The following is a 72,089-nucleotide window of genomic DNA, read 5'->3' as shown; positions in this document are numbered from 1 at the left end:
AATTTCAATTATTAACAAACAAAATAAAAATAATAATAATAATAATCCATAACTACTTTAAATATAATTGATTGATGTATTAAGTAAACGTATGTTTTACAAAATATCATCTAGGTATTTAGTTACAAATGTATACTAAATTATATAGATAATATTTTTACGGATTTAAAACCTTTAAATACATCAATTATACATAATTTAGAATCTGACCATTGTGGTCAATTAGCAGTTTTCCCTAGGAAAGTTAAGAAAGTCCAAAAAAAGGAAATTAAGTTTGTTCCTATAAATAATAACCGCCTTGAACTATTTAAAAGCAATTTGGCTCAAAAAATTCCTTTTTTGCCTGTACACGGTGACCCTGATATATTATATAATTCTATGTTTAATCTGATCAGTGGTGAATTTGGCAAAGTTTTTAAACCGATAACTATAAGTGACACTGCCAAATTTAGTGAATGGGCAACTTAAGGTATTTTCAAAAGTAGACAAAAATTATATGAATTATACTATGAGAGATCTTATAATCATAATGTTAAATTTAAGGAATATGTAAAAAAATATTCTAAAATATTTAAGATGGCCTGTTCCTGTGCTAAGTCTCTATATTTACGAAATAAGATTAAAAAATCATCAAATAAAATTAAAACAACGTGAAATATTATTAATAATGAAACTAATAAGAATTTGACGTATCAGCAAGACTATACTTTAAAAATAAATAATACTGATGTAAAAGGGGATCTAGAGGTGGCATCAGAGTTTGAGAATTTCTTTACTAACATGCCTATTTTAACAACTAAAACTCTGAAATCATCTCCTATTTCCGCTGAAAACATGCTTAAACAAAGTGTAAAAGAATGTAACACAGGATTTGAATTTTCAGTTGTTAATGCGAATGATATCATTAATGCCTTCAATAGTCTTGATTCTAAGAAAACTGCAGATCTATGGGGGCTCTCCGTTAAAGCCGTTTCTTCCATTATCGGCCTTATTGCACCGCACTTGGCTTCTGTGTTCAATGCTTGTGTTACTTGTGGTGTTTTTCTTGACCTTATGAAACAAAGTAGAGTGATTCCCTTATTTAAATCGGGATGTAATACTGATCCAACCAATTTTCGGCCAATTTCTATTTTACCAACATTAAGTAAAAATTTTGAAAAAATTGTTTTAAATGAACTGCTGAAGTATTTTAATAAAAACAAAATACTTCATGACAACCAATTTGGTTTTAGAAGGAATCGCTCTACTGTAGATGCAGGGATTGAATTGTTAAAACATATTTATGAGGCCTGGGATGATTCGCGTGATGCCCTTGGTGTGTTTTGTGATTTATCTAAGGCCTTTGATTGTGTCCACCATGAGACACTGGTCAGGAAATTACACCACTACGGAATCAGGAACAAGGCTCTCAACCTTTTGACTTCTTACTTAAATAATAGAATTCAGAAGGTTGATGTAAATGGTACAAAATCGCCCGGTGCTTCTGTTACAATGGGCGTGCCGCAGGGTTCAATACTCGGTCCATTTCTGTTTTTAATTTATATTAATGACTTGCCCTACTATGTAGGGAATAATCACGAGATTGTATTGTTTGCTGATGACACTTCACTTTTATTTAAGATTAAAAGACAATTAAATAATTATGACGAAGTAAATAATGCTCTCTCGAAAGTTATCCATTGGTTCAACATAAATAATCTTCTTCTTAATGAGAAGAAAACTAAATATATCATGTTCTCGTTACCCAACGTGAAGCATGTTGAAACCAATGTGTTATTAAATGGAACGGTTTTGGATCCCGTGGAGTCAACTGTTTTCCTAGGTGTAACTATTGACGCCAAATTGCAATGGGGCTGCCACATAGATAAATTGTCGGGTAGACTCAGTTCGGCGGCATATGCTGTTAAAAAAATTAGACTTCTAACAGATGTAGAAACAGCTAGAATAGTTTATTTTAGTTACTTTCATAGCATTATGACTTATGGTATATTGCTATGGGGGTGCTCGTCACACCTAAATGATATATTTATATTGCAAAAGAGAGCTATACGAGCTATCTACAGCCTGCCTCCAAGAGCTTCACTAAAAGAACTATTTAAAGAAATAAATATTCTAACTGTTATATCACAATACATATATGAAAACCTAATTTATGTAAGGAAAAATATTGATAAATTTGTAAAACGGTGTGACACGCATAATGTAAATACAAGGAACAAACTTAACCTTTCTACACATGTTACTCGTCTCCACAAAATAAGTAATTCTTTTGTGGGTCAATGTATACGTTTTTATAATAAACTGCCTATTAAAATCAGAAATTTGTCAATTAATAAATTTAAAGTTATTATCAAAAGCAAACTTAGTCGTAAAGCTTATTATAAAATTTCTGATTATATTAATGATAAAACAGCTTGGGACTGATCAATAACATAATTATTAGTTAATTAAGAAAATGTCAAAGTGTAGCGTATCTTGCTGAACAAACTTCTTTTTTTTAGATAAATGTAAAGCAAGATACTGGAGCTAATGCTTTATAAATTATATGTAAAAATAATGGCATTTAAAAAAAATTAAAAAGAGAATAATTATTTTTAAAATTAAAAAAGACAAACCCACTGAGTTTCTTACCGGATCTTCTCAGTAGAGGTCGCGTTCCGATCCGGTAGTAGTTTAAGAAAATATTGTAACTGACAATTTGTAAGTGCCGCCGTTGGCCTATACAAAATAAATATATTTCAGTTCATTTCATTTCATATATTTTAATATGATTAACATGTTATGTCATTTATTCTAAATTATTTACATCATCAATAATATAAATTATATCATTTATTACGTGCAAAAACAGTATTCGTAATACTATTTGTAGTATATGTACTGCTATTCTCGTGATGCACTGGCTCGACCACTCACTGTGCGCAGGCGGCCGTCCGCTCTCGCCCTTGGCTCTCGCGATACTGACGCGGCGCGCCCCGCCACACCGTATGCACGAGACAGTGTTTACAGCTGTGCTGTACTTTAGTTAATAGTCATGATACAATCACTACATCCCTTCCTTATCAAAATCTTTATGATTTATTTTATATCACGGCGTGCGTAAATGGACGTTTTACGCACGCTTCGCGTGCGCAAAACCCCCATTTCCGACCCCGTAATATAAAATTTTATACAACACGCGGACGAAAAATGTTTTTCTGACTCGTGTGATTGCAGTCCTCGCCTGCGGCTCGGCCTGCAAACTCACACTTGTCAGAAAAAAAATTTTCGTCCTCGTATCGTAATGTACTATTTGCTAACATACTTCTAAATCTCAATCTCTCAGAACGAGAAGGATCAGGCCACAGCCCACCGCGCCGGCCCAACGCCCACTGGCACCTCGCACTTTTTGAGAGATTCACATAACCTCGAAAACCAGAGGCGCGCGCCCGGGACCGGAACCCCAGACCGCCCGATCAAGAGGCCGTGCCTCTCAGCCTCTAGGTCATCAGCTATACTGAATAATATACTCTTTTCTCCTAAATTATAATTTAACAAATAGTAATAATTCAAAATCGAAGTAAGTTATTTGCTCCCATTATTTTCAAGATTTCCAGTCTCATCTTTTCTCATATCATTTAATTCGAATAACCTGTTACAACTTATAATTTATATAACCCTTTAGTTACCCATTTACTGACGTTGCATGTATTTTGTATGGTAACCTTTTTAGCTTTAAATATGTTTATGAAGTCACTGTTAATAGCATAAAACAATTTATTATATATTAAATTTACATTGTTGGTATCATTATATTCAAAAGTATTTAGCTTTGCACATAACCCCTCTTTAAACACATTTAGACTCCTGTGTCTTATACAACGTTTCAAGATTAGTGTTTTCTCAATTTCTTCAAGGGAAATCTAGCAAGCAGACCACTGTGACCGGAACTTAAGTTATTTAAAGCAATTTCAAGATCACCTGTCACTATTAAGTATTCTTTTACTTTGGGTTAACTGTGTAACCATTACTGTGTAACTAGACATACTTCATTACTAATTCAAAGGACGAGAAATCAGCTAATGGTAGAAGATAGGTACATAACTTGATAATTCAATGCAAGAAAATTCAATTAAACGTTCAATCAATATCATTGCGTTCCTTGGCTTCTACGCTACTTTTTAACAGTTTTATTTGATTTGATTTGATTTGAATGAACATCCACACTACATTCTTCCAAAATTAATTCTACTTCTAGTGTTTTGCCAAGAAAACCTTGAATATTTTGATGCAACATTTAGCACAAGAGTAGGTTTTCTTGTTGTCCTGGAAGATAGTTTATTTGCCAATAAGGATTTATTTATATAATTAATTACAATAAACCCAGTATGTATTGTCTTACAAAGCATCGATTAATCTTTTGTCTTTAAATGAAACAAACAAAGCATGATCCGTCTTAACAAACTTTTTACAAAATTATTTGTCTAATATAGACATATTATTACAGTGACAGCGGTCATAATGCATTATTAAATTTAATTTATAATTGTGACTATTATATTGCATTAATAAACTTGTAGAATATGGAAATGCACATATAATTAATTTTCTCACATTCAATGTTTAAAATCTATACAGATAATCTCTCAATGCCGTTTGCATACATACAGTCTCCAACAAATAATATGAAAAGTAGTGTCCCAGCCAGTTGGACAAATGTTACACCGGGAATACACTATTTTAAGAACAGTGTCATCTAAATACCTGTGTAACAAGAAACTCGTGCATTTTCCAACACCATCAGAAAACATCATAATTCTATGCGGTGTGTAGGTTTTAACCTGTGATTAAGTAAGTAAAGAACTATTACAATTTAACTGACTCACTATATTTGTAGGTAGCAATTTTTCTCCTGGAGACTTAACTTTTCTTACATTTAGATGGTTACATAAGGACATGACTGATGACTTAGAATGGGCCTCAGTATGTTTACACAATCCGGCACTTATTTGTTGATTGTATCTGATCTGAAATTTCTTTTTGCAACAACTCATATTTAAGTTTAAAATGTGATACTAATTCTTCTATGTATGTTATTTCATGGCTCTGGGCTATTTTGTAGTTATTAACATTATTAATTAAATTTCCTTTTTCGTTTCATTAAGGATTTTATAGACTTGTTAACATTGGTGTACTTATTTAAAAATGTCTGCTTCTGTTTTTCTATCAAATGTTGTAAACATTCTCACACAAAAGTCGTAATTTCATTTTGAGCATGTTTTGCATTGTTTGTTTAACTTATCCAGTTCATGTTGTAATTCTAATACAAGTCAATTGTGGGAGTTTTGGGCAAACTGAACAACTTATTTAAGTTGATTGTAATAGCGTTGAGTTGAGTGATGTGTCACTATTAACACAAAGCATTACAAAGGTTTGATTCCGATTTGATCAGGTTATTTCCTCCTAAAGGTTATATTTTCCATATTTATTTCTGTTTTACACAGATGATGCGAAGGTTAGCGTAGCTCATAAATAAGCTGAATACTGTTATATACATAACAAAATTCAGTTTCAATTCACTTTCATATTATGTATTTTTTTATTTAGTCCATTTTGTGATAATTCACACTTTAGGAACGTAGTTTTAATGGTTTAGAGCACCTTTTTTCCACAACTACATACGGATTGCAATATTGATATGTTTTTTTGTGCAAAATGTTAATTCGTATTGATTGTAGTCCATATTCCACACACTCAATATTGCTATTACCGAGATATAAGGTAATGTGAACATTGTCACTTGCTTTAATATTCAGTAGGTACACATTTTAGTACTTCTAAACACATATTAAACATTGTGAACATTTTTAAATCTATAATTTTTACAGAGCAGATGTTAACTAGGCAATTGACAGCTGTCCTCACTTAATTACTTTCTAATATCATTTTAACAATGGTAAGATTAGAAAATATACTTATATAAACTATTTCCAATTGAATGGAGTACGTTTGTATCAAAGTTTTCTAATTTAATACAGGTACATTTGTACCAAATAATTCCAATTTAATAGAGGTTTATTTGTATCAAATATTTCCAATTTAATGGAGGTACATGTGTACCAAAATTTTCCAATTTAATGGAGGTACATTTGTACCACAGTTTTCCAATTTAATGGAGGAACGTTTGTACCACAGTTTTCCAATTTAATGGACGTACATTTGTACCACAGTTTTCCAATTTAATGGAGGTACATTTGTACCACAGTTTTCCAATTTAATGGACGGTCATTTGTACCACAGTTTTCCAATTTAATGGAGGTGTTTTACAGTTATCACCATGGGGATAGGTATGTAACTTAAAATTTGTTGTTACTCAGATATTTGTCTCGAATACCTACCTACATCACACAAAGGCAGGTCAGAGGCAACACAATATTCACCATGTTACTACGATTCTTTCCCTTTTTTTAATTAACACTAAGGCAGACGGACCCCCCGGTGGAAAACAGTCACTGTAGCCCATGCTCCGCCGGCCCTGAAGGAGAGCTACTTTCGCACCCCTCTTGAAGAGCTCTATGTCACAACGCTCAAGAAATACCTCAGGAGGTAGTTCATCCCACACTTCGCACGCACGCGGCAAAAATGACAGTGCACCTGAACTGTGGAGGACCGCCACGGGTCCAATCGATATAGACGGAACCTCATCCTTCGGCGAGTGGTGCGATGCTACGTGTAACCGCATTATATTATTGGCATTTCCATAATTTCTTATTTTGTAGGATCCAACACAATTACCATACCACACATTTAGATAGGTATCTTAGATAAGTAAAATATATAGATTGATCATCCCCAACAAGAAAGTGCAACCAGCCTTGAGAACCCAAGTTGTTACCCAAACAAAATACTGCCACGTCTCCGTTCCAAAATATCCCCATAATACCTGAACTCATTTGTTTGTTACGCTAACCAAGCAGTATTAATTATTACTGTAAGATTACATTTACTATTATACCTTACTAGCAGAACCCGCGGCTTCGCCCGCGTAAAAAAATATGATATGACATACAAATAACTGTAATCGTAAATTCGTACCTTTAACAATTTTAACGATAAAGTAGCATTAATATTTAATTAATAAAAGCTTTTTTTTTCGTCACTGTGTACCTTGAGGTGTGGTATGTAACGTATGTAGCATTGTGTGCATATTAAAATGTATTGTGGAACCGAACAGTGACAATAAAGACATCGTCATGGCTACACGCTTTTATTGCAAGAGCTCCCTTAACACATAGACAACGAACACTACATGGCGACCCTGCCACTGCGACTGCCACGCGGTGCGCGACATTGTGAAAAACTTTGTGTGAACTTTGTGTGAAAAACTTTGTGTGAACTTTGTGTGAACTTTAATATCGGCAGTTCCGGTTGTTACGAGTATCCAGATGTGCATCGGAGTAATAATTATTAAAATTTACGTCGTTTGGGAGAAAACTTAAGATGGGCACTACATATACCAAACAGGAAGAAAAAGAAGTAGTAATATCTCAGAATGCTGCAGGAAACAATGATGCGAAAATTTCAGAGCATACCTACGTGAATAACATATTAATGAGTACATTTCTGGCGGTCATCGCACTTGTTGTCATCGGGGTGCTGTATAAATTCATCAAAAAGAATCATGAGAAGTGGATCCGGAAGGAGATAAGAAAGGAAGTATGGAGTCGTCTGCAAGCGAGGATGTCGTTTCGTAAGGCAGCAGCAGCGAAGGAAGGCGAAGAAGAGGTTTAGTGTGGTCATCGAAGAGTGGTAATAGTGAACTATGAAGTGAAAGGGTATGGAAATAGAGTTAAGAAATATATATGATAAGTTGAATATACTACGAATAGATTTAAGGAAACTAGGTCCTGAGAGAAGACAACAGAGCATAGGAAAATCTAAAATAAATAAAGCAAATGAATTATATACAAATTATAAAGAAATAATATGCTCAGTTGATTTCTCACAATTTGTAGGAGAATATTCTCATTATGTAAACGAGTTGTTATGTGATAAGATAGAAGAGGTATATAGTAAGATATTAGAATATAGTAAACAGGTAAAACGAAAACTAGTTCAAATGGCGGAGAAATTTGATTTGAGAGAAGCGGGAAGCTTAATTCCTGTAATGGATGATAGGGAGGAAACTATTCAAAGAATTATAGCAGGTATAGAAATGATGGATAATATTTTAAAAGAACCAGAAAATAAAAAATTGTTGATTACTTTCGTATTAAAGACACGTCTTAATAACACCGCAAAACTGAAACTTAATTCTAAATATGAAACAGTGAAACAGTTGGTTACCGATATCAATAAATATTTGTTACCTAAGAAGTCCGCAAATTCCTTATTAATACAATTAAATAATCTTACCCAAAAAGATATGTCAATAGATAAGTACGGGGAAAAACTTGAGGAACTATTTATTGGTCTCACGATAGCGCAAGCTGACGGTAAGCCGGAAGCATGCGAAGTCCTGCGACCAATAAACGAGTCATTGGCAATAAAGAAATTCGCGGATGGCTTAAGGAACCGCAGATTAAGTACGATTTTAGCCGCAAGGCAATATACAGATTTAAAGGAAGCCATTAGAGCAGCCCAGGACGAGGAGCTGGCGCAGCCACAGCGTGATTCAACAGTCATGAGTATGAGGAGCGAGGTGTACCGACGAGGCTACCACAGGTCACCACGTTGGAATTGGCGCGCTTCAAACAGGCGTTACGCAACCCGACCCCCTACTACGAGTTTCGGTAGGTACCCAATACCAAACTATAACTACAACAATATACGAGGTAATGTATCAAATCATAATTTTTATAGAGCACGTGGACAAAGATCAAATTTTAGGGGACATCGAGGTGCACAAAACAGCCGTGGGCGTCGTGGGAATGTGTTTACATCCGCTCACGACCAGATACAGGAAGAGAACAAAGAGGTACAATTTTTTCGTCCATAAAGTATTAACTTGTGATGGGTTAGATTACGTTATTTTTACAGTAGGAAATCAACAACTAACTTTCTTATTAGATACAGGAGCGACATTATCTATTTTGCATTTAAGTAAAGTTCCTATAGAAACAGAGTTATACGAAAGCGAAACAGTAATTCGAGGCGTAGGCGGCGAGATACGTAGTAACAACATTGCACGTGTATCATTAACGATAAACGGTAACACGATATCTTTTAAACATAAATTTCATATACTGCATGACATGCCATGCCATGCGGATGGCATCATCGGGCTCGATTTCTTGAGAACTCATAATGCAATTATAAACCTACAGTCGAATCAGCTAATATTGCATCACGAGAACGAAACGTGTATGGTGCAAGTTCATAGGAGGAGCGATTGTGAAACTCATTTATCGCTACCAGCGAGAAGTGAATCATTACATTTAATTAAATTAAAATCATCGTATAGTTTTGAAAGGGACTATGTTTTAGATTCGGGTAAATTATCTGAACATGTATTTTTAGCGGGGGTATAGTTAAAGTCAAACAAGGTAGAATACCGATACGGATATTAAATACAAGCGATCAGGATATTAAATTGCCTTTATTTGAACCGAAGTTGGAAGATCTAAATAACTATAGAATTTGTAGTTTTGAAAAATCGGAAAATAGTGTAAATAGAGTTAAAAAATTATTATCATCATTAAAACTAAATCACTTAAATAACATTGATCGTAAACTTATAGAATCTATTTGCGCGAAATACGCGGATGTTTTTTACTTGGACGGTGATAGGTTAGGCACCACAGACACCATGAAACAATGCATCAGCGTTAAACCGAATACGAAACCTGTATATGCGAAACCGTATAGGCTACCTGAAACTATGAAAGCAGAAGTTAATAAACAAGTTGAAAAAATGTTAAAGGAAAAAATTATAGAAAAAACTAATAGTGACTGGAATAGTCCAGTGCTGTTAGTTCCGAAAAAAACAGATTGTAGAACAAAAAAATGGAGGTTAGTTATAGATTATAGGAAAGTCAATAATATAATTCAAGATGATAAATTTCCATTGCCGAATATCGTGGAGATATTAGATTCGTTGTCTGGAGCAATATATTTCAGTCATTTAGATTTACAGCAATCTTATTATCAAGTAAATTTAGAGGAAGAAAGTAGGAAAATTACTGCATTTACAACAGCCACAGGACAGTATCAGATGACTAGGTTACCCATGGGCTTAAAAATTAGTCCGGGAGCTTTTTCTCGCGTTATGTCAATTGCCATGTCAGGTTTAACATTTGAAAAATGTTTTGTTTACATGGATGATTTAGTGGTATTCGGGCGAAGCATAGATAACCATAATAAAAATTTAATTGACGTATTGGAAAGGTTAAGAAAGGTAAATTTAAAAGTAAACCCTCAAAAATGTGATTTCTTAAAGAAACAGTTGTTATATCTTGGACACGTAGTTTCAGCAGAAGGTGTATTACCTGACCCTGAAAAAATAATAGTGTTACAGAACTATCCAGAACCTACAAATGCTGACGAAACACGTCGTTTTGTTGCATTTTGTAATTATTATAGAAAGTTCATTCCATCATTTGCTCAAATTACTTTACCTTTAAATAAACTTTGTAGGAAAAACGTAACTTTTAAATGGACAGAAGAATGTAGACAAGCATTTAATACTCTTAAAGAAAAACTCATTTCCCCACCAATTTTACAGTACAGATTTTTCATCTGATAACGAATTTATTTTACAGACGGATGCTTCATCCACATCAATTGGTTCCGTATTATGTAACAAAGATAAAAGACCCATAGCGTATACAAGTCGACCACTAAACAAAGCGGAATTAAACTATCCAACTATTCAAAAAGAACTTTTAGCTGTCGTATGGAGTGTAAAATATTTCAGACCTTATTTATTTGGCAAACGCTTTACAATAATGACAGACCACAAACCACTTTTATATTTATTCAGTATGAAAGACCCGTCAAGTAGATTAATAAAATTTAGATTACAGTTAGAGGAGTATGATTATAAAATTATATACATAAAAGGAAAGACAAATGTTGTAGCGGACGCATTAAGTAGAATAACGATAACATCGAATGAGTTGAAAAAAATGAGTGAACAAGTTTTAGTAATGACAAGAGCACAGAGTAGGAAAGCGCAGGAAATTGATAGTTCGAATTTAAAAGATTTGGGAAGTACTAAGGACCCCAATATATCTAAGAACTGCAGGTCTGATCAACCTAAAGTTGCGGAGATATTGCGGAAACCTAGTAATTCCATAGAGATGATGTTTATCGATGAAATAAAATTAAAAAGTTTAAGAAAAAATAAGTTAATAACAAAGGAAAAAGAATGTTTTGCTTATGTAGAAAGTAAATTAATACTTTACATTAACCTTAAGTATATGTCGCACTTCACGCGAGCCGTATTTGCGAGTATGTTAAGTAATTTTTGTAAAGATATAGATATAGAAGAAATATGCATTGTGAAAACAGAAAAAAACGCGTTATTTATAAAGTCACTAATAGAAGAAATAAAATTAAATAAAATGTGGACCGGTCCGCGTATACATATTCTAGGGAAAATAAGGAGAGTGACTGATCGAGACGAAAAACTTATAATAATTAACGATTTTCATTTACTACCATCTAGCGGACACGCGGGTGTACGAAGAATGATAAATAACATTAAATCTAAATACTACTGGCCAGGTTTAGAAAATGATGTTAGAAACTTCGTAAAAAAATGTAGTAAGTGTCAATTAACGAAATACTCTAAAAATATTAAACAACCTATGGAAATTACAACCACAGCGTCATCAGCCTTCGAGAAATTATATCTCGATATAGTCGGACCGTTAGACACCGACGTAGAAGGTAATAAGTATATTCTCACATTACAGTGTGAACTCACTAAATATATTGAAGCTTATCCACTGCAACGCAAGGATGCAGTTAGCGTAGCACGAGCATTCGTAAGTAATTTCATTCTGAGGTATGGGACACCGGGAATGATAACAACGGATCGCGGCACAGAGTTCATGTCAGCAACTATGGATGAGGTATGTAAGTTACTAAGAACAGATAAGTCACACTCAACCGCATACCATCACGAATCAATTGGTTCACTAGAAAATATGCATAAACATCTTGCATCTTTTATTAGAATTCAGTGTGATGGTCACTCAGATACATGGAGTCACTGGTTACCATTCTGGTGTTTTTCGTATAATACTACGGTAAATACGTCAACAAAATATTCACCTTTTGAACTTGTTTTCGGAAAGAAATGTGAAATTCCTAGTAACTTACGGACTACGGTCGATCCACTGTATAGTGAAGACAACTATGCTTTAGAATTAAAATATAGGTTACAAGTAGCACATAAGGACGCTAGGAATAGGTTATTAAAAACTAAACAGGACAGAAAAATATGTTACGATAAATCAGTAAATTCCGTTATGTATAAGAAAGACGATTTAATTTTAGTGAAAAATGAATCAAGAAAAAAATTTGATAACATTTATAATGGACCTTTCAAAGTAATTAAAGACGATGGAGTTAATGTTGAGATACAAATAGAAGGAGGAACTGATGTAATTCATAAAAATCGTACAAAACCATATATAGCGTAATTACTGTATTACTTATTGTGTAAGTTTTAGTCTATACTTAAACTATACTTATATTATATACCTAAGCTTGTGTTTAACTTTAATGACATTATCGATCATGATCGGTACCGAAATTCTTATATGCTATAATGTTTCATGTATACGAATAAAACTTCTTTTTTTTTTAATATAGTTTATTGTCTTCAATATTGACATGTTATATAACAAATCGTTTATTTGTAACTTAATATAAGTTATAATAACTTAATATAACTTAATATAAGTTTCATACTGTACAACAACAACTGTATAACAACTCATATGTTTGAATGTAAAAAAAAAAAATCTTAACTATTTTTTTTTTGAAAAATACCCCCTAGGTGAGGTGTGGTATGTAACGTATGTAGCATTGTGTGCATATTAAAATGTATTGTGGAACCGAACAGTGACAATAAAGACATCGTCATGGCTACACGCTTTTATTGCAAGAGCTCCCTTAACCCATAGACAACGAACACTACAACCTAAATTGGTCAAGCTTTCTTCAGAAACATACACTAAAACTCTAATTAGTGGACTATAATGAAACTTTCTTTAAAATATGAGTTTCTTGTAGGATACAATAATTATTATTTACACTATTCCATAGGAACCGTCCATGTTATATGGGGCCTTACATACAGTGGTTCTTTCCAGGGTCGCTGGCTGGGCGGTTAGAGCTCCCATTCTTGCCGCCCGCAACTCCAGAGTCTCGTACGACAGGCAGGGGATACAGTAGCCCAGTTCTAGACCAAAATTTTAATCCAAGGTCTATGCGTCTACCACATCACCATCACCATACCCCACGGCAGGACAAAATGTTGGCACGCAGTGTGTCCAAAGTAGTTGCGATGTACCTAATCAGTATACCAAAATTAAGGCCAATTTGAATAAAATTACGCATTATAATATATGAAATTGCACCCGTCCACGTTGTCGTGTATTTGTCTGAATAGACGTTATCTGAAATTTCGAACCTAAAAGATTCCCGTATACATACATATGACACTTCTTTTACCTCCTTAGTAGAATTTCAAAAACATTCCTATTGCATCAATAAATATTTTATCAGCAAATTTCTGAAAGCTAATATTCAACACCAGCGGTCGGCAACCCGACACCCACGGGTGGTGTGTGGCCCGCGACTTTCCCTTGTGGCCCGCGGGTCTGCGCGTTACTAATAATTGGCCAAGTGCAAGTCAAACCCGCACCTGCAGGGTTCCGTACAACCAAAATTGTCTTTTTTTTAATTTCTAGTATTTAATATTGCAGCAGCCATTAAAGTAATTGTGAAAATCCGCTGTTCTGCACTTCAGCACGCGCAATACATTCCCATGTTAAAAATATATGTTACGACGGCCCGTGGAATTTCGGCCTACACTAAACTTCTCTGCACTCTGTTATTTTTCGAGACACGCCAAAGGAAGTAACTTCAATAACGGTTTTTAAAAAAACTTTCTTTACTTATAGTACTCTAATGCTGGAACAGATGTGTAAACAGAAAGGCATAATGCATACACCCTTTTATAGCCGTCTTAAGAGTTGATCTAAAAAAAACAGTGACTCAGATGCTTCATTGAGTCTAATGATGATTTTTCATAGTGGTTGCTTCCAAATTAACGGATTATAAAATAAAGTTCCAACCCCTATTTAACGACTTTAAAGGTTGATTTTCCAAAAACGGTAAAATAAGTGTTCCATTATTTTCAATTAGAAAGCTGAATACCAATTTTCATAGACTTTGTTTCAAAATCTGCGGACTTCCCAACAAATTTTCAACCCCTATTTTACCCTCTTAAGGGTAGATTTTCCATAAATAGTGTTAAAAAAGTTATATTATTTCCAACAGGAAAGACAAATGCAAGTTTTTATAGTACTTGCTTCCGAATTAACGGAGTTTGATTTAAAATTCCAACCCCCATTTAACGACCTTAAGGGACGATTTTCTAAAAACAATGAAATAGGTGTTTAATTATTTTCTATCAAAAACCCAAATACCGATTTTCGTACAGTTTACATTAAAACTGGGGGACTTTCATACAAACTTACAACCCTTATTTTACCCAAATAAGGGTTGATTTTCCAAAAACGGTACAAATAAAGTTCCACTATATCTAAGCAGTAAAGCATTGACTAACTTTCGTAGTGCTGGCTTTCAAATTGTCAAATTTTAAAATAAGCTGTCAACCCCTATGTTACCAACTTTCGGGTTGATTTTGGAAAAACCCTTAGATTAGATTTTTATTACTTTAAATCAGAAAGCTAAATACCAATTTTCATCCAGTTTGCTTTAAAACTGACGGACTTTCATACTAACTTTCAACCCCCATTTAACCCCCTTAACGGTGGAATATCAAAAAATCCGTTCTTAGTGCGCATCTACATTATAAAATGAAGCTATATTTAAAATTTCATGATTCTAGCTTCAGTAGTTAAGTCGAAACCTTGATTAATACGTTTTGAACGTGAGTATCTTTTCGCTTTTATATATATAGATAGATAGATTGCGCCAGTCCAACATTACAAAAAATAAACAGAAAATAGTTAACATATTTAATTGGCTTTTCGTATATTATTGGCTGCAACGCCGCATTCGTGATTTAAAAAAAACAAAAAGGAATTATGGCGCGAAACGACAGGCGTCAAGGATGTCTTGGGATTAATTAAAAACAACTAGCGGGACTCAAATCCCTCATTGGAGATACTTTCAAAATTAGTTTTTTGTAAATTTCCTCCAAAAATGCTCATTTGTCAAGAATTCAAAAGTAAATGACAAAATCACCCCTTTGCGGCCTCATTCAATTTCGATGCGGCGAGACATCTTTCCATTATGATTACCAAAACCGACACCTATAATATTATTTATTTAAGCTATTAGGCCATAATGGTTAATTAATAATTTTGCATTAATTTCAAATAACAAAGCGGAATAAAATACGTTAATATAAGTTCCAAAATTGATTATTAGTAACTGAATCCTTTTAGTGAAACAAAATACACTCACTGTACGACCGTACACCAAAATTACACTCGAAAGAAAAACGGTTTGATAATTAACTTTACGTTGTCGTGTGCGAGTAGGTGCCAACTAATCCCCCCAACGGGTTGCCACCTTGTCGTGGTGGGGGGGCTTGTGTGTTCTAAAGATCCCCGAGGCTATACGGCAGAGTTACTCATACCGGAAGGCGAAGGGTGAAGGACCAGACTAAGAGCGACCCAGGGGAGCTCACCCCTTCAAAGACGCAAATATGGATAAGGCCAATTGTGAATGTAGTCCCCAGGTGGGTACCCGCAAGGGAGAATCCCACCCCTCTGCTACGGCGGAGGGCAGCCCCTTGTACTCTGGGGGGGGCAGCAATTGCCTCGTAGGTCGGCAATCCGTCGACCTTCGTGAACACGACCACAGCAAACGTTTAACGGACACCGAGACCCTTAGTGAGATGGATAAAATGGCCGCTGTACAAACGGTGGCGAGGAAGGCTCGGCCGGTTAGGAGGAAGGCAGTAGCCCCTCCTAAATCAGCTATATCGTCCGACGCTGATGAGCTATCAGACTGCTCTATAATGTCGATTGTGTCGGGACAGTCAGCAGCCACGTCGGTCAGCACCGCACGAAAGAGGGCGCTGCCAACATGCACTAGCGAAGGCGACCGGCCCAAGAAGAAGCCTGTAAAGCCCCGTTCAGGCAAAGATGACAACTTCTTGGATCCTCTAGTTCCAGTTGCGAAAACTAGGTCGAAGGCCTCCCTCCCTAGTACTGAAGAACTGAGCCGGGAAATGGTTGAACAGCACACGGACGACCTAGGTTCTCGAATAATAGAGAACCTAGAGATCATAGAAAAGGTCGCGGACAAGTCCCGCAACCTAAAAGGCGACATGGTGCGCGCCATCCGTGTCGCTGTGCGCAACATTCAGGCAGCGTCAACCGAGGTTGTGCAGCGGGCTGCCACTGCACACCTTGAAAAAGAGAATGCAACGCTGCGCTCCCAGCTAGCTAGCCTGAATGGGAGGGTGGAGACCCTAACGGCAGAGCTGAACCGGCTACGCAAAAACCAGGAGCCGCCCCGAGTTGATGCGAGGAGGGCCGGGATCGGAGAGGATGCTCTCATGGACAAGATTGGGTCCATGATTGACCAAAAACTAGCGTCCTTTAGGGATGAACTGTTCCCAGGCAGAGCTATCAGGCCTCCCCTAGGACAGAAAACCATGCCCGTTGCAGGGCACGTAGAGTCGGCCACAATTTTGATGCCGCCACCGGCCGCGTCGACCTTGACTGAACCTACCTGGTCCAAAGTTGTGGGGCGGAAGGCTAGAGCCAAGGCACGCGTCCCTCCGCAGGTGGAGACCGTTCGGAGGCAATCGCCAAGCCGTGAGTGCTTGAAAAGGGCCACTCACCGGCAACCTCCAGCGTTGGCCGTTAAGGCGCAGGAACCAGCTCGGACAGGGACTAAAAGGAAGGCGGCCAAAAAGCAGAGGATCCCGAGACTGCCAAAATCAGCGGCAGTCACAGTAACAGTTCCTGAGGGCTCAGACATCACCTACGCAGAGGTGATGTCGACGGCGAAGAGTCGGATTCAGCTGCCTGATTTGGGAATTGCTGAAATCAGACAGAAGAGAGCCTTAAACGGTGGGTTGCTCCTGGAAGTGGCTGGAGAGAGATGCTCTGAAAAAGCCGATGCCCTTGCGAGCAGGCTGCAGGAGGCCGTTTCGGATATGGGCGCCAAAGTCGCGAGACCCAGCAAGCAAGGGGAGGCCAGGGTGATGGATCTAGACGATTCCGTCACCCAACAAGATGTCGCAAACGCCATCGCGGCATTGTGCGGTTGCCTCGCTGGCGACATCAAAGTCGGCGAAATCCGTAGGAGGCGTTCGGCATTGGGGACGGCATGGGTGCGTTGTCCTCTTACGGCCGTCCGCAAGCTGGCCACCGCGAAACGGGTTCTTGTGGGCTGGGTCTCGGCCAGGGTGGAAGTGCTACCTGCTAGACAGCTGCAGTGTTTCCGATGCTTAGAGACGGGACACGCCAGGCATCAGTGCACGAGTGCCACGGACAGGAGCGCTCTGTGCTACGCATGTGGTGAGCCTAATCACAAGGCGAGCCAATGCGGGGCTCGGGCGCCAAAGTGCGCCTTGTGTGCTGACCTGGGTCGTCGTTCGGACCATCGTCTCGGCAGCAGGAACTGCAAGCCTCCGAAAAGGAGAACACGGGGCAGCGGCGGAAACCAGAAAGTGGCTTCGGTTGCCACTTCGACACGGGCAGATGGGCCTGCGCATGCCAGCGCTTCGTCCCATTGCCCACCAGAGGAAGTGATGGACACATAATGTATAGGTCTCCGTCACTTAAAATACTGCAGGGGAACCTGAACCACTGCCGCAGGGCGCAGGACTTGTTTCAGCAATGCCTTGCGGAGTGTTCAATTTCTTTGGCAGTGGTGGCGGAGCCCTATACCGTTCCTGATCATCCTAGGTGGTTCGGAGATGACTCGCACTCTGTTGCGATATACTGGGCAGGCGGCGAAGGAGACCCTCCATGCTCCATATTCCACGCAGAGCGGGGCTTGGTAGCAGTGGAGTGGGGTCCCCTGTCCGTGTTGGGATGTTACATCTCTCCCAACTGTAGCTTGACAGAGTACGAGTCATACCTGGATCGAGTGGAGAGCTGTGTTCGTGGTTGCTTGCCGCGACCCGTGTTTATCCTGGGAGATTTTAACGCCCACTCCAGGGCTTGGGGTAACGGCAGAGATAACGCTAGAGGTGAGGCTGTACTCAATTGGGCGGCGGGACTGGACCTGCGCCTATTGAACCGGGGCTCGGTCAGCACGTGCGTGCGTTGGCAGGGGGAGTCGATCGTGGACCTTTCGTGGGCGACTGCCTCTGCCGAGCGCTTGGCAGCGGGCTGGAGAGTGGCGGAGGAAATAGTAACACTGTCAGACCACCGCCACATCCTGTTCGACGTGACTGTAAGGCTCCCGGTTCACACTGGCCGTCAGGGCGAAGAATTCCCACGACGATGGGCTTTGAAGCGGCTGGACCGAGACATGCTCGTCGCCGCTGCCCACGTCGTGGACTGGTCCGGAACTGCAGTCGAAGATGCAGACCTCGAGCAACAAGCTGCCCGACTCCAGGCGGACATGGCCTCGATTTGCGACGCTGCCATGCCGCGGATTCGATCCGGCAAAAGGGCGCCGGTATACTGGTGGTCCGAACAAATTGCGCAGCTGCGCACGGCTTGCCTGCGAGCCAGACGCAGGTTTACCCGCGCCCGCAGGCGTCGGACCGCTGGTGCCGAAGAGAAGGTGCAAAGGTACAGGGAGTACCGTGACTTGACTGTGGCACTTCAGACTGCTATCTCGGACAGCAAGTCTCGAAGTTGGTCGGGACTCTTGGATGGTCTGGACAGGGACCCGTGGGGCCGCCCGTATAGAATGGTGTTAGGCAAGCTGCGCCCACGGGTTCCCCCGTTGACGGAGACCCTCGATCCCGGCTTTGTCGCAGAAGTCATGGAAAACTTGTTTCCTTTCCCTTCGGATGGCCCTGATGCCGTGAACGGGGTATTGATCCCGTCTGTGTGGTCAGAAACGCACAGTGTTACCGAGGCTGAGGTGGAGTGGGCGGTACAACGGTTGGCCGCTAAAAACACTGCTCCAGGCCCTGACGGAATCCCTGGTCGGGCTTGGGTAGTTGCGTTGCCCGTGTTGGGAGAAAGATTGCGGCGCCTCTTTACCAACTGCCTCCGTTTTGGGAAGTTCCCTGCGCAATGGAGGGTAGCGAAGGTGGTGCTCCTGCACAAGGCGGGTCGCCCCATGGACTTACCAGCATCCTACAGGCCGATATGTCTGCTGAATGAGGCAGGAAAGATCTTCGAGCGGATAATTGCCGCTCGCGTCAGCAGACATCTATCGTGCATTGGCCCGGACCTGTCCGACAATCAGTTCGGTTTCCGCGTTGGGCGTTCGACAGTGGACGCCGTTCTTCGCGTCCGAGCGCTCACGGAGAGGGCTTTTTCCAGAGGCAGAGTAGTCTTGGCAATAAGTCTCGACATAGTTAATGCCTTTAACGCTCTGCCCTGGAAAGCGATAAGGGAGGCCCTCGTACATCATCAGGTGCCTCCCTATCTGCGGAACGTTTTGGCGGCCTATCTGTCGGACAGGAACGTCATCTACCCGGGCCGATACGGAAGAGTCCATGAGAGGGGCGTCGTGTGCGGGGTTCCGCAGGGGTCAGTACTAGGGCCGCTGCTTTGGAACCTCGCATACGATATAGTGCTGCGGACAGCGCTTCCTGCAGGAGTCACCATCGTTTGCTACGCAGACGACACCTTGGTCCTGGCGGAGGGAGAGTCCTATGAAAGGACGGCGAGGTTAGCCGAACTAGGGGTGGCACGCGTTGTCGACAAAATAAACGCCACTTGGGTCTTCGCATAGCATCGAGCAAGACCGAGGCGTTATGGTTCCACGGCCTAAGGCCGAACGTGGGACCACCCTGCATGTCAGTGCGGGTGGGTGACGCAGTCATCGAAGTGGGCAGATACTTAAAGTATCTTGGACTAGTGTTGGACAGCCGCTGGAATTTCGACGAGCATTTTAGCCGTCTTGTCCCCCGGATTCATAAGGTAGCGGGTGCGTTGCATAGACTGCTGCCAAATCTCGGGGGACCGAAGGAGGAAGTCCGTCGCCTCTACGCAGGTGTCGTGCACTCTGTCGCGCTCTACGGTGCGCCCGTATGGTCGCAAAGACTGTCGGGCTGCCGGCGCCGCGCGGCCAAATTGAATGCCGCGCAGCGTTTGATCGCGATCAGAGTCGCGCGAGGGTACCGTACAATATCGTACGAGGCGGCTACACTCCTGGGGCGGTTCCCGCCCCTGGACATTCTGGCGGATATGACGGCAGAGATCTTCTTTAAGATCCGCGGTCTCCGCCAGAGGGCTGATCCAGAGACGGTTAGAATGCTTCGGACGAGAGCCAGCTGGCGCGCTCTAAGACGCTGGCGTGAGCGGCTGCAGGAGCCACGGGGCGCACGCCAACGCATAGTCCGTGCAGTACTGCCCAACTTCCGAGCATGGCTCAAAAGGAGGAAATGCGTCACCTACCGGCTGACACAGATGCTCACCGGACATGGCTGCTTCGGTGAGTATCTGCATAGAATAGGCAGGGAAGCGACAGCGCAGTGCCATCACTGCGGGCATGCCCAGGATTCCGCGCAGCACACGCTCGAGCACTGTCCAGCGTGGCAGTCCGAGCGGCGGATCCTGGTGCAACATGTAGGACCAGACCTCTCTCCGGAGGCTGTCGTCGCGGCAATGGTCCGTTCCGGCGAGGCATGGGATAGCTTGGTCGCCTTCTGCGACCGTGTTATGGTCGCTAAGGAGGACGCCGAACGGGCCAGGGAACGAGCAGATCCCGCGCGAAGGAGGAGGCGCCGCGGGCGTAGGTGACGCCCCACGGCGCGGTGTCCCTGTAGTACCGGGATCAGAATAGGGCTACGGTATCCCCTGCCTGTCGTAAGAGGCGACTAAAAGGGGGCTTCCGGGGTTGCGGGCGGCAAGAGTGGGAGCTCGAACCGTCCAGCAAGCAACCCCGGGAAGGACGACGATATGTGTGGTCGCATACCGACGTAAACACCAGACGGTTTGGGAGGAGCCAAAAGTGATCCCCCAGGGCAGAGCCCGATCGGGCATCGCGCTCGGAGGACTCCGGTTGTGTTCCCTCGGAGATCCCGGAGTTCTCCAAAAAGCGTTGAGGGCGGCCACCGGGGGGGTTTTAGTGCGGTAAAAATCCCACATAACCCGGCGTCGCTCCCACGTCGTCGGGTACCTTTTGAAGGTTTCCCCCTCGTAAACAAAAAAAAAAAAAAAAGGTGCCAACTAATACCTTACACTTTACTAATAACTTTACACTTCGTTAACAGTGTAAACACTAAACTGGTGTGTATTTCACTGAATTTGATAGTTTTTTTTTTATAATATAAGAGTAGCAGACGAGCATGCAGTCCACCTGATGGTAAGTGGCTACTGCCGCCCATGGACATCTGTAATCAAACCCAGATAGGATTAGATATTCCTACCTGAGGTCGGCCACAGATGCGCCGCTACCCCTGAGGACTAAGCTGGAACGCCTCGGAAAAGTCTGTCTCCCTTACCACACCCTTCAAACCGGAACACAGCAGCGTTTAACACTGCTGTTATTAGGTAGAAATAGGTGTGGCGGTGGTGCCGCCGGAGTCGAACCACAAAGGGTTCTACCACCTTCAAAATTTGATAGTGTTGTTTTTGGACATCTTTGCCCCCTATTATGTTTTTGACGTGACAACGTCTTATAATTCGATGCAGCCGGCTGCACGCACCAAAAAACATGACTCATGCGGCGTTACCTCGCTCTGAGGCGTTCCATTTAAGCACACTATCTATACTAATCTATACAGTATTGAAACTCGGCCCTGTCCTTGAATTATATACCTACAGGTGCGCTGGGCGAGAGTTTGCGTTAGGGCTACGCGCCTACTGTATTTTAATTACGTCTAACTTTCTTATAGTTTTATTTTATTTTATTAAATATTATATTTTAGCGTTTAATAATAGGCACTCCTTAGTAGGCGAAAGGTTAACTGACATTTTGTTTTAGTGGAAAACAATAAGTAAATTAATAAGTTATAATAAATAAGGTGCAAATTAGTAGGTATGAAAAATATAGTTATGTTCAACGAGAATACTTTTTGCTAAATTATCTTCATATGTAATTTTCCTTTGTCCTATCCATTTTTTTTTATTTATGGATCTACTAGTGACGCTATATAATTGTTTAAATAAAAAAAAACTGCCTAATAACCGTCACACTGACCGCTCATGCACAGTACAGATATGGAAATAGCGTTAGTTAATCCCAGCAAACTACGATAATTATTATAGTTTATGGTTTAAGACACTTTATTCTTATTAAGAATTCATAAATTCACTTACATGAGAATTTAAAATCTACTTAATTTAATTATAATATAATGTACAGGTAAGCATACAATTATAAACAAATGATGTCCTATTAAAAACATTAATGCAATAATAACGATTTATTATTATTATGCCGATGTTATAAGAGGGTAGAAGTAAAACAGTACTGCGTAGCAACCGAGGCGACAGAATAACTATCATGAATCTCTAAAGACTAGAAGCGACAAGGCAATATGGATTATAATATTATTATGATTTTGCTAATAGTGGTTTAGAGTTTTTGTTATAAATACATATATTAAAATACGAATACGTAAAAATATTGTGTTTAGTGTTATATTTTTGTTTTTTTTATTATTATTATTATTTTATTATTTTTATTATTGTTGTTACATTTTCTTAATGTTTTAATAAGAGGTTATTATTATGATACTTTCATTTATATACAGGGTGAATTTTTCAAATAGGCCTTCAAGGCCAAATCCGAAACTATAAGGATTAGCGAAAAATACTGAAAGGAGTTACGAGGCCGATTTTGATAAAAACTAAAACCACATCATTAGTTTTTTAAAATATATTTTTCCTTAACCGGGAATGCAGTTTTAGTTTTTATCACACTCACTTCCTTTCAGAATTTGTCGCTAATCCTTATAGTTTCGGATTTGGCCCTGAAGGCCCGTTTGAAAAATTCACCCTGTATATATAAAATATGCATATAGGTAAAGGAATGTATAAATATCTATAATATACATTTGATTTATGTTATGTTTTATGTTTCATTTCCTCTTAAGTTATTTTTACGAAATTTTAATATTATAATTATTTTATTTTGTAATTAGAGTGAAGTAATTTTTTGTAGATCTTTAATTTGTTATTAATTACGGCGTAACCTTTTACGAATTTTGGCAGAAGTATAGAAATTAATAAAAATGAAAGCAATAAATGAAATGAATACGCATTAAAATGAATTTAAAAAAAGATAACTCCATTCTGATGAAGCAGAATTCAAACAACCGTATTCCACGTAATACGCTCGTGGCATTTTTAAAAAGATCGCGGAAATAAATAGCGACGTGACCATTCGTTTTGACGCGACACTCGCTACTGCAGCAGAGTGCAGCACTGCGAGAACCGCTTTGGGGCCTCGTCGATGCGCATGTTTATGTGAGTGTGCCGTGAGCGATGCGTCTGCGTCGACAGCTGCTATACAATAAAACATTTACATATTTTCGTCAAGTATGAAGTGCAGTGAAAAGTGAATGTGGTGTCAATTGTTTATAGCAACGATAATTGCGGCGATAAAGGTAATTATTCTTTCGATATTTAATATATGTCCAGTGATATATTGTTGAATATTCGTGCTTTCATTAAAATAAATAGCATCGCTCCGCTAGTGCAGCATTTGTAGGCTATGCTATAATTGACAAAACTATAACAATAAGTTAAATAACAGAACTATTTCACAATGAGTTAAAAATCAATGGCTTTACTATTCGATCGAAATGATTATCGTAGCTATGATTTCAAAAATTAAAACATAAATGTTATATCTTCCACATATCATAACAACGTTTCTGAAATGACAGGTTGGACCAGCCAGCCGTCAAAGGGAACAATTTTCCCCTATATCAAACACATTGAGGCGGGCTTTTTAAAAGCTAGATTTACAAAAATTTTAATGATGTTTCCAAATTTTAAATTTTAAATTTATGTTTTATGAACAATAATTTAATCACAGTTTATTCTTATAATAAACTAGTGGTGCCCGCGGCTTCGACCGCATTTCAAAGATATAATCTATACTAATATTATAAAGCTGAAGAGTTTGTTTGTTTGAACGCGCTAATCTCAGGAACTACTGGTTCGAATTGAAAAATTCTTTTTGTGTTGAATAGACCCTTTATCGAGGAAGGCTTTAGGCTATATAACATCACGCTACGACTATTAGAAGCGAAGAAATAATGGAAAATATGAAAAAAGCGGGGAAAATTATTCATCCTTGAGAGCTTCCGTTGCGTGCGCTGCGAAAACGGTTTAAGATACCAAAGATATATATATGAAAGAATTATTTCGCTTGAAATGATCTAAAAAAATGTCCGCGACAGTATATGTCTATCTTTTAAGATTAACTCACTAGAACTGTTTTATGGTAATCCAATTTGGTCGAAATTAATGCATAATTTGTTAAGAGTTGTATCAACGTAATAATATTAATCTTATCCAAATAAATGTGTTGTTGATTAAGAGTATTTAATTGTTCTATACTATATACTATAATAATAATAATAATACTTATACTTAATACTTAATAATAATAATATTATAAAGCTGAAGAGTTTGTTTGTTTGAACGCGCTAATCTCAGGAACTACTGGTTCGAATTGAAAAATTCTTTTTGTGTTGAATAGACCATTTATCGAGGAAGACTTTAGGCTATATAACATCACGCTACGACTATTAGGAGCGAAGAAATAATGGAAAATATGAAAAAAGCGGGGAAAATTATTCATCCTTGAGAGCTTTCGTTGCGTGCGCTGCGAAAACGGTTTAAGATACCAAAAATATACTTATATATGAAAGAATTATTCCTCTTGAAATGATCTAAAAAAATGTCCGCGACAGTATATGTCTATCTTTTAAGATTAACTCACTAGAACTGTTTTATGGTAATCCAATTTGGTCGAAATTAATGCATAATTTGTTAAGAGTTGTATCAACGTAATAATATTAATCTTATCCAAATAGATGTGTTGTTGATTAAGAGTATTTAATTGTTCTATACTATATACTATAATAATAATAATAAAGCCCGTACCTCATTCAAATAAAACCGACCTCAGGTCGAGAACACAAAATCTTTGAGATAAAAATAATAATAATATTATTTGTTTGAACGCGCTAATCTCAGGAACTACTGGTTCGAATTGAAAAATTCTTTTTGTGTTGAATAGACCATTTATCGAGGAAGACTTTAGGCTATATAACATCACGCTACGACTATTAGGAGCGAAGAAATAATGGAAAATATGAAAAAAGCGGGGAAAATTATTCATCCTTGAGAGCTTCCATTGCGTGCGCTGCGAAAACGGTTAAAGATACCAAAAATGTATATATGAAAGAATTATTCCTCTTGAAATGATCTAAAAAAATGTCCGCGACAGTATATGTCTATCTTTTAAGATTAACTCACTAGAACTGTTTTATGGTAATCCAATTTGGTCGAAATTAATGCATAATTTGTTAAGAGTTGTATCAACGTAATAATATTAATCTTATCCAAATAAATGTGTTGTTGATTAAGAGTATTTAATTGTTCTATACTATATACTATAATAATAATAATAATAATAGGCCCGTGAATGTCAATACTCCGGATGTATAATGCCGAGCTTAACATAAGAAGGAACATAATAATAATAATACTAATATTATAAAGCTGAAGAGTTTGTTTGTTTGAACGCGCTAATCTCAGGACCTACTGGTTCGAATTGAAAAATTCTTTTTGTGTTGAATAGACCATTTATCGAGGAAGACTTTAGGCTATATAACATCACGATACGATTATTAGGAGCGAAGAAATAATGGAAAATATGAAAAAAGCGGGGAAAATTATTCATCCTTGAGAGCTTCCGTTGCGTGCGCTGCAAAAACGGTTTAAGATACCAAAAATATACTTATATATGAAAGAATTATTCCTCTTGAAATGATCTATAAAAATGTCCGCGACAGTATATGTCTATCTTTTAAGATTAACTCACTAGAACTGTTTTATGGTAATCTAATTTGGTCGAAATTAATGCATTATTTGTTAAGAGTTGTATCAACGTAATAATATTAATCTTTATCCAAATAAATGTGTTGTTAATTAAGAGTATTTAATTGTGAACAAATTGTTTGACATCACTTAATTTCAATGAACATCTTAGAAGATATTACAATTTTAAAATAACACCGCGCCGCATGATGTGCGAAAACTGCAAAACATGACGCTGCAAGGAGGAGAGGCGTTGCTTGCGAGCGACGGGGAGGGGGGGTGTAGCTGTACGAGGTACCATGCCGCACGGCTCACACGCGCAGTCGGCTCTCTTCTGAACGGTTGTATGCAGCGTTATTTGTTTTTGCGATATAATACTAATTTCGTCGTGTAATAATACTTTTTGAATACCATTTAATTTTGTTTTAAGGATAATATTTTGGTTCTAATAATTTAGCAATAATTATTACTTTTTTTTGTTTTGTTGTATATAATACCTGTAAATATGTGTTATCTACATAAATATTCTTATTAGGTTAGGTTTTAGTTTAAGCATACAGTTATTGTTTTACGGTTATTCTTTTGACATATATTTTATCCGATTTACGTAAGTACCAAATACAGGTAAAAATAATTAGATTAATAATAATTTACCTTACCGTTGTTTTTTTTCTTGATTACGAGTTACGGTTTGGTTTAGTTTTCATTGCCTAGAAAAAGATCTCAGCTTTCTCGGCAGACTGCTACTGCAAAGCGGCTGCGAATTTTGCGCAGCAACGAAACAGAGGATGAAAATATGCATAGGTTGGCTACTCAACGAACAATCAGTGAACAAAACCGTGCTAATGAATCGGTCATTGAACGTTCGCAGCGTCTAGCCTCACAAAATTCCCGAACTTCGGCAAACCGACAACGGGAATCAAGCATTGAACGATCCCAGCGATTAGAACAGCAAAATACACGATCAGCAAGAAATAGAACTCGCAGGCAACATAATTTATTAAATGCTGCGTTTGCTTATGATTGTACTCTTGACTATACTAAGCTAAATGATATTGATATTGGCAGAATGGATAAAATATGCAATTTATGCCAAGCAAAAAAATGGGCGACTGAAACTCCTGGACTGTGTTGTAGTGGTGGCAAAGTAAATATACCTATAATTCCGGAACCGACTACAGTTTTAAAAGAATTGATATCAGGCTCACATCCATCATCAAAGCATTTCTTAAATCACTCAAGACAATATAATACACTATTTCAGATGACGTCATTTGGTGCCAAAGAGATTCGTGAGGGAAACTTTATGCCCACTTTTAAAGTCCAAGGGCAAGTTTATCACTTGATCGGTAACTTACTTCCAGCTGAAGGGACACAACCCGAGTTTTTATAAATATATTTTGTTTCCCATGCAGATCAGGTATCCTTGCGCTCAAATTTAAATCCAAGCTTGCAAATCGATCTTATCGACGTTCTCCAAACATATCTTCACGATCATAATACGTATATTCAAAGTTTTAAATACAATCTGGAAAATAGACCACCGAATGACTTCAAACTTATTATTCATGCTGATGTGAAACCTCCTAACGAGCATCGAGGTCGGTATAATGCGCCAATAGTAGATGAAGTAGCTGTTCTTTTGATAGATGAAGACAAAGGTCCCCGAGATATTGTGTTGACTGCGAGAGATGGTGGACTTCAACGAGTTTCTGAAATTCATAGATCTTATGACCCACTTCAGTATCCTTTACTGTTTCCCTTTGGTAATGACGGATACTGTATAAATATTCCACAGCAGAATACTGCTGCTAGATCTAAAACTGTATCATGTATGCAATTCTATGCATTTAGACTCATGGTGAGAATAAATGACTTTAACAGCATACATTATTTCAAAGGATTATTCAACCAATATTGTGTTGATATGGCGGCTAAAATGATTTCTGAGAGGCTAGACTTCATCAAAAGAAATAAAAAAAAATTGAGAGCAGAAGAGTACATTCATTTAAGAGATGCCGTGGTTAATGATACGAATATAAATGCTTCTAATGTTGGCCAGCCTGTTATATTGCCGTCGTCATTTACAGGATCCCCTAGATACATGAACGAAAAAAGTCAAGATGCCATGACATATGTCAGGAAATTTGGAAGACCAGATCTCTTCATAACATTCACATGTAACTCCGAATGGCCGGAAATAAAAATTGAGTTATTACCCGATCAACATTCTTACGACAGACATGATTTGGTTTCTAGAGTATTTCATTTAAAACTCAAAAAAATGATAGTCCTACTAACGAAAAACAATATTTTTGGACCATCGAAAGCCTTTATTTACAGCGTAGAATGGCAAAAACGAGGCTTACCACACGCCCACATTTTATTATGGCTGGCTAACAAAGTACAACCAGATTCTATAGATGCAATAATATCGGCTGAAATACCTGACAAACAACAAGATCCAATTCTTCATAATATTGTCATAAAAAATATGATACATGGTCCTTGCGGATTTCATAACCCTGCGTCACCATGTATGAAAGAAAACATTTGTACTAAAAAGTACCCTAGGAATTTTATTTCTGAAACACAAACCGGGGATGACGGTTACCCAACCTATAGGCGCAGGTCTCCAGATAACGGTGGAAACACAGCAATAATTCGTGTCAATGGTACAGAAATGAGCGTGGATAATAGGTGGGTTGTTCCCTATAATCCAGTGCTATCACGAATTTTCAATGCACACATTAACGTAGAGTTTTGTCAATCGGTCAAAGCTATTAAGTACATCTGTAAAGTATATTCATAAAGGTTCTGATCAAGCCACATTTTCGTTACAAAGTAATAACGATGAAGTAGAAAAATATCTAAATGGTCGCTATATAAGTTCCTCGGAAGCGCTCTGGAGAATTTTCCAATTTCCTATTCATGAACGTTTTCCGGCAGTAGTTCATTTAGCAGTTCATTTGGAAAATGGACAAAGAATTTATTTTTATAATAATGCAAACCTTCAAGATCGCGTTAATAATCCTTCATCAACGACACTTACAGCGTTCTTTGATCTTTGCAAAACCGATGATTTTGCAAAAACCCTTTTATATCATGAAGTACCCCAGTATTACGTATGGGAAAGAAATTCATTTTCTAGAAGAAAACGTGGGCAAGATGTTGAAGGATATCCCGGTGTAAAAAAAGACACAACTTTAGGCCGTGTCTACAACATTCATCCAACTCAAACTAAATGTTTTTATTTAAGAATGTTACTGCAACATGTTCGCGGTCCAATGTCATTTGAACATCTAAGGACCGTGAATGGTGTTATTTGCCAAACTTATCAAGGCGCTTGCAAGGAATTAGGTTTACTGGAGGGAGATGAACATTGGCAAAATACAATGTCAGATGCTGTCATGTCCGAGCCAGCCACAAAATTAAGAGAATTATTTACCATCATCCTTATATTTTGCCAACCATCTGACCCCTTAGAGTTATGGAATACATTTCGTAATGCTTTATGTGAAGATATATTAAACAGAATGCGTAATGAGAATCAGGATATGACATTAGCATATAATGATGATATATACAATGATGGACTAATCATAATTGAAGATAAAATTCATGAGATTTGTGATAAATCACTAACCGATTTTGGGCTTCCTGTATCAAAAAGGATTAATTCACTTAATCATCTGGATCCGTTAGAAGGAGCATTGCGAAAACCGTATGATCTAAATGAATTAAATGATTATATTACTCAAAATGAACCAAAATTAGTTAATGACCAGGTGACCGCGTATAATTGTGTTATGCGAAGTGTTCGTTTTAGAGAAGGAAAAGTATTTTTTTTAGATGCTCCCGGTGGAACCGGCAAGACCTTTATTACTAATCTTATATTAGCAAAAGTAAGGTCTCAGGGAAAGCTAGCTTTGGCAGTAGCGTCGTCAGGTATCGCTGCAACTTTATTAGCAGGTGGACGCACAGCTCATTCCACTTTTAAGCTGCCCCTAACTGCTTCTTTACAGAAAGATAGCGTGTGCTCTATACGTAAAAATGGCCCTTTGGGAAAAGTTTTACAAGATGTCAGTTTAATAATCTGGGACGAATGTACCATGATCCATAGAGCTCATGTAGAGGCACTAGATAGGACTCTTAGAGATATTAGAAGCTGTGATAAAACCATGGGTGGGATTACTGTTATGTTTGCTGGTGACTTTCGACAAACTTTACCAGTAATAGTAAGGGGAACTAGAGCAGACGTTGTGAAGTCTTGCCTTAAAAGTTCCCCATTATGGAAGTTTATGAACATCTTAAAATTAACTACAAATATGAGAGCACATTTGGGGGGAGGTAGTATAACTTTTCCTTCAAAGTTACTTTTAGTAGGAGACGGGAAAGTACCTCATTTTGAAAATAAAATTGAAATCGATCGTGATTTAGGAGAAAGAGTGAGTAACATTGAGGACTTAATATCGAAAGTTTACCCTGAAATCAGCGAAATAGAAAATAAAGATCATCAATGGATGTGTCAAAGGGCAATATTGGCAGCGAGAAACAGTAGCGTGGACGAAATTAATGACCTAATTTTAAGTAAACTTCCAGGAGACATAGCTACCTACACATCTATTGATAATGTAATGGATCAGGAAGATGCGGTCCATTACCCACAGCAGTTTCTTAATTCTTTGAACCCAAGTGGCCTTCCCCCATATTCCCTCAAGTTAAAAATAGGTGCCCCAATAATTTTACTTAGAAATCTTAAACCACCAAATTTATGTAACGGGACCCGACTTCAAATCAAATTTCTTCGCAATAACGTGATCGTTTCAATAGTTTTGACTGGTCCAGCAGTTGGTCAAACAGTGCTTATACCTCTCATCCCAATGATGCCAAATGATTTACCTTTTAATTTTAAAAGAATTCAATTTCCCGTTAAGCTATCTTTCGCCGTCACAATTAATAAATTACAGGGGCAAACATTTAAACACGTAGGAATTGATTTACGTCAAGAATGCTTTTCACACGGCCAACTATATGTCGCGTTGTCAAGATCAGGTTGCGGAGAAAACCAATATGTTCTTCTGCCACAAGACAATAAAACTAAAAATATAATTTACGCAGAAGTACTTTAAAATAATGATGTTCTTTTAAAAAACTTAAAACCTAAATTGTATAAAATAATAACAGAAAATGACGCGGGCAAAGTCGTGGGTAACAGCTATAATTTATAAAGCTGAGGAGGTTGTTTGCAAAAATAAATGATGCCCAAAATAATTATTCCACGCGGACGAAGTCGCGGGTACAGCTAGTATGCTATAAGATATGATATGATAAGAGATATGATATAAGATCAAATGCATAGTTTCCGATTTTATAAAATGTATATAGATATTCATTTTTATATAAATAGATAGATGATCGACTAACATGGATAAGTAAAGTAACTGTAGGTAAATTATGAAAAAATCGAATTTCGATCTTCTGGGTTGAAAGATCGATTCACTGAATCAATCCATTACTGGAGATCGATTAAAATAATCGACTTTTTGGTCCAAAAGATCGATTCTCCGATTAATCGATCTTAGATCGCCATCCCTAGTTCCCGTGGGATTTCCGGTATAAAAACTATCCTATGTCCGTTCTCGGGTCTCAGACTATCTTTGTACAAAATTTCATTAAAATCGGTTCAGTGGTTTAGGCGTGAAGAAAAGACAACCAGACAGACAGACAGAGTTACTTTCGGATTTATAATATTAGTAAGGATTATTCAAAATTATTACTTTTTTACAACAAAATAAAATGAAATTTGCAAAAATAATTAAGTAACTATTAGTAGTAAGAGTAGAAATTTAAACAATAAATTTTATTCAAGTATTCTGTAAATTTAAAATGAGTTTCAGAACGGAGATTTTTTTTCTAAATTGTTTCGAACGCAGATTAATTTTGCAGAACCGCTTACAATAGCACCATGAAACAACAACCTGACGAACCAGAGGATGTCACGAATGAGCCACTACCTTCGATGAGTGAACCCATGGAGGTTCAAGATGCTGTAGCTTCTACTTTAGCAACGCCATTCGCGCAGCCAATAATCGCTGCTTCAAAATCGAAAGCACAAAAACAACGTGAGTACAGACAGCGTATCGCAGCATCTAGAACTCCTGCTCAGGCGGCTGCTGCGAGAAAATCAAAAAATGAAAGACAACGCAACAACAGATTACGCCAAGCTGCTAACTTGGCTATTGCTAGTGGTTCTCTTGCAGCGACAACTACGTCTTCATCTCGTTCAGGGGAAGAGTCGAACAATGTCCAAACTAGAAGTCAACGACAACACGCGCAACAAAAATCTACCACCACTGCAGATCAACCTGATGAGCGTGTCAATCTCACAAATGTGCCACTCTTTCCGGCAGTTCCAGTTCCCATGGAGGTTCAAGAAGCTGTTGCATCTACCTCTGCGACGCCATTTGCAGAATCAATAACTGCTGCTCCAAAAACAAGGGCACAAATACAACGTGAGTACAGACAGCGGATTGCTGCATCCAAAACTCCTGCACAGGCAGCAGCTGCAAGAGAAGCACGTAATGTAAGAGATCTAAACAACAGATTACGCCAAGCTGCTAACTTGGTTATTGCCAGTGGTTCTCTAGAAGCGACAACTACATCCTCATCTCGCTCAAGGCAAAAGATAAACACCGTCCATATGAATACTCAACGACAATTTACCGACCAACAACGTCAAACTTTAGCAACAGAACCAGCAGAAACTACTGTACCATGTACTGTACCAAGTATTTCTTCAGATCAAATTGAAGTTCAAGCACAATCTACTTGGAACACTAAATGGGCATCATCAATCATGAGATTCAAATCTACTTTTTTGGACAACGATTTTGGCTACGCTTGCTCGGTCTGCGACAGACTTTGGTTTAGAAACGACCTTGAACCCATCACTGCAGTACAGCTGAAGGTAATTTCGGATTGGTTTATCAAAGAAAATCGACAACTGAGCAGAGAAGAATATAAATTGGTTTGCAACACTTGCAAAAAGTCACTGAACAAACAATCGATGCCACCGCTAGCAAAAGTTAATGGATTCTCCTATCCTGACCCACCACCAGGCCTACCACCGTTAGATCCCATCAGTGAACGATTGATTTCGCCTCGTCTACCATTTATGCAAGTGCGTCGTCTGCGCCATGATTTCTCTTATGGAATCGTAGGACAAGTGATAAATGTACCAGTCGACGTACAAGAAATGGTAAAATGTTTGCCGCGACAATTGGATGAGGACGACGTTATTAATGTAAACATTAAAAGAAACCTTGCCCACAAATCTGTTTACATTAGCGGATACATGTCCAAAAGTACAGTTAGTTCGTGGTTAACTGTTCTGCAGAACTCTCCATTATATCGTTTGTACGAAATCAAAGTGGACTTGTCCAGACTGAATCTTGCTTTGCCAGACCTCGATCACGTAGAGGATGACCCGTTAAACCGTATAGAAAATATTTCCGCAGAACAGAACCCTGAATCTGAGATTCTCGCTTCAAGACAACATACCGTGATGTGGAACCAAGAAGATTGTCTCAATATCGCACCAGGACACCGGGCAACTCCCCTTAACATCATTTACGACCGTCATGCAGAAGAGTTGTCATTCCCATCGATATACTATGGAAATCCACGTCGATTCCACATGGGAGTTTCAGTGACACCTTACATGATGGCAACCAGTGAAATACGACGAAGCGATAGACGCGGAGCCACGCCTCAAAAAATATTGTACGTAGCAATGAAAATTTTGCGGCTACGTATGGTGGATGGAATTTACAGCACGTTTCGCAACGTTTCAGTCACAGAAAATGTTACACGACGTATGTTAGAAGACCCAGATTTTCTGAAAGAATATGTCTTACAAAACCTCGCATTTATGAAGACAGTGCCTAACTCCGTCCAATACTGGGCTTCTCGCAAACGAGATCTCTTTGCCATGATTCGTCAACTTGGTAAACCAACTATTTTTCTCACTATAAGTGCAAACGAAATACGATGGATGAAATTGCTTACTATACTTCTTAGACTGAGCAATAAATATCCTGGAAAATCAGCAGGAGAACTCAACACTTCTGAGCGCTGTACTTTAGTTAGCGACGATCCTGTGACGTGCTGCATTTACTTCTACAAGCTCGTCGGTTCCTTGATGAAAATGCTGGAGTCCAAACAGTCCTATAATCCATTCGGAGAGTATTTTGTTAGAGATTACTTCATTTGTATTGAGTTCCAGCATCGAGGAAGCCCCCACGCACACATTTTATTGTGGTTAAACAACGACCCACATGAAACACCGTCGGAAAATATGCCAAAAACTATTGAGCTCGTAGATAAATTGAGTACGGTAGCCCGGAATGATGTACCTAACAATTCCGTCTACGCCAACCAGATACACAAACATACTTTCACATGCACGAAGCGAGGTGAGACAATTTGTAGATTCGGAATTCCATACTGGCCAATGTCTACGACTCGTGTATTGGTTCCAATGTCTCAATCTGATAAACGCCGTCGAACACTACAACAGAAGGCGAAGGAGCTGCGTACTTCACTCGATGAACGTCGGTACGCAGGCATGGATGACTTTCTTGAAGCTAATGGTTTGACACACGATTCATACCTCGACATTCTGCGCTCAACGTTACGCAGACCAACTCTTCTTGTCATAAGTTCGTCAAAGTTTCGTCTGAATAGACGAAACTTTGACGAACTTATGACAAACACGTTCAATCCGTACATTGCTGGCGAAGTCAACTCAAACATCGACATTCAATTTATCTTGGATGAATACAGCTGCGCAGAGTATGTTGTGGAGTATGTAAATAAATCAGCTCGTGGAATGGGCAATCTACGTCGTGAGCTTACTACATTGATGCAAGAGCATCCCGAACAGGACTACACAGACCAGTTGAAAGCTTTAAGCATCAAGCTGCTTAACGCTGTTGAGATGTCAGCGCAAGAAGCAGCATGGTATCTCCTACGCCAACCAATGAGCGAGACAAGTCGTCAAGTTGCGTACATTCCAACAGTATGGCCGACGGAAAGACAAAGTTGCCGCAAACGTCGTCAACAAATGGACCGCGAAGGGCTTGACGAAAACAGTACTAATGTCTGGACCAAAAACATAATCCAGCGCTATGAAGAGCGTCCTGCATCTTTAGAACAAGTGTATTTAGCTGAGTTTGCATCGTGGTATGCTAAAGCTAATGATTTCGTTGACGAGGAGGACGACGTGCACGTGGATGGCGAAGAAAATCTAGAAAGTGAACCTGCAGGAAGAACGTCACGAGCCCAAAATCAATACCGCAGACGACTAATCGGACGTGTGATACGATACAGACATTATGACATGGACGAAACTGTCAATTATAAACGAGAAATGGTTCTACTATACGTACAATTCCGCAACGAAATGTTAGAAATTGTTGATCAAAATAAATTTCTCCAATTATTTGACTACAACAAAGACGCGATCATGGAACGCCGTAGTCAATTTGAGTCTAATTTGAACATTGAAAACGTCATGAGAGAACTTGAAGCGATGATGATTTTGCAAAACGAAGAGAATAGTAATTTGCGGGAAGAAGAATCGAGAACAGCCTTTGTTCAAGAGTTGTTAGGAGAGGATGGTGCCGAAAACGTCGATGATGTTCACCAAATCGTCCCACGACAAGAGTTCTCGATTGTAAAGAAACGCAGCAATGTAATGTCAATGCAGCAGTATTGTGAACTTGTACGAACAACTAATCCGGAACAACGGCAGATCATACTTGAGGTAATACATCGAATGCATGGTTGTGGAGATTACATTTCTGAAGCAGTTCAAATTTTCTTCACGGGTCCTGCGGGCTGTGGAAAAACTTACACGTTAAAGTGCCTCATGGAGACATACAACCGCTACACTCAGGAGCACAACTCAATGAACAACGCCTACATTGCCTGTGCAAGCACAGGTAAAGCCGCTGTACCTCTTGGTGGCACTACAGTTCATTCAGCTTTTCGTCTCACAACTTCTCGCGTGTCGAAACTCTTATCCACAGAAAATTTGCAAGCTTACAGAAACATGTTCGTAGGCATCAAAGTTGTTTTCATCGACGAGATCAGCATGTTAAGTTCAGCTATTCTTCAACAAGTTAACTACCGATTGCAGCAGATTACTGGCATATACGACAAACCTTTCGGAGACATTCACGTCATATTATGTGGAGATTTCAGACAGCTTCCACCTGTACGAGCAGCTCCATGTTATACTATGCCAACCAACCAATTAGGAGGTCCGATTCTTTGGCACAGCATTGATTACTTCCCACTGGTTCGTGTTGTGCGACAAACCGATGAGCGGTTTTCATCGATTCTAACAAAAATCGGTGACGGACTTATACTAAGTAACGATAATATCTCCCTTATTGAGTCCAGACATAAAACTCAGGCTTGGTGCAAGGAAAACGTGCCTGATGCTGTCAAGCTGTATTATAGTAACAATAATAATAATAATATAATAATAATAATACTTTATTTGACCAAAAATGTTACAAAGTTAATATGATACATACTTACTAAATTAGCTTAGTGTTTAACAAAATATTTCAGAAGGCATTGTCTGCCGTGCTAGGTGTTACCCTGTATTACAGCATACATCGCCCACCCCCAAGTTATTTTAACTATAAAAACAAACTAGCTAATTAAAATTAATAGTAACACATTGTGCTTATATTTCTAGTTAGTTGTGTAGTGTAAACCTCTCTGTGTGTTATATGAGATGATGTGTGAGTGTGTGTGAGAGGGTGTGTAAGTGTATGTATGTCCATAAATATTATATATGTAATATTATATATAAATATTTATATATAATATTTTTATATGTTATATATTTTATTTTACAGTTTATTATTATTTAAATGTTAGGTATTAAACTATTACATTTATTAAATTTTCTGTTTCTTCATAAGATAAGTTTTGCAGATATTCAATTACTTTCTGTTTACATAAATGGGTAGAGAGGGTATAAATGTCCTTATGTCTGTTTATTTTATTATAAATATATGGACCTAGGAAGCAATAATATCCCCGAAAGAATGATGTATTATAGTGAGGTAGTTCACATACTTTGTAATGTCTACGCTTACTTGTTAATGATTCATTAAAGGTTAATGTTTTATGTTTTTTCAGAATGATGAAAAGTAGAAACAATTGTCGTACTGTTAAGACTTCGCAAGATTTGTATAATAATTCAGTAGGGTATCGAAACGGTAGAAAATTGCAAATTTTAAGTATCGCTCTTTGCGCAACTTCTAGTTGTTTAAACGTACTCTTTGGGGCACCCCCCCAGGACGAAATACAATAAGTAATAAGTGACTGGCAAAGCGCATAATATATTTGTTTTAGTCGATAAGGCTCGAGTATGTGTCTAATGTTTTTAAATATAAATATTAATTTACGTATTTTAGTGCTGATTTCATCTATATGTTGTTTAAAATTTAGAGCATTATCAATAGTTATCCCCAAGTACTTAATTGATTTTACCCGTTCTAATGGTTTACATTTACAATCTGTTTCGGAAAACTGTTTCAGACACTCATGTGAGGTAATAGTGTATATGTCACTTGGCAAATACTGGGAGCGAATAGAAAAAGTCACATATTTAGTTTTAACTGAGTTCAATGCAAGGTGATTATAATTTAGCCATTCTCTTACCAAATTTAGCCCTATTTGGGCTGCATCAAATACTTCTTTCCAGGTATTTGCTGAAAATAAGAGAGCAGTATCATCTGCATACGAGACTATTTTACCATGGAAGAGATTAAGACAAGTGAGTTCGTTTAAGTATACGAGAAAGAGAGAAGGTCCAAGAATACTACCTTGGGGTACCCCATGTGTTAGAGTAAGGTCTGTGCTTCGGTAATTACCTAATTTTACACACTGACTGCGTTCAGAGAGGTAGTTTTCAAAAAGTTTTAACTGAGTGCCTCGGATTCCTATTTTTTCAAGTTTAGTCAGTAATATAGGTATAGATATTGTATCAAAAGCTTTTGATATGTCTAGAAATATACATATACATTTATTTCCTACATCTAGATTAGAAACAATATAGTTAGTTAAAGTATACACTGCATCATCTGTTGACTTTTGGCATCGAAAACCGAATTGATTGTTTGCAAGTAGTTTATTTTTCTCGAGGTAATTAATTAATCTTTTGTTTATAATTTTTTCTAAAATTTTCGATAAAGAAGACAGCACTGATATTGGTCTATAATTGTTGATACAATCTCTATTTCCTCCTTTGTATATTGGCCGAACTTCCGACCTTTTTAAGGCTTTTGGGAAAACACCAAATTCAAGACAAAGATTAAATATGTACGTTAGAGGTTTTATCAGGAAGTTTTTATTTTCTTTAAGAAAGTTATTAGATATGTTATCCCAGCCTATTGTACAATTGCTTTTTAATTCAGCTATAATGTAAGATATTTCCTCTTCGTCAGTATGTAAAAGAACGAATGAATTAAGCGTGCGGTTGAAGTCATTATTCAGATCTATATTAGGAATTGGACAAATGTTATGTGACGTGATTGGACGTGTAATTGATTTACTTATATTTATAAAATACCTATTTATTTCATTTACTGAATCTTGTTCTGACGTTTCTAATGAAAGTAATTCTTTGGGAAATGTATATGTAGAATTTGTATTGGTTACGGTTTTTATAACATCCCACAGTTTCTTATTATTATTTCCAGCTTTATTTATTAAATCTTTTTCGTATTCTCTCTTCCTTTTTTTAAGTATAGATGTACAAAAGTTTCTGTATCGTGTATAAGTAATTTTTAAGATTTCGTTATTTGGATCCGATTTAGATTTTTTGTGTAGTCTGTCCCTATGTTTGATACAACGCAATAGTCCTGGTGTAATCCAGGGCTTCAAAATACGTTTGCGACCCGAAAAGTTTACAGTTGTAGTATTTTCTTTAAGAGCTAACGATATAGCCTGTATAAGATAATTAATGCAATAATCTGGATTTCGTGAATTATAAATAGGGTTTAGGTCAATATGTAATATGTCTTCTTTTAATTTTAAATTATCAATTTTAGTTAAGATTTTCAGATTATTGTTACGTGTAATTGATAAATTCATAGACACAAGCACGGCTTTATGATCCGTGATTGATGAATTTGTAACAACAGTCATTGCGTTATATGAAGTTTTTAGTAGTACATGGTCAATGCACGAGTTACTTGCATCTCGGGTTACGAACGTATGCGCTGGTAATAAGCCATAGAAGGCATTTAAAGTAAGATAATTTTGAGACATTGTATCAGATTTATCAGCGTGTATATCTATATTGATGTCCCCTATGATCATTATGTTGCGATACGAAGAAGATAAAGACACGAGAATTTTATCAAGTGATGTTAGAAAAGGCTCAATATTCCTATATGATGGAGATCTATAAATTGAAATAATAACAATATCTTTCAATTTTAGTATCAAGCAATTGCAGTCTGACATTAAAGGCTCTTCAATCTCATATTTAATGTCCTGTTTAATATATAATACAATGCCATCATTTTGGTTGTGATTTATTTTAGAGGCATAATAATTATAGCCTTGTACAATTGGAATGGCTTGCACACAGGAAAGCCAGCACTCCGTGAGAATGATTATATCACAACTTATTTTAAGCCTAGTCAAAAGAACCTCAAAATCTATTATATTACGATTTATACTACGTATGTTCTGTGTTATTATTAGTAATCGTTTCTCAAATTGCGAAATTAATCTATGGCATTCCTCGATATCACAACATGCCGACTCAGAGACAGATACATTGTCTAGATCTTTAATTACTGTATTTATCTTATCAAAGAGGAAGCTTTAAAATGTAAATTAGTCGAATATTATACACGATATTATCAGGTAAACATATAAATGTGGTAATAAATAATGTTCTTGTAAAATATAAGTTTAATGTAAAATAAAATGGAAAAACAATGAAGTGGATTCGTACAACCGAAGCGCAATTTTAAATGCATACAACTGTCTCGCACTTGATATTATGCTTGGTTATTCAAGTGAACAAGAGAAGAGACAGTACCAAGGTAAACTACATAAGATGACAGTGTCAGAAACTGATGGATTACCGTTCCTGCTGCCATTGGCAGAAGGATATCCCTACATGATAAGTTCTAACATAGACGTCGCTGATGGGTTGGTAAATGGAGGTATTGGTGTCTTGCGACATATCGAACATCAGCAGTCAAATGTAGATGACAATTCTGCAGAAGCAGGACCATCGACCAGTACAACTTCGCCAGCAGCTAGAGAAGAAATTGTTACTTTATGGTTCGAGTTTCCAGACGAAACAACAGGAACCAGAGCAAAAGTTAAATGTCGACCTCACGTGCAAAGCAAGCCAAACACTTTGTCTACAAACTGGGTACCAGTTTATAAGAAAATAGTAAACATTACACTAACAAAAACTATAAAATGCAAACGAAAACAGTTTCCTTACGTCCCTGCTTGTGCCATCACTATTCACAAGTCACAAGGTGGGACGTTTGCTGTCATTGTTTATAAATACTCATCCAAGCAACCGCAACAGTTGGTGTACGTGGCGCTGAGTCGGGTAACAAGTATAGAAGGCTTGCATATTATCACCGAAAAAGATGCTCCATTTCGCTTTAAACACGGACGGGAGGGAAACGATTCACAGACAACAAGAGATATCCGCAACGAATACACTCGACTTCGTGGACACACGCTGCGAACAATTACTGATAATGCAGTGAAATTCTGTAATGATTCAAACAATGCAGGAGAAACTTTAATAACGAACCTTAATTCACAGAGTTTGCCTGCTCACTTTGCAGATATTGAAAAAGACACAGTGATTCCAAGGTCTGATTATTTGATACTGACTGAAACGTGGATGCGTGACAATTGTGATCCAATTTCAATTGAAAATTTTGAATGTGTAACCCGGCAGAATAATCGATCAGATTCTGAAACTAACGCAGCAGGTGGAGTGGCAATTTATAGAAACTTATCATCGACATCTACGTCCAAAATTCTCAAAGTTAAACTGTCGGATACAACCCGCCTTATTAGAAATACTGGTGACGTTTGCTTGGCAGAAGTTACATGCTTCACTGCTGATACCACGTTTAAAATTGTTCTTGGCGCAGTTTATATTCATCCTGGAGCAAGTATCTCTAACATCAGTGTTCTGCTGCAGCAAGCACTATTTCCGTATGTTTACAACAGCCAATATGTACATCCCATCATGGAAGTTGATACCGATGTACCAATTCTTCTTTGTGGCGACTTCAACACAAACGTGAAAAATGACGAAACATTTATCAAATTCATGAAAGACATGTTCAATCTCGATTGTGCATCAGACTTTAATAAGTCAACAACACTAAGAGGCACCACCATCGATTTGACTTTTTCAAGACACATTACACTCGAAACACTCCCATTCATTTCCTACTTTTCCTATCATCGTCCTATTCTCAACAGAATAACAAATTGTAAGAAGTTAAATATCACACATGTTTAAAACTTGTAAATAAAAGTTGTAAAACAATTGCTCAACGCACATTCATACTTGTAAAAACTATGTAAAATAAATAATAAAAAATAAATACAGTAAATAGTATAATTGTGGAAAAAGCAGCACCCCACTCTTTTTCCACACACAAACAGTACAAACACACAAACAGTAAATAGTATAATTGTGGAAAAAGCAGCACCCCACTCTTCTTCCACAATTATACTATTTACTGTTCCTTAATTGATTCCTACATTGAAAATTATTTTCTACTTTTAGTTCAGTTTATCATAAAAGAGTGTTTTTTAGGTTTTTGAACTATATTTATTTTAGTATTTTTTTGTATTTGTTGTTATAGCGACCATCATTATGCATCGTCTGTAAAAAATCAAGTGTGTATGTATTACGGTTTAAGAAATAAAGCCCTGTGACTCACGAACAGAGAGCGGAGGGTTTTGTTTTACCCTTTGAGTATGGAATCGTAAAAATCATTCTACAAGATGGCATTATAGATATATTTCAGTACATTTGAGTTATAGGGAAATAACATTATTATTAATCAAAACTAAAAATCAATCTAGTAACTTTGCCTGAACTTTCCCTAAGGTGCTTTCTCTCGCCTCGAAAATCGTTAATCCTGAGGATGTTGATAAGGACAATGGTACAAAATTATTAAAATCGTGTATTGTCATCGGTTTTTGATAATTCTTCAAAATTTTTACTTAAACTGAACGTTCAAAGTGGATAGAAATCGGGTTCAAAGATTCCGTTACTTGTTACTTACATACATACCTACATACATACATACATACATACAACCCAAGCTAATAAAAGCGTGTTAAAAAAAGACAATTGTATTTATGCGTACAAATAAATGTAACTTGATCAATTCCATTGTGATTTCAATTTACCTCCTTCTCTATATCCATAAAAAATATCTATCAAACAAACATTATAACAATAACATTATAACAATGCAACCATTATATCAGTATTTTCTTATGACGTTGTCACGTTCAACTATCGTCAGTAAACCGACTTTACAGACAACCGATTGTTTTTTTTTTATTATTTTTATATTATTATCATTATTACTTCCCTTTATCCTCGTCGCCACTTGTAGTATATGTACTGCTATTCTCGTGATGCACTGGCTCGACCACTCCCTATGTGCGCAGGCGGCCGTCCGCTCTCGCCCTTGGCTCTCGCGATACTGACGCCGCACGCTCCGCCACACCGTGAGCACGAGACAGTGTTTACAGCTGTGCTGTACTTTAGTTAATAGTCATGATACAAACACTACACTATTCTCAAAAACACTGATCATAATAATACAGAATAACAAATTTAGCTACATGAAGTTTATTTTTCAACAGGGGCCACCCGAGAGCCCATAATATAATATCATTTATGGACCACAAACAACTTCACATAAGTTTCCGTATAGCCATCCGAAAGCCACGGTATGTTTCTTTATCTGAATCACCTCGTTTCTTCTTATTATCGATCTGGCCACCCGAGAGCCATTGGCTTGCAATTTGCCAAATATTAATCAGTCACTAGCCGTTTAGCCACCCGAGAGCCACGGTCTACCATCAGCACGTCTCTCAATACCCGAGCATTGTCGACTCTCCGGGGTCGACACTCATCTAAGCTGTAAATGACATGAAAGTTGGGTCAAGGCCTACCGGCCACTACCAATCCACCACCGCATATATGTACATAAATTCGACATATACTTTTAATATTTATAACACGTGTAAAATATATACCCTACATAATATACGCATATATAGATATCATTATGAATACAATTTTTTTTATTGTTCGTCCTGTAAATCCGAATTACTACAATCGCTTTTATCGCTGATTGCCGGCGATGTACATAAATGAATCCACGGTTTTAATTGATCAGCTGGAAATATATTCTTATAGGGTATTGAAAAAGGCCTTTTATGTTTGAAACTTCATATCTGTCTTTCTCTAGCACTGCGGTTACTTTAAATGGACCTTTAAACTTTGCAACTAACTTTTTACTTTTACCCTGCTCTGGATTGTTGTTTGGAATCATTACAAGATCATCTATTTTAAATATCTTAGTTGGAGCCCTTGCCAAACTGCTCTTTCATCTTTTTCTGTCCTTTTGCAATTCTATCTTCCACACATTTCCTCATTTCATCTCTATCAGTATCCGAAATCTGTTCATTTGTCTCGAGGGCTCCTTTTAAAATTCCCTCATCCTGACAAGTGGTTCTTTGTCTAAAGACCACTTCAGCAGGAGATTTTCCGGTACTTTTATTTATTGTGTTATTAAGACTCCACTGTAATTTCGCAGTATTTGTATCCCAATCCTTCTCATCCAACCCATGGTTCATAGCAGTCTAGGAATTTAGAATAGTTCAATTGTACCTTTCTATCTGCCCATTTGCCCTAGGCGTTGCCACAGCATTTGGGATGTGCTTGGCTCCAATCGACATTACAAAATTTTTTAACTCGTTGGACGTAAACGTTGTACCCTGATCCGATATAATTATTTTTGGGCATCCAAATATTGCAAAAATATCTTCTTGTGTTTTTATTGTAGTTTTAGACCTTGTATTCTTCACAGCTCGAATAAAAATAAACTTGCTAAACCCATCAATTATGCCAAGCATGTACCTATTTCCTCGTTTACTTTTTACAAATGGACCCAAGTGGTCCTGTGTGAAATATTGCGTTTACCTTAGGAATTGGTACCCTGATTTTTTCCCAACCAATTCCTTGTTGTAAGCACAGTTAATGCAAGCATTAACGTATTTCTCTATGAATCGGTTCATTTTTGGAAACCAATAATCAGTTCCAATCTTCTCAGTTCTTTTTTCAGTTAAAAAGAAGATTTATGTTTGTTGGTTCCCCAGTTTGAATAAATTGCCGTCTTTTTAATCAAATCCAAACAAAGTAATAAGGACAAAAAGACGTATTTTATTAATTTTCAAATCATCCAATGATACAATTATCTCTTTAACAACCACATTGTTACTTTTTACAGCATCTCGGAATTAAATCAAACGCAGTTCACTTCTTGCTTACTTTCAATGCATCAAATGCATGGCCTGCGGGCGGTTACGACAAAACAATTTTGAAATGATTCAAGCTATGTGCGTTGTCCTTTAAGAACCCTTAGAAGGTTGCAGATAATTGCTTTCAAGAATCGTCTTCAAAATGTTGGATGGCAAATAATATGTTACCATTTATGTCATCTTTATGATTAGTTACTTGTTTTATAACTTTTACATTACATCTATCATTATTAGTGTGTGAATGCTTAATAACAGGATACGTGTCTCGTTAAGACTGACTTTATGCCGCCTTATTGGCTAATCACAGGTTGATAGATTTCAGTTTCAGAAAATTATAGAAGACACTTCGATCGGGAACTTCTATTTAGCAGAAAATGTTAAATGTCACTCTTTGGTAGAGAAAACTTTACACAATATCAAATAATCTAATGTTGGTTAGAAGTTAGACCACCTGTAGTAAGCACCAAAATGTATGCCGCTGGACTATTACAAATTTTCATATACACTAATGAGTTGGTAAACGATATAATTAACCTAAATTAGGCGTGAATAACACGTACGTTTATAGTTCTAACTCATGCGGATAGAATTACTAATCATAATAATTAATACGAATTGGAACATGAAACTTTTAATAAAAGTGCAATCGAATTATGAAAACTAATTAATATGTTGAAAAATAAAATATAAGTCCAAGTGATAATCGAGCCCATCAAAACTTTATAAAATAAAACATAATTGAGAATCTCCCCTTCAGAAATTTGTTAAGACTATTAATGCTACAATAATTTTCCAGGTATGATAATTCCATTGTCACTTCGTATACACTCGATAGCATCGTATGTCAAATTTGTCCGTCGAGACACTTTCGATAGATTTTTTGGGTCAATACCATGAATGCCATTCAAAATGCTACACCGTCCCCAGCGGCGTCACCTAGCGTTATTATGCTAATAGATAACGGTGCGATATCGATGTTCCGACACACGAACCAATGTAAACGAAAATAGATAAATAATATTGCTAGGTTAAATGTGGTAATACCCAGAACACACACTCACCTCCTAGTGTGAGAAATTAATTGTAACATGGAAACATCAATGCAACACGTACCTCGATATCTTATATATAAAATTCTCGTGTCACAATGTTAGTAACCGTACTCCTCCGAAACGGCTATACCGATTTTCACCATTTTTTTTATGCATATTCAGTAGTCTGAGAATCGGCTACTATCTATTTTTCATTCCCTTAAGTGACAAGGGTTGTTCACCCTTAACATTTTTTTATTTATATGGCAACACAACGTTTGCCGGGTCAGCTAGTTTTATTATATTTTCTTTGCATTCATAATATGTATCAAGGAGTTGCCAACTTTTAAGTCAAGTCCAATTGTAATCTTAGGTGGCCTACTATAGGTTGTCTTGTTTATGTATCAAAATGGGATGTACTATTTAAATACATTTACAGAAATATTTAAGATAAAGATGATATTTTGAATATACAATTATCGAAAACCTCATTGATGTGACGGCAAACGGCCAGTCCAATCAATTAAATAAGAAAAATCTCGGTTGTCCGTAAAGTCGGTTTACTGACGATAGTTGAACGTGACAACGTCATAAGAAAATACTGATGGAATGGTTGCATTTTTCAAAAGAAAATTTTAATTTTATTTGTTTGATAGATATTTTGTATATAGAGAAGGAGGTAAATGGAAATCACTATGGAATTGATCAAGTTACATTTATTTGTACGCATAAATACAATTATGTCAATTTTTTTTTTATACTTGACGAAAACATGTAAATGTATTATTGTACAGCGCTCCACGCGGACGCGTCGCTCACTCAAGTAGGAGAGAGATAGATGTCGAACGCTGCCGACCGCGGAGGCCGATTGTGCCTCTTTGTCGCTCGTTCCGCGCTCTCGCTTGCACTTCAAGCCTTAATTGGAACGCCTCAGAGCGAGGTAACGCCGCATGAGTCATGTTTTTTTGTGCGTGCAGCCTGCTCCATCGAATTATAAGACGTTGTCACGTCAAAAATGACCCGCTTCGTCGTGATTAATCTGGCAAATCCTCCACCGTACCGAATTGGGTACCACCCACTTTAGTGATCCTACCCGCCTATATATCTTCCATCCATCGCGTAATACATAATTATTGGATATATCTTTTATGTCTGTCTCGCTTGTTTCCAAAATCATTTTAATATGTTTTATCCGTGGATCTGTCATCTGTACCGTATGGAGCCAGTCATGTGTCGTAGTATTTATAACTTCTACCTCTTCTACACTATCTGGTGGTGAAACAGGATTACGGCTCAAGGCATCAACATGCTGCATATTATGTCCTGGCCGATACTCGGTAGTAAAGTTATATTACTGTAGTGTCAGCCACCACCTAGCAATTTTTGGTATTAAATCCCGCTTTACTAAGGTAGTACGCAGTGCATTACAGTCGGTAATAACTTTAAATTCCAGACCAATCAAATAAACTCTAAATTTCTTTAATTTCAATACCACTGCCATAGTTTCCAGCTCATAAGAGTGCCACATTGCTTCCTCGCACGTCGTTTGGCGACTAAAATAAGCAACTGGCCTGAATGGGGAATCCTAGTTAGGTCTCTGAAGTAAAATGCCTCCAATACCTAATTTGCTAGCGTCACAATGGACCTCTGTGATGAACTCTGGATTATACAAAGCCAGTACAGGTCTAACTACCAATTTACATTTTATCTCTTCAAAGGCTTTATCTTGTTCGTCACCCCAGTGGCATGAGACTTCGGCTTTAGTTAGTCGAGTCAATGGTCTCACAATAGAAGCAAAGTTAAAAACGAAACGTCGAAAATAACTGGCCAAGCCAATAAATTGTCGGACTTATTTTCTTGCTTCCTTGAATAGGTTTAAGGCCTATTTCGGAAATTTCGTATCCAAGGTACTCAATCTCCGATTGGAAAAAGAAACACTTCTTCAGATTGAGGGTCAAGTTGGCACTACGCAAAAGTTTTAATATCGCCTCCAATTTAATGAATGCTTCCTCAAATGAGCTACCTGTAGATAGTAAATCATCTAAATATGGGATAGTCAGTTCGAATCGTTCGGATCCCAATGCTTTATTGATTATGCTTTGGAAAACCGCCGGGGCATTCACAAGTCCAAATGGCATTCTCATATATTCGTAGGAGCCGTTGGGAGTCACGAAAGCTGTAACGTGGCGTGACTCCTCAGCCATAGGGATCTGATAATAATCAGATGCTAAATCCAAGCTCGTGAAATATGATTTACCACTAAGACGATCAAGTTGGTAATCGATCCGGCATAGGATAGCTGTCCTTAATGGTATTTTTATTTAATACCCGATAATCGACGCAAAGTCTGTACTCATTATTTTTTTTTCGTACTAAGACTATTGGGCTGGCATAAGCCGACTGAGATTCCCTTAAAATATTATTTGCTAACAACTCGCCATCATTTCCCGTACCTTTGTGCGCTCACTAAAAGGGAGTCTATACGGCCTATACGTAACAGGCGTGCTATTGCTGAGTCGGAGTGTCATTTCAATTATGTGAGTCAATCCAAGCTCTTGCATATTAAATGAAAAGCAGTCCCTAAAATTGTTCAGAAGGTCTAATAGTCGAACTCTTTCAGTGTCTGTTATATTTGTTCCAATGTTCAACATATCCAAAGTAATAGGTTCCTTTATGGTGTCGGAGTTTTCACAGGTGTCACAAGGCTGATTATTAAGCATAGTAGACTTAACGTCTAAAGGTTCAGACGTTGATGTGGGTGGAACCTGACTGTTTATTTTCATTGCTCGGGATAATAATTTTGAATTACTGAGAGAGGTTGGATTTTCTGACAAATTCATTACTATACATCGACTGCTACCATTATGAAATTGATAAATACCTTGTAACAAAATGTATTCATTACCAGGTTTCATACATACATTGCCTGGTATAAATAGGAGTCCCGAAAAAATATTTTGAGTATGTACCCCTAAGTCCTTTAACCCTCTGATTGAGACGTCTTTAGTGTTATGAATATCCATTCTCTCTATATCGGAATCATCATAATAAAGAATGAGCTAAGTGCTACTCTTATGAACTGTAACCGTGGGTAGCTCTGTTAAAGACTGCCCAATAAGGACGTCTGTTTTGAGCAACAAATCCAACACAATAAAAGCTTCTATGTCTGCTTCAACAGATTCCACAACAACTGTTATAATTATTCTACCGATTGGTACAACACTCCCAAAAGCAAACCCCTTTATAATAGGAAGCCCTTTTATTCGGAATTATACTAAGAATTAACGTACATTGACTTCCAAAATCTATATATGCCGATACAGGCTTGCCATTGACATTAATTGTTTTAAAATACTTACTATTAGACTATTCGTTTGTTGTTATTTATAGAACGCTTTGTGTAGGGTTGTTATTTGTAATTTCATGTGTTTGTTCAGTTTTCTGACGAGAAGCTTTCAGTTCGCAATTCTGTGTCATATGTCCTAGTCGTGAACACTTATCGCACCTTCGCAAAGGTTTACTACAATTATGCGCCGTATGCCCATTATCACTGCAGTTATAACATTGAAAACTGTATCTGGGCTTTCCCCGGCCCAGTGCAGGTATCGATTTATTTACAATATTACTCCGATTAGTATCTGAATTTCGAGGATGTTGCGATTCATTTCTGGGCAAGTATCTCTTCTTGATATAGGATTCCCACGTTTCGATATTCGGCGTAAATATTTCAATAAATCTGATGTCCTCTCGAAGCTAGCTCCTTGAGCGTTTAATCGTATACCATTATCAAAAATACCACTAATTATGCAATCAACAGCATTTCTACCCTTAATGCCGCACATCTTTACTAGTCTAGCTTTTTCATTAAAATACTCCTCCAGAGATTCTTCTCTTCTACTCCTTCTGCTAAGCATTTCTGACAGACGATCAGTGTAATTGCGATCGTCTGGAAAAGTTTTAATAATCTTTCTTTGCCACTGTTTCCAGCTTAAATCAATAGTACTCCTACCCTGATACCACTAAATGATCTGTCTTTCAGTCCCAACTATATATTCTTGCCGTTTCATTCACCTTACGAATCCAATCCACTGCCGTCTGTGAATGTGCGTCGGGGTCGAAGTCTGGGATCACATTGTGTGATTCTTCAAAATTATTGCTCTTAATTATTTTAGAGAATCGTTTCAGAAAGTAGCTCCCTTCACGGCTGGCGGACCGTCTTCTTTTCAGATGTGAACGAATTCTCGAGCGAGATTGCCTTCGATTTACGGAAGACTCGTTAGATGAATCGGACGAACATCGTTTTCTCTTATGTGGTCGTTTGAGTCCAGAATCGGTGCTGCTGGTATCGTAACTATCGTTCTGCGACGAGTAATTTTCATTGCGATGCTTATATGATTTTAGACTAAAATTATCGCGGAATTGAGACATTTTATTATGTAACGGGTACTCACGATATGCGTTTTTTATATTGCCGATATTTCGACCCAGTTGCATGGATCGTGGTCACGGCGAAACTGAGGTGGAGGGGAGAAACCGTTGACAAGTACTAGTGGTAGATTAATCTATCTACCCTACGTCTAGTTCGTTTTTCTTTTCTAGGTTTCATATCACGACACACAACACTGACAATATCCTTACGCTCCGTACTTTGCACTATTTGTGACTTGCATAAACTAACCACTGGATTCCACGTTTGGGCTAACTTAAAACCATCTTCTCTATTGAAGTTCCTAGGATGTTTCTTGATCTCTATTGCTTCTCTTACTAAACGAGGAAAGTAATGACGCTCAGTGGAGATCACCTGAGGTTTGTGTAATTCAATCCAGTGGTTACAACCTGAACTGAGGATGTGTTCGGCTACCGCAGATTTCTTAGGGTCATTATTTTACACTATTATTTTACTTAGGGCCACTAGTACTTGTCAACGGTTTCTCCCCTCCACCTCAGTTTCGCCGTGACCACGATCCATGCAACTGGGTCGAAATATCGGCAATATAAAAAACGCATATCGTGAGTACCCGTTACATAATAAAATTGCGATGCTTGTTGCGTCGGGCAGAATGAGTCTTGTGTCTTCGTCGTATATGATAATCAGAATAACTGCGTTCCGAATAAGTATTGCTATTATTGCGGCGCCAATATAAGTATGAGGACGAGGATGACGAAGGCTGTCCCGTTTTCTTTTATTATGATTGGTTAGAGGCCGTCGGTTACGTTCGAGATCTTGGGTACGTTCGCGGTCCCTCGATAGTCTAACACGTCTATTCGGTTCTAAGGGCGGAGTATAATTTGATCTAGCACTAGAAGCCATATTACTGAACTGTGTGAAAGGTGGAGACTATGTATAATAATTATAATTACCACATATTATAATTATGTGTATGTATATACAGGGTGAATTTTTAAAACGGGCCTTCAGGGCCAAATCGGAAACTATAAGGATTAGCGAAAAATGCTGAAAGGAGTTACGAGGCCGATTTTGATAAAAACTAAAACTGCATCATTACTTTTTTAAAATAACTTTTTCCCTAACCGGGAATCGAACGAGTTCATTTTGAAAAAAAATGCACCCTCTATATTATTCCACTATCTGATAGTGTTGCTTATAAGGATCAAAATCTGGAAAGTAATGATAAATGACAAACTAAAGGAAAAGCCTCAATTTTAACAAAATACATATTTTTTCATATTAATTTGGCAGTTAAGTTCCCGCCATTCATTAATTTAAACATTTCGTGTATTAACATTTTTTTGGCTCAATGTTTCTAATCATTTGAAATTGACGTTTTGTTTCCCAATAGTTTATATTTTTATGTCCGACTTAGCTAAGGTTATTTTTAGGACCATTAAAATAGATTTACTTGCTATGGGCGGAGTTTCGTTTAATACAGATGTAAAGTTGACAATTTGCGAGAATTACTTTTTAGAGTCAAATCCGAGTGATTACTAAAAAAAGAAATATAGAAAATCATATTTAACGTTGAAACGAAGTTGTAAACAACAAACAATAAGAATTTACTATTTAATCAGTTATCTATTTTCATTAAAAAATAAATCCTAAAAACGGCGGTAACTTATTTGCCAAACTACTACTTTCTCATACTAAGCCGTATGTCATAGTCATAACATCGAATAATTAGTTGATTAACCAACAAATTCTTCAATGGTATGACTTATGTCTGTTTCTAAAGAATTATACATAAATGAGGTATATTTGAATGAAACACACTGCACTGCTCACACGAATGCTAGTTTATTACTGAACGTCAAGATGCCGCGTACAGAGATACATAACGTACACATCATTCCTCCACACTTAATTTGTTTGGTACCTGGTGACAAAATGATAACTTATTTGAATAACAATAAATTGTACACGTTAACTAACAGCTACATTACTTAAAATATTTTTTATAATCTACCGGCTTCCGGGGCCGCTTGACACGTGTAAGTGACGGTGACGGTGCTGGTGAGATATCAGCGCGGTTGTTAGTACTAGAAGTTGGCTCCCTTGGAATGCATGATGTCAAGGACGGTAAAGACTCGCGTGTCTGTGTGTCCGCGGTCGCACAGGTTTTCGGCTCGTTTTCTACACCCTCACAGTCACCCCATTCTTCTCCATCATCACAATCTGGAGCATTTTCAGCCAATGATGCCGACGGTGCCTCACTAATTCCAGTTTCCGTGGTATGCTCGGCAGTAGTCTCATTAATTAAGGCTGACGGAACTTCATTTGGTGTCGCTGGAGGACTTAAATCTGTATCATACGCCGGCGGAGAATGGAACTGATGAGGCACGTCACTATTAATATCTTTTACGTTACAATGTAAATTATAACCCGTATATTTCAATATCTGATCGACATGTCTAATAATATAAACATCCAAGTCTTTTATAAAGATTTTATACATTCTATTTCCTATCTTTTCACTTATTGAACCTAATTTCCAAGTTTCCTTCCGTCCACTGTACCAACGGATCCAAACAACATTGCCAGATTCAAATTTCCTGTTTCCTGATATTGGTAAGTTATTTGTAATTTTATTAGATGGTAAAATTAAATCGAGACGTGAGCGGAGCATTCGTCCAAACATTAACTTGGCAGGTGTTTCACCTGTGGTACAATGCACGGTATTTCTATAATTAAATAAATATCCTAACAACTCTTCATTCATTTGATTTAATGATAAAGTATCTTTTAAAATACATTTTAACATTTTCTTACATATCCGGACAGCGTTTTCAGCTTGACCGTTGCTCGGCGGGTGATAAATAGGAGACGTCATATATTTAATACCGTTACAGGCACAGAAATTTTTAAATTCAATAGAGTTAATTTTTACGTCATTGTCGGACACTAGAACTTCTGGTATCCCAAAAATAGAAAAAATAATTTTTAATCGTGACACTAAAGCCTTTCTAGATGTGCCATTATGCATGTGCAAGCATTCCAACCATTTTGTATATGAGTCGATAACCACCAAAAATACCCTTTGCCCCACCGTCATATAATCTATGTGAACGCGCTGCCACGGCGCGGTCGCGGCGGGCCACGGCGCGGGCGGCTCACGCGGCGGCGCTGTGCGAACGCTCACACAAGTAGAACAAGAACCTATCCATCTTTCAATATCGATATCGATGCCCGGCCACCACATTCTGCTTCGCGCGTTACACTTACTTTTTATAATACCTAAATGAGAATCGTGTAATTCATGTAGCATTTTTTTTCTCAAAGCCTCCGGAATAACTATTCTATGACCCCTAAATAAGCAGCCGTTTTCGTACTGTAAATCTGATTTACATTGAAAATATGGTAATATCGATTTACAATTAATTTTACGGGGCCAACCACGACACATATATTTTATGACCGTCTTTAGTACATTATCGTTTTGGGTTATTCGTTCTATGTCAGTAATTGTAGTCGCCGGGGCCACTTCACTCATAAATTTAAGAACGTAGTAGGTATCTAAATTATCTTCGATGCTATCCGACGCACGTGTGCATTCTACCGGCGCGCGAGAAAAATAGTCTGCTACGCAATTGTCATCGCTAGGTACATAATGCACAACGTAATTATAAGCGGATAAAATAATTGCGTATCGCTGAAGTCTAAGTGCGGTAGTAACCGGTATCCCCGTCTTAGTATTAAATATAGACACTAAGGGTCTGTGGTCTGTTTTTAATATAAACGGATCTTTACGGCCATAAAGATATTGGTGAAAACGCCTCACCCCGAATATGATCGCGGTCGCCTCCTTTTGAATCTGACTGTAATTCCGTTCACTGGCCGAGAGTGAACGAGAGGCATAAGCTAGAGGGCGATCGCGCCCTTCATCGTCTCGTTGCGATAACACGGCCCCGAGACCGCCGGGACCCGCGTCTACCGCTAGAACTAACTGCGCGTCGGGCTCGAAATGCGCGAGCACACGCTCTGATGCCAATTCACGACGAATAGCTGCTATGCTACGCCGCTGTCTTTCGCCCCACTCCCACGATGCATTGTTTCGCAATAATTCGTGAAGAGGGCTCAATACGGATGATGCGTTAGGAATAAAACTCCTATAATAATTAACTACACCTAAGAACCTCTTTACTTCAATAACGTTGCGGGGCTCGGGTGCTTCAAGTATCGCTTGAACTTTTTCGGGACAAGTCTTCAAGCCCGTCTTACTTATAATGTATCCTAAGTACCTTACGCTTTCCTGAAAAAAATCGCACTTTTCCCTCTGCAAACGTAACCCAGCTTCGTTTAATCGATTAAGAACTTCCTCTAATCTTTTAATGTGAGATAATTTATCTGGTCCCGTTATACATATATCATCGAGCCAAACGCTTACCCCTTCTATCCCTGAGAGAAGTGTTTCCATAGATTTTTGAAATATTGCTGGGGCGTTAGCCAACCCATATACTAATCTTGTATATTTAAACAAACCCTTATGAGTATTTATCGTAGTAAGATCCTGCGAGGGTTCATCTAAAATAAATTGATTGTAAGCATTTTTTAAATCTATTTTACTATATCGTTCGCCCCCTCCAATTTTGGCGAAGACCTCTTCAATTCGAGGCAAGGGGTATTTCTCAATCAGAAGGTCTTTATTTAAGGTGACAGAAAAATCTCCTGCAATTTTCACTTGACCGTTATCTTTCAATACTGGCACTATAGGGGTAGCGTATACAGAGTAATTAACAGGAATTAAAATACCTAAGCCTACTAGCCTATCTAGCTCCTTTTCAACCTTATCTTTTAGGGCAAAGGGTACAGTTCGTGCTTTAAAAAACTTTGGAACCGAATTTTGCTTTAATTGCAGTGTAATTTTAAATTTATTAAAAGACCCCAATTCATCACGCCACAAATCGGGATAGTTTTCTAATATGGTATTGATTTCCGTAACATTAGACAAAGAATAATTACCAGTTGTAATAATTAAATCAAAGGCGGACATGAAATCCCTCCCTAGTAATGGCGGTCCCCCATCTTTAACAACAAATATTTTTAAAAATTTCTTAATATTATTGTAAGTAGCTTCTACGATGAAATAACCTAAGGGGGTGATTTTATGCCCGTTATATAAACACATTTTTAAATTACAATACTTTAAAGGCAAGTTAGAAAATTTATCTTTGTATAACCTATCTGAAATGACGTTACTACCAGAACCAGAATCAATTTCCATAGTAATTTTATTATGTCCTAACATTAATTCTATTTCGAAAGGCCTATTCGACACATACCTTAAATTAAAATTTTGACATTCCTCGCACGGTTTGTCCGTTGTCACCTCGCCGTCTGGATCCGTGGCGATGTGGTTAATATACGAACGCTTTACCACATTACTGCACACCTTCTTTAAATGCCCTTTTACACCACATCTTTGACACCTATATTCCTTATAGCGGCACTTTTCACTATTATGGTTCTTCAATCCACATACTGAGCACCGGGCACCGTTACCCAGCTGATCACGGCGCCCCGCAATGTCAACGCTGCTCCCGCCGCTGTCGAACCGCCTTGCTAATCCACCGCGGCTCGGTTGACCTTGGAATCCAGCACGAAATATTGGCTCTTCCTTAACCACACCAACTTCATTATTAGAAAACATCACCTTCGCCTCCTTTACACAAGCCACTTGCTCCGCCAATTCTATAGCCCTCGACAATGTAAGCGTCGCCGGGTTCTGTTCGAATAACTTGTCGCGCTCGGGACCCGGGCCCAGGCCGAGGACAAAACGGTCCCGTAGATTGGTTTCTAAAGCAGCACCAAAGTCGCAGTAGCTTGCAAGACCTCTTAATCACACATCAATAAATCATTTATTATGTATAATTCTTAAGGATTAGTATGCCAATGTATGGAAAAATACGTATTTTCTTCAAAATTTTCCTTTTCCTTTAATTTGTCACATAACATTACTTCCCAGAATTTGATCCTTATAAGCGACACTATCAGATAGTGGAATAATATAGAGGTGTCATTTTTTTCAAAATGAACTCGTTCGATTCCCGGCTAAGGAAAAAAATATTAAAAAAAACTAATGATGCAGTTTTAGTTTTTATCAAAATCGGCCTCGTAACTCCTTTCAGCATTTTTCGCTAATCCTTATAGTTTCGGATTTGGCCCTGAAGGCCCGTTTAAAAAATTCACCCTGTATATATATATATACAGGGTAGTATATACAGGATGAATTTTTCATACGCGAAATGTTAAGATTGATGAATGGCGGGAACTTAACTGCCAAATTAATATGAAAAAATATGTATTTTCTTAAAATTGAGGCTTTTCCTTTTGTTTGTTATTTATCATTACTCCCCAGAATTTGATCCTTATAAGCGACCCTATCAGATAGTGGAATAATATAGAGGGTGTATTTTTTTTCAAAATGAACTCGTTCGATTCCCGGCTAAGGAAAAAGATATTTTAAGAAACGAATGATGCAGTTTTAGTTTTTATCAAAATCGGCCTCGTAACTCCTTTCAGCATTTTTCGCTAATCCTTATAGTTTCGGAGTTGGCCCTGAAGGCCCGTTTGAAAAATTCACCCTGTATATGTATAAAATGTATAATAATTTGAATTATTATGCATTTTCGTAGAGAAATAGGTAGTAGCGTTGTTGGCGTGCAGTCCCTATCTCCCTGAGCTAGGGGTAACTGCCCCGAAATGAAAGACGTAGAAGTGTTTGGAGCTGGTATAATGTTAACCGAAATTTTATAGATTAGTAGCGTGCGGTCGCTTTGAAGGTTTTGAAGGCACTGGCTGGTCGCTCGAGGATAAATGCGCTCCCGCCTCCGTCGTCTTGGTGAGGGGCGCGGAGGAAGGTGCACCCCGCACCGCTTCCCCGCACCCGATCGCGTGCGCCGGGCTGTGGCGCGTTCATACTCCCCGCCTTGAAGTCTCTTCAAAATTTGATGATGTTACGGGAAGAGGGCATATCGTTGTGTAAGCCCTGCGGATGACACCCTTGCGCGTTTGGATATCGGCTACTCTCGCAACCCCGTCAGCTCCGGGCAGTAGCCTTATGATGCGCCCCAGAAGCCATTGAAGTGGTGGCGCGGACTTGTCCTTGATCAGGACTAAGGCACCCACCCTTAGTTCTCCTCTTGATTGCCTCCACCTTGTCTTCTGTTGAAGCCACAAAATATATTCATTAGAGAAGCGAGTCCAAAAATGTTGTTTTAGTGCTTGGATCCGCTGGAAACGTTGCAAACTGTTTATATTTTGATTGCATATGTTCTGATGCGGCAACGCTATCAGAGATCGTCCAATAAGGAAATGAGCTGGAGTAAGAGGAGAAAGATCTGATGGATCATTGGAAAGTGGAGTGAGAGGTCGAGAGTTTAGAATTGCCTCTATTTCAATTAAACAAGTAGCCATTTCTTCAAAAGTGAAATTAGTTAAGGTTAAGGTTCGTTTTAAATGATGTTTAACAGATTTTACCGCTGACTCCCATAAGCCACCAAAGTGTGGAGTATAGGCGGGAATAAATTGAAAATTAATACCTTTGTCAAGACAGCCGCTTAGTAGATCCTGTGAAAGAAGTTTAGTCAATTCGTTAAATGCACCGACAAAGGTTGTTCCATTGTCAGAGAACATGCTACGCGGCTTTCCCCTTCGAGCTATGAATCTATTGAGAGCGACTAAAAAGGCTTCCTTTGTTAAGTCCGAGGCTAGCTCAAGATGAACGGCTCGTGTGGCTAAACAAACAAAGACACAAATAAAACATTTCATTAAGTTACATCCTCTACCTTTACGGTTAGCTATCATTATTGGCCCGGCATAATCTACACCGGTATCTAAAAATGGAAATTCTAAGTGCAAACGTTCCCTTGGAAGATCTCCCATAATGGGTTGTATAGTTTCCCCCTTTATTCGACAACATTTAGTACAAGACCGAGTAATTTTTCTTGCCAAATTTCTACCACCTAACACCCAGTAATTGTGTCTAGCTGTAGTAAGCAGTAATTGTGGACCCGCATGTAGAAGATTTTTATGAAGCATGTCAAATATAAGGGTACTTAAATGATGTTTGCTGCAAAGAAGAACAGGGTGTTTAACATTATATTCGTAATATGAATTGCTAAGCCTGCCCCCAACTCTAATAATGTCATTAGAGTCTAGAAAAGGTGAAAGGCACAAAAGTCTGTTTTTACTGGGTAACGCTTTGCCAGCCTTTAAGGCAGAATATTCTTCAGGGAAGGAATGTTTTTGAGAAAATTTAATAAGTACGTTTGTGGCGTTATTTAGATCAGCTAACGTTAAAGGTCCCGATGTACATTTAACCTTACGACATTTATTTATAAATCTGAAAATATAAGCAATTATACGTTTTAGTTTTGTAAGGCTAGGGAATTTATTAATTAACAAAGAAATTAAGAATTATATTGAGAAGGCCAATATGAAGAATATAATTTTAAAAAGTCTTGCCCTGACCACCAAAGAGATGAATCTCCTATGCGGTCAGCACTGAGGCCTCGCGACGCGAGGTCAGCGGGATTATCATGGGAAGGAACGTAGCGCCACGTATTGTTACTAAAATCTTCCCGAACTTCACAGACGCGATGGCGCGCAAACGGCTTAAGTTGTGTGTATGTGAAGTAGGTAGAAATCGACGTTTCGCCATTTCAAAAGAACTACCTAAACTATCAGGCGTTTCTTTTAAAGGAATTGTAACAACAAACTGTCCATTATTATTACGTACTGTAGACTCTATGAAGCTATTCTCGCATGCACGTATGCATGCTTCTGATTCTGATTCATGTTTAATAGGAATCGTATCAAGTTCCCAAAAACGCGACAAGTCTTAATCTGAACGGTGATTCTGTGTGAACATACATACAGGTACAGGTGATTTATTTTTGTTGTTTTGCACCACACCTGATAAAAGCCAACCTAATTTTGATTCTACTAAAGTGGGTTTATTTTTACCCAAATGAATTTGATTCGCGCCTACAATGTCCCAAAATGTTTCCGCTCCAAGTAATATATCAACGGACGACGGAATGTTAAAGGTAGGATCGGCAAGACGAATACCGGATGGAAGAGATAAGTTATTAATATTAATAAATGTACTAGGAAGAGAAGAAGTAATTTCAGGTAAAATGAAGCAGTCAATGCCAATCTTATAGTCACTAATCGACGACTTTAATGTAATTGAACATGATTGTGAACTATTTGACACCTGACTATTTATGCCTATCACCCTTGAACCAGTGGCATGACTAGGAAGATTAAGTTTGCGTAAAAAATCCTTAGCTATAAAGTTTGCCGTGCTCCCATTGTCCAGAAGGATTCGGGCGTTGTGCGGCTCCCCATTAGCATCCAGAACATTCACCAAGGCTGTGGACAGTAACACAATGTTTGAGTTATTGGAATGGTTTGCAGATAAGGCAACATAAACCTTTCCTTCTTACATGTAAACATATCATCATATCATATCTCCTACTTATTTTATATGTAGGAGATATTTCTATGTCTAATATAATGTTATCAATACGATGTTAACTAATTAATTACGATATCATCGTCGATAGTTTTTCTAAGAAAGTTAAGTAACATACCTGAGAATATTCTCCCACACTCTTAGTTCTTACCACTTCTGACTATTGAAGTTGTCAGGTAAGTAATACGCCTTCTTCTATGTGTAGAAATGTATTCACTTTAACAATACAATTGTACAGAAAACGTGTTGTGTTTACCGCTTAACGTCTCGAATCCCAATGGCCGCCCGTACCGTTCCCACCCTCGGTTTTTAACAAGATCAACAATTAATATTTTTATACTAAATAGTGTAGTGTATTAGTAAGTACGCTCATAATTAGACACTAAACATAGATACGAATACTAGAACGAGTACTGGTATGGCGTGCGGTATTGGTACGCATCTGGCGACATCGAGTTAGCTGTCAGTTGATCTGGTACGTCACTCTTAGTGTGGACGCCATGCGGGTAGGATGGTATTGGACCGATTTGCATTATATTTGTACTAACCGAACCAGTACAAGTGGCGACCCTGCCAGTGACAAAAAACAAGAAGGAATGTGCTAAGAGAATCATAAAAACTGATTTTAGGGGTAAGTCAGCAAACATCTTCTTGTTATTATTTCTGGCTTTTTATATCTGACATTGTTTTACTTTATGTGTTTACCCTTTTGCGGAATTTATAAAAAGTATGCTTGTACTTATGTACTCGCGTGAGTCGTTAAGATTCTCTGGCATAATTAATAACATATTTTACATCAAAAATGTTATTGAGTATACGGCCAGTAGGCGGGGTTAAACACAACAGATGAAAAACTGTTTAAAATACACGTCGATTTATAATGTCATATGATTCTAAAATTGCCGGGTGGAATGTTAACCGCCGAAAAGGTTAAACCTTAAGAAATAGTGCGCTACCTCCACCTTTTGAACACTTGTCAAAATAATAAAAGGTCGATTATTATTTAAAATAATAAAAGGTTACATCATAACCTGTTATGTATATATAGTGCGTATTATAATTACCATATTAACATTAATATGGATACCCAAGAAACTAAATATTTAAAAACGATCGTTTACGTACGTAATAAAATTATAATCCTCATTTGGGTGTCAACGTAGAAGTAAATTTTATTATAAATTAGCTTGAGCTAATATATTACTAATTGATTTAATTAATAGAATGGTTGTTGGATAAATAAGGTTATTTATGATCTTATAAATCAAAATGAGGCTTATTGGTGCCATTAGACTCATTGGTCAGTCATATTGTGCAGGCCCTTAATGAATGTTGTGTATTTATGTCTTTAAAATTGTTATTTAATTAATTTATGTTATTTTATAAATGTCTAATCATTTTTCAATTTATGGAATGTTTTACCGGAAATATGTGTTAATAAACGTTTGTTCAATTATAAGTATAAATGAGGTAATGCAAAATTATAAAATCATATTTAAGTAGAAGCTCTGCATTGACATGATGTATTCTAATATTTGGTCTGTAAGAGGAAACTCTGCCCGAGAATATAGTTAAATTATTTCACGACTACTTTTATTTAAGTCTATCCCAGCTGCAGTTACATTCTCAGAAGTGGGATAGTGAAGATGTCGGGACCTTTTGCCGCTGGTCTCGGTAAAAGAGGGAAGAAAACACAAAATTGTGAAGAAAATGAATTTTTTTTTTCTTCCACCGAAGACTCCACGCCCTGTTCCGAGGATTTAATGCTGCCGCAATCTAAACGACGACGAGTGACTCACGCTGACGCCGAAGTTGTCCCCAAGTTCCGGCCTGAAAATAACGCGAGCAACGTTAGCGGCTGGTTACATAAAATTGACCAGCTTGGTGACATATATGGATGGGACGCGACCGAAAAACAATTCGTGATGCAACTCCGTCTACGTGGTTCTGCACGACGCTGGTACGATGATTTAGAAGACTATAGCCTTGATTGGGAGGGTTGGAAGGATGCTTTGAAAACTGCGTTTCCGAGATCTATTGACTACGTGGATAAACTCGAAAACATGCTGTCAAGAAACAAACAAGAATCGGAAACTATGACACGTTATTACCACGATAAAGTATCCCTCCTCAAACGGTGCAACATCGGTGGTGAAGAAGCGATTTCCTGCATAATCAAAGGCCTTCCTGTGGACCTGCGTGCAAACGCTAAGGCCTACCAATGTCAGACACCAGAGCAGCTATACTACGGGTACTTGTCATCGTTCGAAAACTACAAGAAAGAAGTCAGTATGCCGTTACGAAGGTCTACATGGAGAAGGGGTGCAACTGATGGAGGGACTTCAGCATCAACACTACAGCCATCCGGAGTGAAGCGCTGTTATTTATGCCGGAAGATCGGACATGAAGCCAGGGACTGCCGGTCTCTTCTACATTGTGACGCCTGCCGACGCACCGGGCAGACATCCGCCACGTGCTGGTCTGCAGCGTCACCTGTATCAACGTGGCGAGAAGAACAATCATCCACGGTGAGTCCCGTTATGATCACTTTAAATAACAACTTTCATAGCATATATAAGCGACGCGCATACATAGGACGTGATCATATCATTGTTTATATCGATACGGGTAGTAAATTAAATATACTGACATTAAATAAAGCTAAAACTCTTAAACTAAAATTTTCACCGTCTGCCGTAGTTATGAAAGGCTTTGGGAGTACTCACGTTCGGTCATTAGGGAGGTCCTATTTACAAGTATGTATAGATGATGTGTTCTTAGGTGGCTACGTAGAAATAACAGAACAAGATCTTTGTGATATAGATTTGATTATTGGGTCACCGATGATAATTCAACAAGGCATAAGTCTAGTTACTACATCTAATTCTGCCAGTTTCGTGAAATCTAGTATTTTAGATAAAAATCTAACAACTACAGGAAAACCGGTGCATTTTAAGCCATATCGAATGTCGCATAAAGAAAATGAGATTGTTACGGAAAAGGTACAAGATTTGATGAAAGCGGGGGTAGTTCGTGAATCGATGTCTGAATATGCAAGTCCAGTAATATTAGTCAAAAAGAAAGATGGGGATTATAGGCTATGCATAGATTAAGGGCCCTAAATTCACTGACAATTAAGGATCGTTACCCCTTGCCACATATTGAGGATCAAATTACAAAATTAGCAGGGAAACGTTATTTTACAACTCTTGACTTAGCCCAAGGTTATTACCAAGTGAAAATTTCCGAAAAGTCTACTCACAAAACTGCCTTTGTTACTCCCAACGGACAGTACGAATTTGTTAAAATGCCCTTTGGTTTGGCTAACGCTCCTGCTGTCTTTTCTCGACTTATACGACTTGCCTTAGATGATGTCATGAGTGAAGTGGCTGTATATCTTGATGACGTAATGTTGCCAACTATAACTGTAAATGCCGGGATGCAGTTATTAGAACGTGTTCTAAATCTTTTCCATAAGGCTAACTTAAAACTTAATCTCAAAAAGTGTGCTTTTCTGAAAACGAGCGTTAACTATTTAGGTCATGAAATCGCAGCAGGTACAATACGACCTGGCCAAGCAAAAATAGATTGTGTTACGAAGTATCCTCGACCGCGAAATGTACATGAAGTAAGACAATTTATTGGCCTTACTTCTTACTTTAGAAAATTTATACGCGGATTTGCTGAAATTGCGCTTCCATTAACAAAACTTACAAAAAAGGAAGTGGCATGGGAGTGGGGTCACGAACAGGAAAAGGCATTTCAAAATTTAAAATTTAGATTAACTGAACGACCAGTGCTCGGTATATATGATAGTAAAGCCGTAACAGAATTACACACTGACGCGAGTAAGTTAGGGTTAAGTGGCATACTGATGCAGCATCAATAAAACCTATTGCATATTTTAGTAGAGTAACATCTAAAGAAGAGCAGTTTTACCACAGTTACGAACTCGAGACTTTGGCTGTCGTAGAATCACTAAAACGTTTTCGTATTTATTTAGTAGGAATCCCTGTAAAAATAATTACCGATTGTGCCGCATTACGTACTACTCTGGTTAAAAAGGATTTTATTCCTCGTATTGCTAGATGGTGGCTTACTATCCAAGATTTCGATTTGCAAATAGAGTTTAGACCGGGCGAACAAATGAAACACGCAGATGCCCTTAGTAGGAATCCTCTTGTAGAACCCGTCTTCCCGATTGACGAGACTGACTGGCTTGTGACGCTTCAATTACAAGATGACAGTATTCAACAAATATTAAAACAGTTAAATGAAAATACTACTAATCCGGATTTAACTAGTAATTATGTTGTCAAAAACAATCATCTTTATAGGAAAACGGTATATGGTGATCGATTCGTTATACCAAAATTAGCGAAATATAGCCTTTTGCAAAAGTACCACGACCAAATAGGACATCCCGGTTTCGAAAGATGTGAAAAAACAATAAAAGAGTTATTCTGGTTTACTGGGATGACTCGTTTTATACGAAAATATATCAAAATCTTGTTTACAATGTGCTTATGGGAAGTCTGAGTATGGTAGGAAACAGGGACAGCTATATCCGATCGGAAAAGTCGATGTACCAATGCATACCCTGCACGTCGATCACTTAGGTCCCTTTGTAAAAACTAGAAAAGGGAATACATATGTTTTAGTTGTCATAGACTCTTTCACAAAATTTGTATTTGCTAGAGCTGTTAGGAATTGTAGTTCAGTTGAGACAATTAAAAATTTAAAAGAAATTATAACATTATTTGGCCATCCTACTAGGATTATAACCGATAGAGGGAAAGCCTTTACTAGTCTACTTACTTTACTAGTTTACTGTCTTCCGCTCGGTAAGCGTGCGAGTCGGACGTGTACACAGAAAAATAATTTAAAATTTCCGTTCTTAAAAATATTGATTAGTGAAAATAGACATTAATCCTATAAGAACAAAAAAGTGTTTCGTATACATTACCTTACGACTTACATCATTTTATTGCCAAGTTGTTTACAACTTATATCGTCGAAGAACAAAAGAGCGAAGTGCAGTGTGGAAGCAAAAAACTTATCTACCTGTTTACCGTGTCACCTATTGCACCGCTAAGGTAAAATAATCGCTAATTTCAACAACTTAAGATTGCCCCATCGTTCCCTTGCTATTGCGTTTCATTATGAGTTTATTAAGATCTCCGAAAAAAACGTGTGGAGGGTCGCAACCCGACCTCTCCAAGTTAAGAGACAATATTAATATGGATAATTCACAAATAACTGTAAGAAAACGCAAGGAACCAGAATTTGATTTTTCTATGAATCAAGAATTCGAGAAATTTAGAAACGAAATGAGATCGATCCTTACCAGTTTTTCGAATATACAGAGTGAAAATACAAACAAAATGCAACAAGACCTAAAAGAAATAAAAGAACAACTTAATGATATAAAGGTATCTACGGACAAACTATTTGAAGAACAAAACAAAATGAAAATCGAATTGGAAAATTTGAAAACCTCTTGTGTTAAAAATGAAAACAGCATTAAAAGCCTTGAAAACCAAATTAATATGAACAAAAGCCTTGAAGCACCATCGCAATCATATACTACATCATTTACCTACGAAGAACTATTAACAGAGTTTCAAGAACGCCTTCAGAGACAAAAAAATGTAATTATTTTCGGCATACCAGAGTTTCCTAATGAAAACAAAGAAGAAAGAATTAAACATGATGAAAGTGAAGTATGTGGCGTAACCCAAACTATTGATAAAAATTGCCCACCGCCAGTGAAAATATTCCGAATAGGTAAATATACTGCTGGGAGAAGTCGTCCTATCAAGGTTTGTTTTGCTTCTGAACAGACAGCAATAAAATTGCTCCGTAATAGAATTAACATTAAAAATGACATAAAAATATACTCAGACCAAACGTACAATCAACGCAATCACCTAAAGCGTCTTAGAGAGGACTTACTGAAACGCCAAGATAATGGAGAAGTGAACCTGTCTATAAAATATATAAACGGAACGCCAAAGATAGTGAAAAACCCACCAAAAAACTTTCCGCACAAGCAGCAGTAATATCACCTCATGTTAGCGAAAACGAACCCAGTATTGCCACGAATATAAAACACACTATTCTAGATGACTATCAGCAAATCCCCGTCAACGCGGAATCCTTGAATTTCTTTTATGCCAATGTGCGAAGTATTGTCACGCCGGGGAAGATTGATGAGCTCCAGTGCATAATAAAATCTATAAGTCAAAATGTTCACCTAATATTACTCACAGAAACGTGGATTAAAAACGAAAATGAGGCTAAACAAGTACATTTGAATGGATATACACATTATTATAACATAAGATCAGACAGCAGAGAAGGTGGCGTCTCGGTTTATATACACAACAGTATTGATCATACATTATCTGATGCACAATACAGCAACGGTAACAATTTTCTGTGGGTCTTCATAAAGAAGCTCTCTATTAACATAGGCGTTATATACAAACCCGGAAGGACCAATTTTAATGATTTTATGACAACATACGAATACCAGTTGGATAAACATAAAAGATCTATTGTCTTCGGAGACTTTAACATAAACCTTCTATCAAATAACCAGACAACATCACGATATATAAGTACAATTGAAGAACTTGGTTATTATATTTTAAATAAAATTGAAGAAAGCCACTGCACAAGAGAGACAGAGACTTGTAAAACCATTTTGGACCATGTCTGCACTAACTTATTAGATAACAACTTTAACTTTTATATTATAGATTCAGCGATGTCTGATCACAAGCAGATATATGTAGAATTAACAAGAAAACAAATAAAAACAAAGTCTAAAATACAATACGAAGCAATTGATTATCATAAACTTCTTATAAATCTCAAGGACTCGAACCTCGCATCTGAAGATCATAATTTCTCAAACCTGGAAAATAAAATAAAATTAATTATTAAAAATAGCAAAATCACAAAAACAAAAATATTAAACTTACCTAGAGACGATTGGATCAATAAAGCTATTATCTCTGGAATACATACAAGAAACTTACTGTGGAAAAAATATAAGAGAGAACCTAAAAATAACGACGTGCGCAGTAATTTTATTAATGAAAGGAATAAACTAACAATAAATATAAACAAAACTAAAAAGAAATACTACTATCGTGCTTTTGAAAATTGTAAACAAAATCCAAAAAAAATGTGGGGTCTCATAAATTCATTAACAAAAAATAAAATCAATTCCAACTATTTTCCTTCAAAATTACAAATACAAAATAAAGAAATATCTGACCCACAACAGATTTGTGAATACTTCAACATATATTTTACAACCGTACAATAGGTACTCAGCTAATTAATAATATTCCTGCTAAATATCATACCCCAATGGTCATGCCAACTGGTACTACCTCTTCTCAAAATACACTCTCGTCTTTAAAATCTGCTTCTACAGATGAAGTTATAAAGATAATAGCATGTTTAAACTCTAACGTTAGTGCAGGAGTAGATGGCATTACTACTAAAAGCCTTAAATGTATGAAGGATCTCGTTGCAAATGAACTAACAGCTTGCATTAACAAATGTTTATCGAAAGGAGAATTTCCAAAAACACTTAAGATAGCTAAAGTAACGCCAATATATAAAGCTGGATTAAAGTCAGAACCAGAAAATTATCGCCCTATATCAGTTTTACCAACGATTTCTAAAATTTTTGAAAAAATTATACATGACAGACTATCCACTTACTTAACTTCTATAAATTACCTTTTTGATAGACAATATGGATTTCGAACACAAAGCAGCACATTGTCGGCTACAGTAGATTTAATCACAAAAATTAAAAACAACATTGATTCAAAAAATATATCACTCATAATATTCTTAGACTTAAAAAAAGCATTTGACACGGTTAGTCATCCTCTATTATTAAATAAACTTAAAAACATTGGAATTATAGGAACAGCTTATAAACTTTTTGATTCTTACTTATGTAACAGGTATCAGATGGTAAAAAATGAAAAATATGAAAGTTCAATGTTACCTATATATTGCGGAGTACCTCAAGGCTCGATTCTCGGCCCTTTACTATTTTTGATTTATGTAAACGACCTCCATGAAGTCAAATTGAAAGGTCACCTAACTCTTTACGCAAACGATACTTGTATTTTCTATTTTGGACGATCACTTCAAGAAATTGTTAACAAAGCTCAAGCAGATCTTAACTTAATTTATGAATGGTTACAACACAATCTTCTTTCGATTAACATATCTAAAACTTCGTATTTAATACTCTCAGCCAAAAATAAAAAAATTGAAAAAGACATTAATTTATACATTAATAATCAAATGATACAACAAAAAGATAATGAAAAGTACCTTGGATTAATAATAGATAGCAAACTTACATGGAAACCTCACATAAAAAATATAAAAGAAAAAATTACAAGATTAACTGGTGCCTTGCGTAATATTGTAAATTGTCTTCCCAAAAAAATACGTATTAATATCTATAATTCTCTAGTCAAACCACACTTAGACTACTTAATAGAAGTATGGGGAAATGCAGCTCCAACAAACCTTAAAGAACTCCAAATAGCCCAAAACAAACTCATAAAAGTCTTATTTCACTATGATTACCTTACACCTACTAAAAACTATATACAGAAACAAAATTACTAAATCTAAAACAACTATATACATTTAAAATTTTAATATTAATACACAAGATCATAAACAAGGAAATACGTTCGGAAATAACTTTTGTTAAAAACTGTGAAATTCATACTAAATTACTAAGAAATGCAGATAACATCAACCTTCCTGTTCCTAGAACTAAATATGGGTCAAAAAACATAATGCATGAAGGGGCCAAATTATACAATACGTTACCTAAATCAATAAAAAACAATAAAAATATAAATAAATTTAAAAAGGAAGCACTAGCGCACGTCATGAAAAATATTGAAATTTAATTAGAGTAACTCATTATGTATTTATAAGCACGCTTACTGAAGTTATCTTACTGTATTAACTTAAGTTTGTCTTATAAGTGAAATTTTGTTATTTCTTTAGACAATAAAATTCTTTAAACTTAAACCTAAACCTAAACCTAGTCGCTATTTTAAGCATTTTTCCGAAGAGTCTCAATTTAAACATATCTTGAACGCCATAGCTAGCCCGAGGTCCAACGGTCAGGTAGAGCGCGTAAATCGTACCATAATAGATGGATTAAACACTATGTCCGAAAGTGAGAGCACATGGGATGAAAAACTTCTTGATGTCGTATGGGGAATAAATAATACCCCTAATTCTACTACAACCTTCCCCCCGTTCAAACTTATGTTCAGCCATGAAAATTCCCGCTTACCGGCCTATCCATTAAACCAAAATAAAGACTTTGCTTCACGGAGAGATGATTTACATAACAGACGTAGTACTGCAAAGCTCCACATCGATCGAAATATGACCGTAATGAAAAAACGTTTTGACGGATCTCGTGAAAAATGTAAAAAATATTCGATAGGAGACTTAGTTCTGTGGAAAGGTGGTTATAACAGAGATACATCTACACAAGTTTCGCAAAAATTAAAAAGACCTTATTCGGGTCCTTATAAAGTATGCAAAGCAGAAACTAATATTTATTTATTTATTTATTTATTTATTTATTTATTTATTTATTTATCGTTACATCTATCATTACAGGTATTCTTAACCTAAAGCGATAGAGTAGCCCAATTATAGCATTACATAATATAAGATATTAAATATACTGACACTTTTGCGAATTCACTCCAGTGACAACAAAAGACGTCACTTCTATTGTGGACCTCATTAAGAATCCGAACAGCTCTGGTGAGGGGAGCCTTGGCCAGTAGCTTGGTCCTAGCTGCCGGAGGCGCCAACAGCGGCGGGCGATGCCGTCGCCACACATACCGATTTGGCACGCAAATATTTAAAGATTGCAACACTAAAGGGTTGTAAGTCGCCCCTCGAAGTAATTTTGCTATATACGCCACCAACGTAAATTCACGACGCACCCTCAGTTCGTTGTATCCCACCATACCTAACACGAATAGCGTGGGATACATCAAAGGATAAAACGGATATACGCCATATAATTTCATGTACAGGTGCCTTGTAAATTTATTCTGTACACGCTCCAACATTACCGCATACTTTTCTTCATATGGGGACCATATGACAGCACTGTGTTCGAGGTTACTCCTCACCAATGCATCATATAGAACCTTAACTGCGGTAATATTGTTAAAACCTCGCGATTGCCTTAGAACAAAACCCAAGTTCCGATACGCCTTCCGACAGATTGTTTCTATATGGTTTCGAAACTTCAAATCCGCAGTGAAGCTAACACCTAAGTCCCGTACGTGTGCGACTAGCTGCAGCGATACCTCGTCCATCTCGTAGTCATACGGGATAGTACTTCGCGAGCGTGTGAACGTTATCACTGAACATTTAGGGATGTTAAAGTAGAGTTTATTCTCGCGGCTCCACTCCGCTATGCGATTTATGTCAACTTGAAGGCGTTCGCAATCCCTTTCTTCTTTGACCGTGAGCAGCAACTTGAGATCATCTGCAAATAATAAACAGGTGCCATGCCTGACGACTTCTGGCAAATCGTTTATCATCAGCGTGAATTCAAGAGGACCCAAATTGCTGCCTTGGCTCACGCCAGATTTAGTGAAATATGGCTCAGATTCTACCCCATTATAATCTACATATTGCTGCCTATCCCTCATATAATTTGCAAAGAATTGTAAAAGATGTGGCGTAAAGCCGAACTTCGCAAGCTTCCTCAACAGGATATCGTTATCGACCATGTCGAACGCTTTTTTAAAGTCAAAGTAAGCTGCGTCGACTTGCACGCCAGCATCTACAGAGGGCACCACTATTGTCATAAAACTAAGAAGATTGGTGGCGGTACTGCGCCCCGGCCGGAACCCGTGTTGCGAGTCCGACAGCTGCGCACGCACCTGACTTTGCAAGCAGCGCTGTACAGCGGATTCGAACACCTTCGCCGGCGTCGAGAGTATCGCCACCGGTCTATAAGCCCCAATATCAGGTCCCTCTTTGCCTTTAGGGACTGGTATAACCCTGGTCAGCTTCCATTGAGCTGGAAACTCTGCACGTCTCAGACAAATATTAAATACATGAAGCAGTGGTTCCGCGAGTACTCTACTGCAGTCTTTGAACAAAAATTTTGGTATACCATCTGGACCCGTCGAGTGTTTTGACTTAAGATGCTTAAGAGCCAGTTCAACATCTTCTAGATTAAAATGGTCTAAGTGTACGCGGGCGCTGGTCGTCGCGCCCGCCGCCATCGCCGCGTGCACGTCAAGCTGAGGCGGCTCGCTAGTGTAAACCGACTCAAAATACTTTGCGAATTCCCTAGCACACTCCTCGTTTATTAGATGCTGACCATCTTGTACTATAGTCTGCCTACCCCTCATCATTCTTTTTGTCCGGATATATTGCCAAAATGACTTGGGATCTTTGACAAATTGGCATTGAATACGTTTTTTATGTAGTTCATGTGCAATATTTATAGCTCTCTTAATACGCATCCTACACTTTGAAAATTCCATGTAATCATCATGAAGTTTTGTAATTTTATACTTTCTATGTAGCTCTCTCTTTGTTCTTAAATCTTTTATAATATCGATCGTATACCACTCCGGGTAACTGTACTTACGGCAGACATTTAAATGAGATTTTTTCCTTGGTATGCATGCGTCAAATAATTCATACACCCTATTATAGAACCAATTTAAAACTCTTTCTAGCTCTTGCATCCTATACATGGGACTCCAATCTGTGGAACCCAACATCGCGTACAATTTTTGGTAGTCAGCTTTATAGAAATTCCACCGCGGTCTACGATTCTGCACTACTCCACTGATCGCGAACGCTTCGCGGTTGCCATCCGTCCCAACCGTGGGGCAGTCTTGCCCGAGTATGCGCAAGTTAACTGTAAGCGGCGGGTGTTGCGAGTCCACCGGCACGAGAGCGTCGTCCGCCGCCGTTACTAAGACCTCACTCCAGCTCCCCGCACTCAGTACTAGATCCAATTGTAAATAACACAACATAAAAACAAGAAAACTTTTTTT

At 37.9% G+C, this 72,089-nt stretch overlaps 3 protein-coding genes across 3 annotated transcripts; 2 read left to right on the top strand and 1 right to left on the bottom strand.

Moving 5' to 3' along the window:
• Positions 1-32,310: 32,310 nt before the first annotated feature.
• LOC140746729 (uncharacterized) lies at positions 32,311-37,580 on the top strand. The gene is made up of 2 exons (XM_073078826.1): positions 32,311-36,624; positions 37,566-37,580. Exons 1-2 carry the CDS (start codon positions 32,311-32,313, stop codon positions 37,578-37,580), a joined length of 4,329 nt encoding a protein of 1,442 aa, XP_072934927.1.
• A 14,685-nt stretch (positions 37,581-52,265) lies between these two features.
• On the bottom strand, positions 52,266-56,724 carry LOC140746727 (uncharacterized). Its single transcript, XM_073078825.1, has 3 exons — positions 56,709-56,724; positions 55,769-56,318; positions 52,266-52,365 (listed from the first exon to the last, which is right to left on the bottom strand). The coding sequence occupies exons 1-3, from the start codon at positions 56,722-56,724 to the stop codon at positions 52,350-52,352; spliced, it is 582 nt and encodes a 193-aa protein (XP_072934926.1). The 3' UTR covers positions 52,266-52,349.
• Positions 56,725-61,613: 4,889 nt separating this feature from the next.
• LOC140746726 (uncharacterized) lies at positions 61,614-63,080 on the top strand. The gene is made up of 2 exons (XM_073078824.1): positions 61,614-62,495; positions 62,925-63,080. Exons 1-2 carry the CDS (start codon positions 61,614-61,616, stop codon positions 63,078-63,080), a joined length of 1,038 nt encoding a protein of 345 aa, XP_072934925.1.
• The last annotated feature ends 9,009 nt before the right edge of the window (positions 63,081-72,089 follow it).

Source organism: Epargyreus clarus, unplaced genomic scaffold, assembly GCF_041222505.1.
Source record: "Epargyreus clarus isolate Ecla_fem2 unplaced genomic scaffold, WU_Ecla_fem_2.2 ptg000013l, whole genome shotgun sequence".
NCBI classification, from domain to species: Eukaryota; Metazoa; Arthropoda; class Insecta; order Lepidoptera; family Hesperiidae; genus Epargyreus; species Epargyreus clarus.
This window is presented reverse-complemented; position numbering and strand designations above follow the sequence as displayed.

Coding starts and splice junctions, on each gene's coding strand:
- LOC140746729 (XM_073078826.1), top strand. CDS start 32,311: ATGAAACAACAACCTGACGAACCAGAGGATGTCACGAATGAGCCACTA.
- LOC140746726 (XM_073078824.1), top strand. CDS start 61,614: ATGTCGGGACCTTTTGCCGCTGGTCTCGGTAAAAGAGGGAAGAAAACA. Junction 62,496..62,924: donor GAGAAGAACAATCATCCACG/GTGAGTCCCGTT, acceptor GTGCATTTTAAG/CCATATCGAATGTCGCATAA.